This window comes from Stegodyphus dumicola, chromosome 1, assembly GCF_044657685.1.
Source record: "Stegodyphus dumicola isolate Sdum_Otavi_A_Nest chromosome 1, ASM4465768v1".
Taxonomy (NCBI): domain Eukaryota; kingdom Metazoa; phylum Arthropoda; class Arachnida; order Araneae; family Eresidae; genus Stegodyphus; species Stegodyphus dumicola.
This window is the reverse complement of record NC_140768.1, coordinates 102,581,360-102,653,448: the sequence shown is the minus strand read 5'-3', so window position 1 is coordinate 102,653,448 and position 72,089 is coordinate 102,581,360. Positions and strand designations below refer to the sequence as shown.

The following is a 72,089-nucleotide window of genomic DNA, read 5'->3' as shown; positions in this document are numbered from 1 at the left end:
ATAATATTTAAACAAATTAAAATTACTAAAATATAAAAAGATGTGATAAATATATAGTCTAATTAATAATTTATATATTATTAATTAGCATTTAAAAGGCCAGCAAGTGCATTATAATTACAGGTGGTTTAGTAATGATTATGCTTGGTATCCTGAGTTGTCAAAGATCTAATAGTAAAAGATGCAATATTTTTATGCAGAAAGAAGAACGAGAATCACTGAGTAGTATCTTAACCATTGCTTGAGTGTGTACTGTTCCTATGATTTCTATGCCTCTTTGCTCACAGCACTGGAAATTCAGGTTTATATTGTGTTATGGTTAGCATAAAATATTAAAATTAATATATTCAATAAGCAAAAATTTGTTTTATACATGATCAAAGCATTTTGAAAAAATTGTGTTAGATCAGTATACTTTCTTAAAATTAATGCGTACATTTTTGCAGTCATTACATTAAATAAAAATATTAAATGATAATTTCACTTTTTCATTCTAGAATAATGAAAATCCATGCTTTCTTTTACAACCCTTAGTTCTTTCTGGGAGTAAATTTAAGACCTTTGTAAAAGAGAAGTGGCATAAAGGATTTAGTTATTATAGTCATATAATTCGGGAATAATAAATTTCCATGAGTGGGCTTTCTACTAAAATACAGAACTTGCCGTTGTTCAGATATAATTTCATTTTTTCTTTCAAATTATTGAGGTCACATAAGAGATTTTTGAAGAATGAACAAAAGAAAAATTGAGTACCACATGTATTTTTGTTTTGATGCACTGTATTCATATGATAAATCTGTATTTATTTTGAAAAGTTTAGAATGAGAATTAAAGGGGTGCAGGTTGGTGGCATTTAAATTTCTCTTCCCTTTGTGTATAATCAGAGCTTAAATTGCGTCAGAGCCTGGCTCCGCTACTTTTCAGTTTTCGAGATAAATTATAATTTCAGCCGGAGCCCTATATAAAAGACTCAGGCACTTTTTTTATGCAAGTGAACCACAATTTTAAAAGAGAAATTTTGTTTTAATAGTAAACATGTCTTATAAATCTGATTCTAACTTCTGAATGCTAGCCTGTCTTTCTATCGCACTCAAGCCTTGCACAGAGTTTGAGACTTTTGAGGATAAGAAAAGCCCCCAATTATATGTCAAAGGCTTATTCTCCACAATATGCAATGAATTTATGAGAGCGGGTAAATTTTGTATTCCTCAAAGAACTAATAGTGATACCCTGGTCGTGCACGTTCCATGCTAGTGACTTCCTTCTGCAGAGCTGTAGATTTTCTTAGTGATGTAACGAAACGGGGGGACCACTGCTGTCACTTGTACTGAGAAGTCTTATATTTATTCTCACATTGTATTCAGGGAAAATTTTTACTTGATGGCTAGAATTATATCGACAGGGCATCGCGATCAGGTAGTCTTGAACTCTTCCCTCTTTATCTTGAAAGCTACACTTTTCAGTTAAATTTCTTTCCATACCCTCATACTCTTTCTAGAATTCTCACTATTCCCCTTAGTGGAGCTTTAATCGTTTTATCTTTTTTCCTTGGTGTGCTGCAAAAAAAGACTGATACTTGTCATCCCTTGGAATAGTACATTTTATGTATAATCAGAGCTTAAACTCAGACGGAGATTGGCTGAGCTGCTTCTTAGTATCTAAGTGGAATTGTAATTCCGGAAAATGCCTCAAATAAGACGAGGTCAGATACTTTTTTTTCTATTTAACTATTCAAAATTAATTTAATAATTTATTAAATTTCCATTTGCATTTTTCTTAATTTAATTAATTAAATTAGTTAATTTAACCAAATTAATTGATATTAATTTAAAATTTATTATTTAATTATTAGCTATTTTAATTATTTATCTATTTTTTCTTTCCTTCCTCAGTCTTCCATAGGGATCTGGCACTTTTATTTTAGAAATTAAGCAGTGGTATATAGCATGGAACAATAAGTCTTCAAAAGTTAATGGGAACGGAAGAGGGGTAGATGATCTTTGGATCTATCTTCTGGTCATTGTTTCAAAATGAGATACAGCTGGGCAAAATTCATATTGTAACCTATAATGTGTCCAAGGTTTAAATTAATGACAGACATAACCGAATGCACTCTTGGTCAATGATTTCGTAGACATTTTTGATGTTACTATCAGAGGAGTGTGTAATTATATTTAGAATTTAACTAAATCAAAAGTTTAGTTAAAAGTCAAATCAAAAGTCAAATCAAAAGTGTTATTAATTACTTCAACACTCAATTAATTTATTATTAAATAATAAATTAGTTAGGTGTTTTTCCTTCTATCGTGTCTAAATAATTTTATATTCTGAAGCTGTCATTTCATACATATAGAAACTACAAATTTATTCATTATTCCATAATGTAAAGGATGAATTAATACGCTTAACAATTGTAATCTAACGTGCTTTCAGCTGTTGCAAAAAATGCCTTCAAATCTTCTTAACTAGGGCAATTAAAATAATGCCGATATCTTAAGTAAAATTCATTGTACGAAATATGAGATACTGAATATCACGAAAAGTAATAAAACATATTGCTTATTAGGTAGAACAATTCTATTTCAGATACATGTTTATAAGACTGCCTTTATCGTCACCATTCTGTGTGTTGCAACTCTCAGGTCTACAAAGTGGAGGTTACAAATTAAATAATCACAGCAGGGATTATTAATATAAAGATTTAATATGGATATCTCACACAAGCTGAAAAACGTTACATTACTCTAAGAACTGCATACATATAACTGAGTGAAAAGGGAATTTCCCCGCTTAGTTCGCAGTTAAAGGAAAAAATAAGAATAATAAAAAAATAGTCCAATCAGATGCGGAGCTCCGTCTGTCGACCTTCGCCGATCCGTTACGTAATCGTCTGTCTGCAGCAGCCGTCTCCAACATTCTCCCCCTCTTTGAGTCGACTTCAGGTTGGCTCAAAGACATACAGTACCTGGTCGAAGAGATCCAATTTTTGAGGCACCTTGATCACACATCCAAATCTTGACACTTTAGCACCTTGCAGGATGTTACTAGAGTCATTTGAAGAGTCATTAGAATCTGAATGCTCATCACTAGAAATAGAAGAAATAGGATTAGTAAAAGAGTTATCTTATATGGGATCAGTGGGTGTGTCCGTTAACTGCATTTCCAATGGAAAGACTCGCTGAATGGGACGAAGCAGCGTACCAGCTTGAGTCTTTATTTCTACAGTTTTCACCTTGCCATCTTTCCCAGGAATTAGTCGAATGACCTTAGCTAAGGGCCAATACATCCGTGTTTTGATGTCATCTCCTATTAGGACAATTTCACCCAACCGTAGCTCTGACGATGTATCCTTCTTATTTTGGACAAGAAGGCCTAAATATTCTTTCCTAAATCTATGCCTTAAATCATTAAGTAGTTTTTGGCGATGTCTAGCCCTTTTTCGAAGACCTTTCGAATGGCAGAAATCAACATCAGGAACACCTAATCTACGATTCTCGATGAGAAACATGGCTGAGGAAAGTGGGATTAAATCATCCGGATTTTCCGACAGATAGGTAAGAGGTCTAGAGTTAATTATTGACTCGCAGTTGCACAATACTGTGTACAACTCCTCGGTTGTAAGAACCGCATTACTGAGTATCCTTCTCAACAGTTTCTTTACTATACGAACTAACCTCTCCCACCAGAGGGAATTTGAAAATGAACGAGCGGAACTGCCTCTTGAAAGCATATCTGCCGGGTTTAAATCACCTGGAACATGGCGCCAGCACTGAGAAGGAACCAGACTGTTTATTTCTTTTACCCTATTCGCAACGAAAACTTACCAATCACCATGGTTCTTAATCCACCAGAGTGCTACCATAGAATCACTCCATGCAATAATTTTCAAATCAGGCAAGTCTAAGGCGGCGTATACAGAGTGAACCAGTCTCGCGCCAATGCAACAGGCCATAAATTCTAACCGGGGTATTGTCAAAGATTTTAACGGCGCTACCCTGGATCAATCGAATTTTGACTCCCACGGGCGTTATAGGTCTGATGTAAACACATGCACCATAGGAGCTCTTACATGCATCAACGAATAGATGCAGCTCTGAATTCTCATTTATCTCTACATATCGTGGAATACTAACTTTCTCAAGATATTTAATTTCATCCTGCCACTTCTGAAAAGTTTTTGAATGTTATTTGGAAAGGGATCATCCCATTTTAATTTCATAGTCCAAGCTTCTTGTAATAGCAACTTAGGTAACAAGGTAGTTGGACTCAAAAAACCTTGCAGATCAAAACTTTTACGTACCATAGCCAAAATATTACGTTTACTCACCTCATTATCCATTGAATAATTAAGATTACATTTCAATGTATCGTTATCCAAATCCCATAAGATTCCAAGAAGAAAAGTTATACCTGAACTACGGGAAATACAATGACCTGGAACATTACTTTCCCAACCCCGTAGGTTAAAACATCCCCGAGACTTTACTTCTGTCGCCTTAACTATAAAATTTTCTTGCTGTTTGAAGTCGTGAACCCCAGTCACACAATTGTCAACATAAAACGAATGCTTTAATATTTGGGTCACATCGTCAAACTTTGCAGGGGAATTATCCAAGAGATGCTCTATCGATGCAGAGAGTTTGAACGGAGATGAACAAACGCCGAACGCCACTCTGCAGTGTCTGTAAATCTTAGGTTCTTCAAGAGTTGGAAGAAAAAAACCTCAAATAATCTCTATGTTCTGGGATAATACTGAGCTGAAGAAATGCTTTTTCTATGTCCGATGATAAACCAACAGAATACAATCTAAACCTGTCAATTATATCAGGTATGAGTTCAATTAATTTCGGCCCTCTATTTAAACAGTCATTAAGGGATGGCTGATTTCTCTCTCGGGCTGAAGCGTCGAACACCGGCCTTACCTTCATTGTCTGGCTAGTATGCTTTATAACTAGTCAATGGGGCAAATAATAACTCAAATTATCAATTTCAGTTTCAGGAACCTTTTCTACTATTTTTAGGTTTTCCCATTGCTTAAAAACTATCTTATATTCATCTAACTGATTTTCCTCATTAATTCGTTTAACCCCTTCAATTGGATCTGTTATGCCAATGGCATCTAAATTCCAGAGTTCAGTTACGCTAAGACTAGCACAATGCAACGAAACTACATTATTGCGCAAATTATTTTGTAGTAATGCTGGAATAGTAGCTGAAATAGGTTCTTTAGATAAGCTGTTTACTTTACCAATCACATTGTATCCGAATTTAGTCCCAACTACAGTTACACCAGAGTTCAGTTTCAGAGAACTAACAGTAATAATGTCCCCAATGGCATCTGCTCCTAAAAGCAATTCAATGTCATATTCCTTAGCTTGCAAATCAGACAAAGTAATATTTCTTTCTTTTAATTCTTTTAGGGTATTGGGATCAACTACTTTTGGAACACATACACATATTTTGTTCTGAGAAAGTACTTTAAAGTTATGGTCATAAGTGCCCTCAAAATTTCTTAAATTAACATTAAACACTAAATGGAATGAGGACTTGTCTCTCTCCCCCCAAACAAACCCTGTATAATGGTTTGTTTCGATTTAGGACGCAGTTGGAAAAACGCGGTAACCTTTTCTGTTGTCTACCCTCAAATACTATTTTTAAAACAAGTGTTTGCAAATACACATTTTCATTAACAGTTGACTGATTAGACTATGCATTACTTGAAATAACAGTACTGTCAGTTTCATTTGGTTTTACAGGTTCGCCATTTGAGCACATAATGGTATAGTGCAATCACAAAAATTTATCCAACGAACGCACACTATCTTGCTGTGACGCAGTATCTTCCATCTAGAGCTACTAGAGATACAGGCTGACTCGTCAGCCATTTTGAATCTAAGCTTTAGGGTTGCAATTTAGGTGTGGAGCGGCAACTTTGGCTCTTTAGCGCTGTCCGCTAAAATTTAACATTCTAGAGAATCCGAATTTCAGCTTTTTTCTGCACTCCTATAAAGATGTGTGGCTGTGGCTTTTTCCCCTTCTTTTGTCTGAAGTGCAGATTCTTTCTCGTATTTTTTTTTTTTTAAATTGCCAAATTTCTCGTATGATTCAAGTTATTTTAAAAGTTTCTAAAACATTTTCACATATCATATTTCAAATTTGTATTTTTAGTTAAAAATACTTTCTTTTTGAATTCCTTTATTGAATTTTCAATTTTTTCTTTTAAATACACGCATAATGTTATTCATCTCAAAATGTATTTTTTGACAAGAGCTCTCCCTCAACCACATTCTTAATATGGTTGAGGGAAATCCCTCAACTTCCATTAATTTAGGACAAGATTTAATCTTTAATTCTTGTTTTTTATTTTTCATATGTTATTTGAATTTTGCTCACATGGAATCAAACGTCTATTACTGTAGCAAATTTGTTAAAAATGTTATTTTGTATGTGTTTCCAGAAAAAGCTGCTAAACACTTTATGATTTTAAATACTGATTCAGGATATATACCTTTAAATTATAATGCTTTTAGAATGAAGTGCAGAATGCTATAAAAATTACTTCAATGCTCAGATGACTGTGGGATTCATAGATTTAATAGAGTAAAAAATTCCATTAAATATATATATTTTTTTCTTTATTTAGTTAAAAACAATATTAAAATAATACACACACAAATAAATAAAAATAAAAATAATACCTTTACATACAGAATTTACAGATACTATTTACTTATAAGTTTATTTGTTGTTGATAGTTACTTTTTATTACACTTGGAAAAATTATACTTACATACATATGCTCTTAATATTACATGTATCTGAATATTTAAATGATAATTCCATAACATAATAAGATTCAATCTATATCACAGCAAAGACAATACTTAAATCACAGTTCTTTTTATTAATTAATTTGCATAAGTAAAAACATAAAGATATTATTTAGCTTTAAATCTATAAAATAAGTCCTCTAGTAACAAACATATGACAAACACATATAGTGAAAATAAAGATAAATAAATAAAAATGTTTTGCTTTTTTGTCTAATGTAGTGCAATTCAGTCTATTATATTCAAATTTTATTAAAACATACTGCAGTAATTGAATTTTTTCCATTATACATCAAACAGCTTTATATAGAATGATATTATATTAGTTTTACTTTTAAAACTAATATAATATAATTAATTGTCATTTATATGCAAGATGTCTGAATAAATGCAAAAAACCATCTGAATAAATCTTAGCCAACACTATTCAGATAGTATTCTTGTTTTCAAGGTATATCATTTTTATTTTGTTCTTTTTCCATTAAAGGAGCTAACCTAAGAGACTTATTTCATTTATATATATCTCATTGATATATTATAAATATAGCTTAAACATGTTTGATGTGCATACTCAAAGGGGGTGGGAAGTAAGCCTTGATTCAAAATCTGTTTTAAAGCAATAAGTAAATAAATAAAATACACTGGTTCTATTAGAATGTCAAAAAATACTATTATGTATTCTATAAACAAATCCAAATTATCACATCATACTACATAACCCTGGTACAAAAGAAGAAATGTCGGATTAGGAACATACTCTATTTACTCTATTTATTTGGTAACAAAGAAGAGTAAAACATATGCAACATCACATTATGAAAAATCCTGCAAGCCATTACAATACTATAAGACATTGATTAGTAAAGTAAACATCAGTTGATCATTCTTTCACAACAGCAATAAATGTTTCATTCAAAATTCCTAATAACATGCCAAAACAGATTCACAATTGATGCCTCATTTAAGGTCACACAAAAGTAAATCCGATTTAGCTGACTATGAGATCTTCTATTCTAGAGGACTTTGTAAGGAGAACTGGCTTGTATTCACATTACACATGGGGAAAAATCACAAAAAAAAAACCAACCATGCAGCCAGCCTGTTCGGAAATAGAACAGAAGATGGAACTCCCAGCATTAAGTAACTTTAACTATTCAGCTGTTGGTGGGCCTAATTATTATTCGAAGAGACAAGCAGCAATTTTTGAGTGACAACTACTCTACTTTTTTACAGACAGAATTAAACAGCAAAAACTTCTTAAACTCTTGATTAGATTCTAATTTACTTTCTTCCTTTTAAAAGCAGGAGATGCAAAACTTTGCCGCTGCTGCCTTTTATTTTGAAGAAGCTTCTTGAGACCAATTCCACGGGCAGTCAAATAATATTTTATTATCCTTGTTTTGATATTGCAACAGGAGGGAATATTTACCTCGCCTGCTTTCTTACAAATCATATTAACAAATTCCACATCTATAGTTACATTTCCATGTATTATTTCGTCTCGAAAATTTTGAATTATTTTTTCACACAGAAGGCACAATTTAAAAATTTCTGGAGAAGGACATTTAAGCCCACCTAAATTTGCAAAATTAATTATGTACTGCTTATTTTCATCAATGGAAGGAGTATTTTGCTCACAAACTAAGAGAAACTGTGAGCATGAATTACAAGCATTTTTCAAAACAGAATTTATTGCAGCTCCTGCAATATAACAGACGTTATTTTCCTCACTAAGGATGAGATTCTGTAGAGATGCATCAGAAACTTTTGGTATGGTATAAGGCTCTAAACCTTTTTTCTCCTTCAGAAATTCAAATTCATCTTTCGCATAGTTTAATAAATAAATATCTGAATCAGCAGCATAACTGGAGTTCTTAATGTCAGATATAAACTGAGATAAACAGATAAGCTTTAATGCTTTCAGAGCTTGCAAAGCACTTGGCCTCAAACCAGCTTTTCTGCGTATCTGAGAAAATACATTTTCTAGAGCATCTTGTGTCAATCTGCTCGTCAAAATAAACTGAAAATCATTCAGAAAACATGCCTCTGCTAACTGTATGGCTGATAAAGTAGAGAGAATCAAACCAGTATGTAATGGTTTCCACCCTTTACCAATTTCTATAAGCTGTATAACATTAATAATTCAAAAAGTAACTCAATTTTTTTGCTTTTATTTCTCACAGAAATTGAGTTCTTTCTACATCTAGAGGATAGCATTTGAAACCACTGACATATAAATCTTATCCACCATGCTGTTGTAAGAGCATTAGGGCTTATCTCTTTTAATGCTACTGCCTTCTCCAATCCCACAGCTGTTTTAATTAAAAAAAACTCACAGCAGAAGCAACATTCATTTTATCAAAATGTGAGGGGAAGAGGTCTTCTTTACTGAGATGATGCATAGTTCTCAAACCACAATTTTGGTTTGTTTCAGTAAACCAGATATCTTTTAATAAATCCTGCAGATACATGCAAAGTAACGAAATTTTCTTTACTGCAAACATAACTGGGCAGTTTTATACTATGATTAAGAGTTGCAGACCAGAGATTTTTTAAAAGATGTGGCACATCTGCAAATACATAAATAATTTTGCCCTTAATTTCAGTAGTGAAATTATTTCTTTGGTTTCGAGAAACAGATATTCCCAAAGAATTCCACAGGCTTCTATTTACTGCTGCCATATCGCTAACAATACCAACAACATTAAATCCAACAGAAATGACAGCTTCGATAACATCGACAACAAGTTGTTTCAGCTGGCATCCTGTTACCTGTCCAGTTATCTCATGGGCAACCACTTGCTTCCATTTCAGCTTCAGACCTCTTAGTAAAATAACTAAATAGTGATTTCCTGCATCCTTTTGATTTCCTAATGTACATTTACCAATAAATTTACGTTTTGAAATATCAAAATCAGGATTGCCAGAAATCTCCATTTCATCCAATGATAAAATACAGTCTTTATCACTAGCATTCATTTTTTCTCCTTTAATTTTCAAAAGTTCAATCATGTCACTGATGACTCCAAAATTCATTTTAAGACCTTGAAGTCTTTTATTTAAAGTGCTGTATGAAGGCACAGGAAAACCTATTCTGTGCAAGTAATTATAACCATGCTTGCCCAAGGCAAATCTAACTTTGAGGCCTTTTATTATTCCCTCGTTAGACCATTTTGCAATGCTTCTACGAGGAATTTTCAACATTGCTATTTGTTCATCTGAATGAAATATTTTCACTCCTTTCAGCAATTCCTCATGCTGTACTTGAAGGTCATGAAGTTGAATTTCAGTGCTATGCCATTTTTTTAAAACATTAATTTCATTTTTTTTTTTTTTTTTTTTTTTTGTTGCTGTAAGTTCTTTCAGTAATATTTTGTTCTGGCATTGCAGAAGCGAGATCAATTCAGTCTGCTGTTTTATAAAATTCTTTAAAAGAACATCCTGGAATAAAGAAAAAATCTATATGAATAATCATCAAAGAAGGGGGGAACACAACAAACAAAAAAGATCTGAAAGGTTTCAGATTTTAAATTACACCCAAAGGGGCTTTTTTTAACATTTTGTGTTTTACCTTTATTTATTAAATATCAAGTTTTTCGCACTTAAACTATAAAATTCAGTTCAACAGCAATATTGCAAGATAATTTTAAAATGAGCATATCTTCAGAATTCCCGATTCATTGTCTCCCGCGCTGGAGATAAAAGTGTCTTTTCTGTACAACACTGCCATTGCTCGCTTTGAAATACTCAAGTTTGTTAATCAAAAATTCGTTAAAGTTTTACAACATATAAAATCTATATTAAAACAAATTCCGAATTTCAAATTCGGGCTTCCAGATGTCCATATTCACAGTAGAATTAAGTCATTCAAAATTTGATGGCTCTAGGTACCGTTGTTTTATCAGAATGCGAAAACATACATGCATTTATGCAGATTCTTCACTATATAATTTCTTTAAATATAGTACAGGGTGATAATATTTGGTGGCAATAATTTCAAAAGTGATGCAACCGTTTATAGTGTTTCAATACAAAACGAAAACAATAGTCCTTCAGGGACAAAGCCCCTTTGGATTAAATGCCAAACTTAAACAGATAATAAATCCACAAAATAAAAATGAAACTTCCAGGTCTCTTTCCCTATACTGTGGTGGGTTTTTAAATTTGACTCTATTGTTTTCAGCATTTTCTAGATTATTTTTGTTTTATTTTCTAATATTTAAAATTTATTTCACTTAAAAATAGATTTTTAAAATTTATTTCCAGCTTTTCAAGGGATCGATTATCTCCTGTAACAGCTTTAATATCGTTATTAATCTCTCGTGCATTTGAAATAGATAAATAATAAATAATGTACAGATTACTGGCAATATTGAAATGCAGGCTCGAGAGCTGCATGCATTTTCTCGCACGAAGCATGTAATTATTATTATTTTTTTTTTAAAAAGTTTATAGAATATGTTTTCTCTTCTTGTTTGTATGTCGCCATTTTTTTTTAGTGTTAAATAAAAGTTATTGCTGTGTTCCATCATTGGAGTTGTTTCATTTCGCCAAAGAAGTATCACAGTCTTAATTATTTTGGAGGCACCGACCGAGATCGAATAATCGTGCATATTTTTATTTCATTAGTTCATCACTGAACATAATATTAGGGATACCAGATTATTACTTCCTGTTAATATTGAATTGCTTTATTTTATTAGTTCATCACTGAATGCAATATTAGCGATACCAGGTTATTACTTCCTGTTGATATTGAATTGCCTTATTTTATTAGTTCCTCACTGAACGTAACTTCCTGTTGATATTGAATTGTCTTATTTTATTAGTTCATCACTGAACATAATATTAGTGATACCAGGTTATTACTTCCTGTTAATATTGAATTGCCTTATTTTATTAGTTCATCACTGAACGTAATTAGTGATATCAGGTTATTACTTCCTGTTAACACTGAACTGCCTTATTTTATTAGTTTATCACTTGAATGTAAACTTAGTGATACCATTTTAATGCCGTTTCTACTAGAGCTCAAAGGAAAAGAAAAATAGCTGAAGAGCAGATCTTGGAACCGATGAAGGAAGAAAATAAAGCATCCAGAGATGTATTTGAAGAAAAAGTTAAATCACCAGAATTAAACGTGGAAGATGTTCACGAAAATTTGAAAAACGATAAAGAAATTAATATTGAGAATCATTTTGCAATGCAGCGTTATCATCATCTTTCGGCTTTTGATTTAATATCAAAGCCGATACTAATACACGAAGAAAACAATTGTCGAAAGCAAATGACAAATGAATATTATCCGAAAGGCACAGATGAACTGAGGAAAGGCTTTGCTGTGAATTATAGCCAAGGAACTGGTCCACTATGGAAGAGATCTAGGCGCCGTCAAGAAAAAAAAGGAAGACTAATTTGAACACTGTCCATTTTCTTATTTAAATGTGGTGTAAAAATATTTGTTTAAAACTTAAAATTTTCGGTCTGAAAATTTGGAAATTTATAAGAGAAATTACCTTTTCTCTTTAAGCATTTGAGCAAGCCGAGCTTATTAAACTGTCAAATTTTACAGAACTTTTCCCTTCGGAAAAAGTCTCTCCGTTGGGGGAGAGGTTGTAACAGCTTTAATATCGTTATTAATCTCTCGTGCATTTGAAATAGATAAATAATAAATAATGTACAGATTACTGGCAATATTGAAATGCAGGCTTGAGAGCTGCATGCATTTTCTCGCACGAAGCATGTAATTATTATTATTTTTTTTTTAAAAAGTTTATAGAATATGTTTTCTCTTCTTGTTTGTATGTCGCCATTTTTTTTTTTTTTTTTTTTTTTTTTTTTTTTTTTTTTAGTGTTAAATAAAAGTTATTGCTGTGTTCCATCATTGGAGTTGCTTCATTTCGCCAAAGAAGTATTACACTCCATAATCATGAGCAATTTAATAACACAAATTATCAACTTATATCACAGCCTTCACAAGTGCTGATGAAATTAATTAAAATTAATTACAATTTGGTTGCAAGATGAGACTAAACGTTGTTTTTGCAAACAAAACTGAAATTTACATAGAGAATTTGCAACTATTGATGAAATTAATTACATTCCTTTTACCAAAAAATTACTTTATAGAACATTTTAAATGTATATAAGGAAGCAATTTAATTATACATTAGTTGTCATCTTACATCAGAGCCTTCACAAATAGATGGTATTTCATTGCAAAATGAGGCTAAAGGCTGTTCTTGCAAACAAACCTGAAATGTACACAAAGAATTTGTAAATGCTGATGAAATTAATTACATTCCTTTTACCCCCCCCCCAAAAAAAGTTTATAGAAACGTTTTGTATAAGCAAGCAATTTAATAATACACTAATTATCTACTTACATGAGATCCTTCACAAATTGATGGCATTTTATCACAAGATGAAGTTGAAGCTTGTTCTTGCAAACAAACCTGAAATATATATATATATAAGAAATTTAGAAATACAGATAATATAAACTACATTCATTTAAGAAATAATTATTTTACATAACATTTTATAATTCATAAATAGATAATAAATTGCTAACACTCAAAATTCAAAAATAATTCCATAGCACAACAGCCAGATATAGTACAGCTGTTTAGGAACCATAAGACAAACAATTTCATATTTCAGAAATTGTATAAAAATTCATCAATATATGTAAAACATATGACATTTAATAGCTGCTCAAATGATCACATAGCATAGATTCTTTACTAGCAGCTGTTATTTAATCAGAAGGTAATGCTAAATGTTGTTGCAAACACACCCGAGATGTACTGTAATGTACACACCTTTTGAGTGGAGGGTATGCAAATATAGTACCCAATTTAAATTACATTGTGATTGTAACAATATTGTGGTATTAAATAAGTGATTATAATTACAATTTAGGTAATTGCATTGTAATTATATTACATTGTATCTGTGAACTCTTAATTTCATTACTTTATGCAATTATGTTGTAAGTGCATAATCTAATTGCAGTAATATAATCTATTCGCAATTACAAAATAATTATAAATGCAGTTACATCTTAAATAGAGGCCATTTTAATACTTTTAAATTTTCGCAAGATAACTTCCCATTAAAGTTCATTTGGAGGAAACTATGCAAATACTAAAAAAGAAGTTATGCTAAATTTACATATTTTGTACAGTACTTTCTTGTTATAATGGTGTTCAATATATCTTCAATACTTAAATTTAACGACATTCTTTGCAATCACTGTGGTGCTTTTAAAAGAAGTTTCTTAGTTATGCTTTCTAATAAGAATGGGTTTAAAATTAAGTATTATGTATAATAACTAGCAGTTAAAAAAACTTGACTGCATGAAAATGCTGTTGCTGTGTAAAATAAAAAATAAGCTTTCTTTTATGCTTTGAAATGAATATGTGGTTAAGTCGTCCTTTTACAATTTAAGAATGTGGTTAACACACATTCTTAAATTGGACAGGTTTTATCTAAATTATTAGTATAAAATATATAAACTATGAATTATTTTGTAACATAACTCAAATTACAAAATTCATTCTATATACGTTCAAAGTTATTATCTTTTATGGAATAACTGTTTTTTTAATTTAGGTAAAAACTGGATTTTTAGAAGTATTACAAATACAATGCAACACAAAGGTGATCTGATTGAAGAGGAAGGACTTTTTATTACGGTTTCTAGTTCGTATTTATATTACATTTGATGAAAAGCATCCAAAACACAGAATGCTGTACTTTCTTCTTCCATATATGTTATGAAATATTTCACACATTTAAAAGAAAGTGTTTCTTCAGAATCTTGCACAATTATTTCCATATACCTCAGACTTAAATGACAACATATTCTTAAGTTATTTTTTTAGTATGAATTTACAGTGTTTTTATGGAAATTTTTGTTAAAATGTCATTAAGATAAATTTATTTGCACACTCTACGCTTTAACTATTTCCCCATTTGACACTATTGAAAGTTTTTATTCATATCTTATTTATTTTAGTCTGCTAACGAAACTGAAACATCTAAAGAATAAGTTATTTTGAATATGTTTACAAAATATACGCGGAATTTTTATTTAAGTGAAAACGTCTATATACTATTAGAGAATTAATAAATTATCCGAAAAGTTTATATGCGCTGAATGCCGCGCGTCTATAAAATAAATCTTTAAACATTCAGCCAGCGTGTGCGATAAACGCGCCAAAATTGGCAGCGCGTTCACTCCCTCGCCAAGAGTGAAAAGTTGGTGATTCAACCTGGTTTAGAGGAGCCTTATCTCTGGTAAACAGGACTCTACAAGTGGCTCTAAAAATTCTGCAAATTTTTCTTTAGTTCTACCGAGGCTTTCAAGAGCCATAAGCTTGCTCTCAAGTAAATCGTAAAGTTCAGCTAAATCTACTTTAATCCTGACAACAGCATTTTTCATTACTATGGAAAGTAGATCCCGTACATAAATCTGAACCAAAAGTTCATCTCTCCCGAAGCGTTCTTTAAGTTCCTTGTGTGATGACCTTTGAATAGTTTTCTTTAGTTGGCGGAAAACTGGTTACGAGCCTTGACGCTTTAGAATCTGATACCACACATTGCAAAAGATATTGAAATTTGTCATGTTCCACAATGGAGAGGTCGTTGTGAATTTTTTCAAACTGGTACCAAAAAACAAGAAAGTCTTTCGGTTCTTCACTAAATTTCCTCAGTTCAAGATTGGGAAGCTTGAATTTCCTTTTTTGCTCGGTTGTTGTTCCTTCCGTAGCCGAATTTGCCTTCTTTGCATTTTCTAACAGCGAACAGATCAAGCAGAACCTGTCACGTATTCTTCTGCTTGCAAAAAATCTTCAGAATATTCATCTTGAAAGGCATCATCACTTAGCAACAAATTCGAAACTTCTTGAGTTGTGTCCAAACGTGTGAATTTGTCTTGAATCTGCCGAAACAACGTACTGACTTCGTCACTTCCTAAACTTTTGTTTTCGATCTTCTGAGCTATATCGTTGCAGCATACTGTAAATGCTGTTCTCAGCGACTTTCGTTTTGCTTTCAAAACTTTTATATCCATATTTCATCAAAAATATAAAGTAGCGGACGCCAAATTTACTATGTTGCAACTCTCAGGGCTACAACGTGCAGTTTACAAATTAAATAATCACAGCAGGGATTATTAATATAAAGATTTAATATGGATATCTCACACAAGCTGAAAAACGTTACATTACTCTAAGAACTGCATACATATAACTGAGTGAAAAGGGAATTTCCCCGCTTAGTTCGCAGTTAAAGGAAAATATAAGAATAATAAAAAATAGTCCAATCAGATGCGGAGCTCTGTCTGTCGACCTTCGCCGATCCGTTACGTAATCGTCTGTCTGCAGCAGCCGTCTCCAACACTGTGGATGTCATTCTGTGAATTCTGTGGATGTAAAGCAGAATAAAAATATTATATTATTAATTGTTATTTTATCGGCACAAAAGTGGTTGATGAACACTTCTTTCACCTAATCTTTCACCTTGGGCGTAAGCAATTCCACGCTTCAGCAACATCACATCGATGTGTATGCCGAAATGAAACTTTGATCAAAGTGCACAGATTCTTTTTTACATTCTCATCACATCTTGTATACTTATTATTATTTTTTTTTTTTTATTTCTGACATGCTAAGCAGCTAAACATTCTTTATTTCTGAAAATAGCCTCTTTCTTATTTAGTCTTGCATGTTGACACACATAATCTTTCTTAAAAGTAAACTTTGCTGTTTCCGATTTGCATTGTTTTGTTTTGGAAGATAATCCAATGCCAGTGGGAAAAGCTTCAAAATGTATTTCCCAATTCTACCATCTAACTTCACTATTAAGATCACATCTGATCTCAAAGTCGAAATCCTATTTTCCTCCGAACTTGGGTGACACTACTTCATACCAATATCCATCAAATAAAATTTTATTAAATTCATTTTCCACATTGTTTGACATAATGGCAGGCATCACAAATTTCAAACATAAACAAACAGCGTTATTTCCTTTTGCGCATGCGCTCGGTGTCACAATTTCGCCAAACCTCCTTGCCAAGACCTGATAAATCGCCAAATTCAGTCGAGGGTTGCGTTTCCTAGGGAGGAAGTAAAAATACGCTGCATTTTTGCAAAATTATGGGAAACAAGATAAGCCTTGTTTTTATCTATAAGTCTCTTGAAAAAAATAAATAAAAACTGTGAATAAATTCTGTGATACCACAGAACATACGAAAATTCAGATTGTACGGCATTTAAAAGGGCGAATGCATCTTTGCACGTATCTAGGGAACATGTTCACAAATTTGCATTTAGGAGTTTTTAAAATGATTAGGAGTTTTAAGGAGGTTCTAATCATTAGGAATGTTAAAATTATTTGGAAGTCAAAGGCTTACATTAGTTCCTTTTTATTCCTTCCAGACGAATTTCTTTTCTTGCACCATTAAAATCTGGCAATAGCACTGACAGTTTCCGAAATATTAGTGCTGTAGAAGTAACGAGAAATTGTGTACCCGTATGTATTCGTTACTCGGTGAACCAGTACTCGTTACTATCGTATCGTTACTCGTTACTTTCGGTAAAATCGATCGGTATCCGTATACTGAGCCTATTTTATCGGTCTACGGCCCCAAAAAGGGCTTTGAAACGTCGCATTGCATTGAATCACGTGAGCTATTCTAGTTTTCCGTCGCCTTTTTTTGGGTAGAAATAATTCACTTTATTTTGGCTATTATTTTTTGGTGCACTGGATATGGTTCATTATTAAATTTTCTATTGCTGTCAGGGCTTAGTTTCTAAAGTCAGAAGGGCCTACGGAAGGCCGTCAGGAAAACAGAAAAAAATAAAATAAAAAATAAAGAAAGAAAGGAAATAAATATTACAATAATAACATTAATTAGTAATTAAAATAACAAAAAAATTATTAAAAAACTTAATAATTAAAATAACAAAAAATAGTGATTAAAATAATGAATAATTAAAGTAGCATAATAATTAGCAACTGAAATATAAAATACTTATAAGTACAATTTAATAAAAATGTAAAAACAAATAAAAATTAAAATAATTTTTAAATTTATGATGACTAATTAAATAATAAAGTAAAATACCAGATCTTGTCTTATTGGCTTAGTATCGTTTCGTCCTTTCTCATTTAATCCCCAGCTCGAAAAAGTGTTATTTCGCTCGCTGCCTTCCCCCACCAATTCCCTCTTTCCCGTTTCATTCGCTGTTTGAAAAATAGGTGTTTACTTTACGATAAGGCGAACGTCTGTTTACTTCAATTAAAATGTTTTAGAAGAGATGACTGTTTCTACTTCGACTTAGCTTTTGATTTTTTAATATTATTTAATATTTTATGCAGACAAATTATGTTGAGCAGAATAATGAATTTCAGACGTGTTCCTGCCGCCCAACCGGTATAGTGGTTAGCGTTGCTGACTACCGTGCCGAAGGGTCCGGGTTCGAATCCCGGAGAAGGCATGGATGTTTGTATATGTTTAATAAAAATTGGTAAAAACGTTTGTTGTTAATTTCAATATTAACCCTCACGGATTGGAGGAAACGGCGTTCGCCAAAGTCCTCATCTTCTTTCTTCTTGTTTAAAAAGCAAGATTGATACAGATACAGATACAGACGTGTTCAAAAGGTGTGTATCTGAATATAACAACATTTTTGTTGTATAGTATCCATTTTTTTAATTTCACACATTTCTAAAGCAACAGAAGTACGTTATCACTATTTTGGCACACACATCAAAAACATGTATAATTAAGATTAATGTTACATTCCTTATTAAAAGTAATGGGTCCTTATTAAATGCAACCATTCATGCTTTTAGAGGATTTTACATGTGGTGGTCTTAAAAAGATGATGTTCACTACCAATGTTTGTTTATGTCCCCAAAAATAGAGATCTCTTAAAAGGTGACCTCTTAGAGATGTCGTAAATAGATGATTTGCTATAATTATTTTCCGATAGATAATGGAATTAATGTAATTTAATGTCAATAACTCGAGGAAGCAAGTTTAAATACGGTGCAACAAAAATACAGAAGTATTTTAAATGACCAAAATATTCATATTTTGTCAATGTCTAATTTAAAAAGGAATTAGTTTTGGGCAAATTATGAAATTTAACTTTTAATGTCGTCTTCTGGTTTCTATATTTATATTTGGAAAACCTTTATACTCGTTATGAAAAAGAAAAATACAAGAAGTTTGAGTCCCGTAGGACAAAGATTGACCAGGAAATTTAGTTTCAAAATTTGCAATGTTTGATGCCATTTGTAACTTGCCTTTTGGGTATCGCTTAATTGAGTTAGAATAATTCGAGGAAATAAGTTTAAATGAAGTGCAGAAAAAAAAAGCATAATTTAAATAGTCGTAGAAGGAAGTCATGCGGAATCCATATCAAATTTTCACTTTTTCATAATGACCATAAAACTTTCCCAAATACAAATACTGAAAGTATTGGTTCGATCTCATTTATTTTCATTGGTTCTCATCTATTTGGGATTCGTATTGAGTTCGATCTCAGGCAAACGGGTTGGCTTCATAAGCGTTTCGTGGTTTTTTTTTCCCGTACCAGCTTACAAGCCAGCTTACCACGTACCATACGAGCCAGCTTTCCTAAGAAAGTGCTCTACGAAGGCATTTTTCTTTTTAGGCACATAGCCCCAGTGTGTTTTGTCATAATCAACTAAACCAAATCATTTAAAAAATATATCAGTTGATCACTGCTCAGTGTACATCTGTTGTTTGCTTATATAAACACTTTGTAAAGACGTTTCCACTATTTTGCTAATAATTCTGGAAGGCTCATAGAGTCCGAAATTATGTTACACTAACATCCGAAATTATGTTACACTAGCTAACAGAGAACTTAAGTCTGCTTAATACAACAAAAATCTGCTTGACTTGCTTTCGTGTCTTTGGGAAACGTAAGTATATGCAGAAATAAATATCAAAATCTATCACGTATATTTGTAAGGATGTAAAGCATACTGTTTTGGCTCACGATAATGATAAATATGCATCATGTTACGACAGTTTTAAAACATCACAAATAACTATACATATGCTAGACTTCTAACAAAATTTCTGTTACAATACGAACATGCATTTATTATTATATGAGTCGTAAAACGGCCCACCAGCGGCCGAGCGGTAAAGTCGCTGAACACTGTTAGTTCGGTCCGAGGTTCGAATCCCGCGAACGGTCCGACTACATGGGTGTTTTCGTGGTTTTCCCCATGTGTAACGTGTATACGAGCCAGTTTCCCTTAGAAAGTCCTCCACGAAGGCATCCCCGCTTAGGCAGATAGCTATAGTGTGCCTTGCCATAATTAAATGCACCCATACACACCTGAGTCGTAAAATTCAGTATTCGTCATTTTTAGATTCTAGGTATATGACAAATTTTTTTTTAAATTTTCGTTTTGTTTTTAAAAATTAATTCACTTTATAGCTTTTCTTCAATTTATTATAAATGAATAGGAGTTTAAATTTTGATTTATATATAATATGATATAAATTCATCATTCATTAATAATATTTTATGTATAACAAAAAAATTATCATTAATGTTCCAAATTTTAATTTTTTAATGATTTGTCTTACATTTGTTGTATATTTGTTGAATGCATAGCTAAATATTTCAATTATACACAAAGGTTATGCAGAAAACAATTCAGCTGGTATGATAGCTAATTGCGAAAGAAAAATTAGAGTCTTATTGCTCTTAACTCTTAGTACAAGCAGCCATTTTTAAATTGACGTTAAAATAAATTTATTCTATGGTCTATTAGAAAATATTTATACTGAATCATTTATTGACGACATCTAAGAGGTCGCTTTCTGAAAGAAACCTGTATTTTTGAGAACATAAACATACGTTGATATTGAACATCACTTTTTAAGATGCCAGAGCAAATGCACAGAGCTCCAAAAATCCTCTAAAAGCATAGACGGTCACGTTTTAAAAGGCTGACTACTTTTAATAAAGCTATAAAGCTTGTATATTAATGTTCATTATACATTTCTCACATTTTTACTTTCTTTCAAAACAACGATGCTGTGGTTCAATTGCTTTAGAACTATGTGAAACTAATAAAATGGGCCCTATGTTATAAAAACCTAATTATATTCAGATACACACCTTTTGAACATGTTTGAAATCTATTATTCTAATCAGAATACTTTGTCTACAGAAAACATTGAATCAATATTAGAAATCAAAAGCTAAGTGAGATTAAAGTAGGAAGAGTCACATCGTCTAACCCATTTTAATTCAAGTAAACAGGTGCTTACTTTATCGTGAACACCCGTTTTTCAAACAGCGAATGAAAAGAAAAAAAGAGCCCACCAGAGCTCGAGCGGTAAAGTCGCTGAGCACTAATAGCTCGGTCTGGGTTCAGTTCCCGGCTAACGGCTAGCTGCACGGGCGTTTTCATTGTTATTCCCGTGTGTAACTTGCATATGAGTCAGTTCCCTATAAAAAATCCTACACGAAGGCCTCCCTCCCCGTAGGCAATAGCCGTAGTGTGCTTTGCTGTAACCGAATAAACCGAAACCGGAAAAAAAAAAAAAAAAAAGGAATTGGTGATGGAAGGCAGCTACGAAACGTCGTTTTAGAAGAATGGGCTACATAACCAAATTTCTATCTGTACTCTGGTAAACAGTATATTATTTGCTCATCAAAAGCCTAAATTTAACTTATGTTCGGCTTAGTTCTTAAATTGCAATTTTAGCCACAGCCCCCAAACAAGACGATGTTTGGTATTTTATTTCATTACTTAGTTATTCATTAATTAAATTTTCATTTGTCTTTAAATTTTTATTGAATTATAATAATAATCATTTAATATTCTAGTTGCTAATTATTTTATTATTGTAATAGTTATTTTATTTATTTTTATTTATTTATTTATTTATTCATCTTGGTAGTATTACCGATTGCAATAAAAAGGGAGATGCACATCTAGATGTTATCACGGACCCATATACAAAATTTCAACGTTCTATAACTAACCGTTTTTGAGTTATGCAAAATGCATATATACGTACTCACACATCACGAAAAAAATCCCTTTCAAGTATCAACTTAAAGTCATAATCATTAGTCATAAGTATCAGCTTAGAGTAAATGGGATTACATTTAACAATAAGTTTTTTTGAAAAAAAAAAAAAAAGAGAGAGAGAGAGAGTCTTTCATTGTGTTCGTACGTACAGGCGTCAGCCCAAAAAATAATTCACATGGATTCCGTAATCGTCGAAAACGGATATTTCCGTTAAAATATCATACCCAAAAGTTTCTCGATTACAATAATTACTACCATTTTATTTGATACAAGGAAGTAAAGAACCTATATTAACCTACATATTCTTATATAAACAATACCTAAGTGCAGTATATAAATATTTCAAATCAATAAAATCTGACTATGGCACGCTCAAGGGAAAAAAAAAAAAAAAAAAAGATGAATCATCTAAATTTTCAAATTACAAACATAAATAGCAATAGTAAAAAGCAAATACAAAATAACGCTTCACGCTATCAAAATTGCTCATTTTCTTAAATATCAACAACTAAATAGTATTTCAACTAAAACACATAATGTAAACAAGAGTTTGCCCGATGCCCAAAAAAATTCAAAATTATCTATGAAAAATATGAGCGCATTGTGATGCAACCGTATCATTCGTATTCGAACAGCAACCGCATCATTCGTATTCGCATAGACAAGGAGGTTAGAATAGATGGAGTAAGCATGACGTCACAAAATTGAAGCCGAGGAAGGATCGACAGCGTGACGTCACGACTGATCAACCAGCTTGTAGCGTACGGATAAGACGAAAGCTTTGTTTATAATTGTATTAAAACTGCTCAGCCAGATAAAATTGGTGAATGTAGTGAAGGATGTCAATCATTCCCGCAGCTACGCAGCTAATTTCATAAGTAAATGCCATAAACAGGTATTTTAGTATTTCTATTATTCTGACTTTAATGCTACTCGCTATTAGTTCAGCATTGCTTTGTTGATTGTTTCGACCTGATTTTGAGAAATATGGATAGATGTGCTGCACCAAATTGTCAAATCATTCTAGAAATAACTTTAGGATGTTTTGTTTCGCAAAAAATGAAAAAAGACGAAGAAGAAGTAATTCTTTCTGGTCGAGATCAATGGATTTCGGTCGCAGGAGCGTGTTTTTGTGAAGTAAGTGCAGCTTCGTATTTTTTCATAGCATATGAGAAAAATTCCCTTATTATTTTTTTTCAAAATGTGTACTTTTATTTAGCTGTCACTTATTGACGCTGAAATGATTTTACAAATATAAAATCAATTGTGGAATATGTGTGCATTTGTGCAGCAAAATATCGCCAATATTGTTTTTTACTGTTGCTAATAGTTTATACTGTTTGTAAAATTGTATTCTACATTTCATGTAAACTTTGTCTCGGGTGGGATTGTAAAAGGCGTTTTTTTATTTAAATTTTACTGTACGAATAGTGTATTAAAGGTCTATGCTGTATTTTGATTCTGATGTATTGTCGCCAAATATATCAGTTGGCGCCAGTCTTAAAAATTGGTAAGTATAACATAAATTATAAATTGTTTAGGTTATTCTGTATAGTAAGGTAAATATATTCTGTGTCCTTCAGGAAGCTTCATAAACTTAATTATTTATTCTTAATTTTGTCCTATTTTCATATAAAAGTTAAAATTTTTCACAAAATTTCATTCTTAATAGTGTGATTAAATTCATTTAGTACATGCAACTGTAATTAAATACTAGTGTTTTTGATTTTAATGTTAAACTTCATACATGCTTTTGTTAAATTTGAAGGTGCATTTTGAAGAAAACCAGTTTGAATGTTCTAGGAAAGATGGGTTTAAAAAACTAAAGCCTTGTTTAATGTGCCCTAATCCAACACAACTGTTGACCCCACAGCATATAAAAGGCATTGGGTTTACCAAACTACCATTCAATGATATCCAGTTTTTAAAATGTATGTTTTTTTTTTAAGTTTTATAGTTTTCATAAAAAATATTTCATATTAAAAATGGACTAATTTGTTTTATAAATAAATCAAAATATTGAAATTCAGGCATTGTATTTGATTGTCTTCAAAGTCCACAGAGGTTTGTTCAAAATCAGGATTAAACTAAAATAACTTTTTTGCTTAATTTTAAATTTTACATATATATAGGAATATGCATTAAGTAAGCAAAAGAACAGTATTATTGAAAGTAATAATTTTGAGTAATATAATAATATGGTAATGTATGTTTTAATGTCCTATATGTCTTGTCTAAGTCCTCGCTTTCAGAAGTGGGGCTTCATTGTTTAAATAATGTAAAGTCCTTCACCTATTATAAATTTCAGATTTTACATAGAAATATCATACAAAGTAAATTTGAAGTACTCAATTACATTATTGTTTCCATCATTATTGGATTAATTTGAAGTTAGTCATTAAAGTTAAGTATTTATAAAATGTTTGTATTTTGTTCACAAAAACTTCCATCATGTAGCAGTTACTTTTATGTTATGGAAGATATCAAGCTCTGCTAAATCAAATTTACTTTTGTGTGACCTTAAATCTTAAGCACCAATCGTAAATTTGTTTTGGCATATTTTTAAGAATTTGAATGAAAAATTTATTGCTACTGTGAAAGAATGATCAACTGATGTTTACCTTACTAATCAATGTCTTACAGTGTTGTAATGATTTGCAGGATTTTTCATAATGTGATGTTGCATATATGTTTTGATCTTATCAAATAAATATAAAGAATGTATTCCTAATCAGATATTTCTTCTTACGTAAGATTATTATCTATCATGATATGATGCTTAGGATTTGTTTTTAGAAGCCAAAACACTATTTTTTGAGATGCTAATAAAAGCAATGTATTTTATTTATTTACTTACTGCTTTAAAACAGGTTTTGAATTAAGGCTTTGCCCTTCCTTACAGTATGCATATAAAACTCACTTAAGCTATATTTTTAACATATTAATGAGATATATGTAAATAAAATATGTCTCTTAGGGTAGCTCCTTTAATAGGGGGTAAAACTGAACTAAAATGGTATACCTTAAAAACATTTTATTGAAAACAAAAATACTATCATAACAGTGTCGGCTAAGATTTATTCAGATGTTTTTTTTTGCATTTATTCTGGCATTTCCCCATAAATTCATATAAATAAAATTTCAGGTAAAGTAGGTCTAGCATTATATCATTCTATACAAAGCTGGTTTTTTTGCATTTATTCTGGCATTTCCCCATAAATTCATATAAGTAAAATTTCAGGTAAAGTAGGTCTAGCATTATATCATTCTATACAGAGCTGTTGACTTTATGTATATTCTATAAACTTTGTTTGTTTACTTTGTTTTGGTGTTGACTTTAATGGAAAAAATCCAGTTACTGTGTTTTAATAAAATTTGATTATAATGGAATGATTTGCACTGTGTTAGAAAAAAAGAGTGAAAAATAACAATTTTTGTTTCATTTTCACTATAAGTACAAGTATTTTGCATATGTTTGTTAGCAAAAGATGTAGATTTAAAGCTAAATAATACTTTTGTTTTTACTTATGCAAATTAATTAATAAGGATATTAACTAATTATAGAGTTATTGGTACTCTTCTGTTATCGGGACCGGATTCAGAAATTTCTATATGGATGTATATTGAATGTATGTATATATGAACCATGCATATGTATGTGTGTATACATACATTTTTGATTTCCATCCCGATAACAGAAGAGTACTGAATTATCATTAAATATTCAGATATGTATAATAATATATTAACAACATTGTTTCACGAGAAAATAGTAAAATTAAATTAATTTTAATAATTTTCTTATGCCATTGCTTTAAGGAATGAAATTTGAATTTAACAAATATTCACTATTTGTATAAAGCAAATATAAAATTCTCTACTCGTATAAAGCAAATATAAAATTAAAATTTTAAATTTTATGTATGTTTTTTCCCTTGTTTAATTCATAAATTTACCAGTTTTTCTATGTACTGTATAAAGTATTTTCTCAATAGCAAATGTATCGGTAAATAGTGTCTGTAAATTTTGTGTGGAAAGGTATTCTTTTTATTTTTTATTTATTTATGTGTGTATTTATTAATTTTTAAAATTTTCTTTTTAGCTAAATAAAGAACAAAAATAGTATTTTTGATATGGAATTTTTACATTGCTAAATTTATATAAAAATATATTTTTTAAATATAGATTCCCACAGCCATTAGAGCATTGAAATAGTTTTTATAGCATTCTGCTAAAACATCAAAATTTAAAGGTGTATATCTCAAATCAGTATTTAAAATCATAAAGCTTTTAGCTACCTTTTTCTGGATATGCACACAAAATAACATTTTTAACCAAATTGTTGCAATAATAGACATTCGATTCCATGTGAGCAAACTTCAAACTGCATATTAAAAATGATAAACAAGAAGTAGATTAAAAATGAAAAACAAGAATTATTATGCAGACAAGCTATTAAATTTTTCAGAAGTTTAAAATGCGAACTTGCTAGATATATTAAAGCATCAGCATGTATTTATCCATTTATCATATAAAATTTGCTTACGATTTTAGAAAAGTAACTTTTGATTCAGAAAAGCTTTAGAAACTTAAAAATTACTGAAGTTTTCTTCATACAAATTTGTAGCCACAGCTTTAATGTTCTCTAAATAATTTAACATGTAATGTAAATAAAAGTAATATGCTTAACTCCATCAGTACTGAAATGGTATAGTTAAGATATTAAGAATTATCATACAAGTACTGTAATGAAAGGCTTATAATTTTTATATAATACATGAAACTACCTTGAATTATAAAAGAAAAGTAGTTACATAAATATGAAAACGTGATTTCAAACCCATTATAACCTCATGGAAATTAAGAATACAGCTGCGGGAAATCTCTTGTCAAAAAGTACATTTTGAGTTGTCTAACATTATGCATGTATTGTATGCATGTATGTAAAAGTATAAACTGAAAATTCAGAAGTAAGTTGACAAAAAAGTTTTTGTAACTTATATATGAATTTGAAGTATATGTGAAAATGTTTTAAAAACGTATCATGAATCATATGAGAAATTCGTCATTTTAAAAAACTACGAGAGAGAAGTCACACATCTCTATATGAGTGCGAAAAATCGGAACTTAAGATTCTCTAAAAGGTCCTCTAAAATGTTAAATAATTAAAGTTTTAACTAATACGGCTAAAGAGCCAAAGATTGGCCCCCAACCGAAATTGCAACCCTAAGGGTCGCAAAAACATGGCTGACGACTCACACATATTAAGGCTACTATAAAGGGGAGCTGAATCATCATCCATTTTGAAGCTAACTTGTTGGTATTCGCTATTGGATTTGCACTGATTTGTTGACATATTTGTGGATCGATTCCGACCTAATTTTCAGAAATATGGGTGGTTGTGCTGCACCAAATTGTTCGAATCAGTCTCAAAATAACTTTAGGATGTTTCGTTTCCCTAGAAATGAAGAAAGACGAAGAAAATGGATAGTTAATTCTCGTCGAGATCAATGGATCCCGGGCCCAGGAGCGTATCTTTGTGAGGTAAGTTCAGCTTCGTATTTTTCCATAGAATGTTAGAAAAATTACTCTTCTTGGTACTTTAAAATATCTATTTTCATTTAACTGTCACTTATTGACGATCAACTGATTTTATAAGTACAAAATCAACTGCGGAATGTGTATGTGTTTGTGCAGTAAAATATCGTTGTTTCTTTTGTTATCGTGAAAAGTTTATACCGTTTGTAAAATTTGTATCATACATTTCATGTAAACTTTGTGCTCAGTTAGAAATGTGATGTGCCTTTTTCTTTTCTTTAATTTTACTGTACGATTGGTTATTTAAAATAGCATTCTATGTTTTGATTCTGATGTATTGTCGCCAATGTTAAAAACTGGATGGTATGATCCAAATAATAAATTATTTTGTTTTTTCTTTATAGTAAGGTAAATATATTCTGTATTTTTAGACATTTTTAAGAAGCTAAATATTAATTTAAATATTCGATGAATCGTTTTGATCCCATTATTATCCTTTATTGTAGTAGTAAATCTTAATGTATTTTTAACTATAGGTCCTTTAAATTTATTTTTAGTGTGTGAGCAGGAAATATGTTTTAAGTAGTTTTACAAACATGATTACTTTTTAAAAATTTTGTTTTATTTTCATAAAAAAAATTAAATTTATCAGAAAATTATATTCTTAAATTAATATAATATATGTAACTGTAATTAAATACTAGTGCTTTTGATTTTAATGTTAAATTTCATGCATGCTTGTGTTAAATATGCAGGTACATTTTGAAGAAAATCAATTTGAATGCTCTAGGCAAGATGGGCGTAAAAAACTCAAGCCCAATGCTGTGCCAACTCTTTTCAATGTGCCTAATCCCCCACAACTGTTGACCCCACAGCGTCTAAAAGGCATTGGTTTACCAAAGCACCGTTCAGTTACATCCAATTTTTGTAATGTATGTGTTTTTTATTTTTATAGTTTTCATAAAAAAATATGTTTTTATTAAAAATGGACTAAGTTGCTTTATAAAAGAATCAAAATACTGAAATTAAGGCATTATGTGATAAAGCTGTAATTACAGTCCCTAAGATTAGATTAAAAAATTAAAATTTTGCTGTTGTTATATATATAATTAAGTATGTACTTTTTTATTATAATCATATATTGAAAATTAGGCATAAAACCTCAATTTGATGTAGTTTTTGGATAAAGTTTTTGTAGTTTTTCAAGGACAGTCATACATGGGTCTGGTTTCTTCAAGTTTGCTCCTAAAAGAAAGAAACCTGTATCTGATTGCCTTCAAAGTCAAAAGAGTTTAAATCAAAATTTGTATTAAACTAAAGTTGCTTTTTTGCTTAATTTTAAATTCCAGATAAATAGAGAGAAATATGTATTCCAGATAAATAGAGAGAAATATGTATAAGTAAAAGAAATAATATTGAAATTAATAACTTTAATCTTGAGTAATACAATAATATAGTTATAATACATTGATTTAAATGTATATTTTAATGTCGTATATGTCTTGTCTGAATGTTGTTATTTTTTGTTTAAAGATTTACAAAACTTATTAGGATTATTTATATTATTTATTATTAAAATTACGTTAAGTATATTTTATTTATCAGCATTTTCAGGTATCCTTACTTATATGTGTTTCATAATTTTTGCATCTTCAGGGTGGCTTGCTGCACAGTTTACCTTTATTAACTGAAGCGATTTCTGTTGCTGAACCATCTGTTGTAAGTCTTCATTTGAACAGTTATTAAATATTTAGTATTATAAACTTTTTCTAAAAAGTATTAACGCTGTTTCTAAAATTTAAAAATATGTTAACGTAATATTTACTTATGTTTAAGAAGTATGAATGCTATGAACAGTCCAATGTATTTATGCTTTTTATAAGTTACTTTTAAAATGGTAATGATTATTTGTATTTATTTTTATCCGATCAGAGTTTATAATTTCTTTCACTTCCACATATTTCATGTATTATAATTTCTTTTAGATTCATTTGCAACAACCTTCAGCTTCATATTTTGGAGAAATAAATTTTGCTGCCGAAGTATTTGATGTAAATTGCCATTTTGCACTTCTAAAAAATTTTAATAGTTTTTTAACATCTATTCGTAAACTGTACTATGTTTCTTTAAATGTTTCCATCTTCATAATCATGCACTTTGTTTCATTTCACCAGTGGTTGCAAATGTGTACATTACAGTACATCTCAGGTGTGTTTGCAACAACATTTAGCATTACCTTCTGATTAAATAACAGCTGCTAGTAAAGAATCTATGCTATGTGATCATTTGAGCAGCTATTAAATGTCATATGTTTTACATATATTGATGAATTTTTATACGATTTCTGAAATATGAAATTGTTTGTCTTATGGTTCCTAAACAGCTGTACTATATCTGGCTGTTGTGCTATGGAATTATTTTTGAATTTTGAATGTTAACAATTTATTATCTATTTATGAATTATAAAATGTTATGTAAAATAATTATTTCTTAAAATGAATGTAGTTTATATTATCTGTATTTCTAAATTTCTTATATATATATTTCAGGTTTGTTTGCAAGAACAAGCTTCAACTTCATCTTGTGATAAAATGCCATCTATTTGTGAAGGATCTCATGTAAGTAGATAATTAGTGTATTATTAAATTGCTTGCTTATACAAAACGTTTCTATAAACTTTTTTTTTTGGGGGGGGGGTAAAAGGAATGTAATTAATTTCATCAGCATTTACAAATTCTTTGTGTACATTTCAGGTTTGTTTGCAAGAACAGCCTTTAGCCTCATTTTGCAATGAAATACCATCTATTTGTGAAAGCTCTGATGTAAGTTGATAACTAATGTATAATTAAATTGCTTTCTTATATACATTTAAAATGTTCTATAAAGTAATTTTTTGGTAAAAGGAATGTAATTAATTTCATCAATAGTTGCAAATTCTCTATGTAAATTTCAGTTTTGTTTGTAAAAACAACCTTTAGTCTCATCTTGCAACCAAATTGTAATTAATTTTAATTAATTTCATCAGCATTTGTGAAGGCTGTGATATAAGTTGATAATTTGTGTTATTAAATTGCTCATGATTATGGAGTGTAATACTTCTTTGGCGAAATGAAGCAACTCCAATGATGGAACACAGCAATAACTTTTATTTAACACTTAAAAAAAAAAAAAAAAAAAAAAAAAAAAAAAAAAAAAAAAAAAAAAGGCGACATACAAACAAGAAGAGAAAACATATTCTATAAACTTTTTAAAAAAAAAATAATAATAATTACATGCTTCGTGCGAGAAAATGCATGCAGCTCTCGAGCCTGCATTTCAATATTGCCAGTAATCTGTACATTATTTATTATTTATCTATTTCAAATGCACGAGAGATTAATAACGATATTAAAGCTGTTACAACCTCTCCCCCAACGGAGAGACTTTTTCCGAAGGGAAAAGTTCTGTAAAATTTGACAGTTTAATAAGCTCGGCTTGCTCAAATGCTTAAAGAGAAAAGGTAATTTCTCTTATAAATTTCCAAATTTTCAGACCGAAAATTTTAAGTTTTAAACAAATATTTTTACACCACATTTAAATAAGAAAATGGACAGTGTTCAAATTAGTCTTCCTTTTTTTTCTTGACGGCGCCTAGATCTCTTCCATAGTGGACCAGTTCCTTGGCTATAATTCACAGCAAAGCCTTTCCTCAGTTCATCTGTGCCTTTCGGATAATATTCATTTGTCATTTGCTTTCGACAATTGTTTTCTTCGTGTATTAGTATCGGCTTTGATATTAAATCAAAAGCCGAAAGATGATGATAACGCTGCATTGCAAAATGATTCTCAATATTAATTTCTTTATCGTTTTTCACATTTTCGTGAACATCTTCCACGTTTAATTCTGGTGATTTAACTTTTTCTTCAAATACATCTCTGGATGCTTTATTTTCTTCCTTCATCGGTTCCAAGATCTGCTCTTCAGCTATTTTTCTTTTCCTTTGAGCTCTAGTAGAAACGGCATTAAAATGGTATCACTAAGTTTACATTCAAGTGATAAACTAATAAAATAAGGCAGTTCAGTGTTAACAGGAAGTAATAACCTGATATCACTAATTACGTTCAGTGATGAACTAATAAAATAAGGCAATTCAATATTAACAGGAAGTAATAACCTGGTATCACTAATATTATGTTCAGTGATGAACTAATAAAATAAGACAATTCAATATCAACAGGAAGTTACGTTCAGTGAGGAACTAATAAAATAAGGCAATTCAATATCAACAGGAAGTAATAACCTGGTATCGCTAATATTGCATTCAGTGATGAACTAATAAAATAAAGCAATTCAATATTAACAGGAAGTAATAATCTGGTATCCCTAATATTATGTTCAGTGATGAACTAATGAAATAAAAATATGCACGATTATTCGATCTCGGTCGGTGCCTCCAAAATAATTAAGACTGTGATACTTCTTTGGCGAAATGAAACAACTCCAATGATGGAACACAGCAATAACTTTTATTTAACACTAAAAAAAAATGGCGACATACAAACAAGAAGAGAAAACATATTCTATAAACTTTTTTAAAAAAAAATAATAATAATTACATGCTTCGTGCGAGAAAATGCATGCAGCTCTCGAGCCTGCATTTCAATATTGCCAGTAATCTGTACATTATTTATTATTTATCTATTTCAAATGCACGAGAGATTAATAACGATATTAAAGCTGTTACAACCTCTCCCCCAACGGAGAGACTTTTTCCGAAGGGAAAAGTTCTGTAAAATTTGACAGTTTAATAAGCTCGGCTTGCTCAAATGCTTAAAGAGAAAAGGTAATTTCTCTTATAAATTTCCAAATTTTCAGACCGAAAATTTTAAGTTTTAAACAAATATTTTTACACCACATTTAAATAAGAAAATGGACAGTGTTCAAATTAGTCTTCCTTTTTTTTCTTGACGGCGCCTAGATCTCTTCCATAGTGGACCAGTTCCTTGGCTATAATTCACAGCAAAGCCTTTCCTCAGTTCATCTGTGCCTTTCGGATAATATTCATTTGTCATTTGCTTTCGACAATTGTTTTCTTCGTGTATTAGTATCGGCTTTGATATTAAATCAAAAGCCGAAAGATGATGATAACGCTGCATTGCAAAATGATTCTCAATATTAATTTATCGTTTTTCACATTTTCGTGAACATCTTCCACGTTTAATTCTGGTGATTTAACTTTTTCTTCAAATACATCTCTGGATGCTTTATTTTCTTCCTTCATCGGTTCCAAGATCTGCTCTTCAGCTATTTTTCTTTTCCTTTGAGCTCTAGTAGAAACGGCATTAAAATGGTATCACTAAGTTTACATTCAAGTGATAAACTAATAAAATAAGGCAGTTCAGTGTTAACAGGAAGTAATAACCTGATATCACTAATTACGTTCAGTGATGAACTAATAAAATAAGGCAATTCAATATTAACAGGAAGTAATAACCTGGTATCACTAATATTATGTTCAGTGATGAACTAATAAAATAAGACAATTCAATATCAACAGGAAGTTACGTTCAGTGAGGAACTAATAAAATAAGGCAATTCAATATCAACAGGAAGTAATAACCTGGTATCGCTAATATTGCATTCAGTGATGAACTAATAAAATAAAGCAATTCAATATTAACAGGAAGTAATAATCTGGTATCCCTAATATTATGTTCAGTGATGAACTAATGAAATAAAAATATGCACGATTATTCGATCTCGGTCGGTGCCTCCAAAATAATTAAGACTGTGATACTTCTTTGGCGAAATGAAACAACTCCAATGATGGAACACAGCAATAACTTTTATTTAACACTAAAAAAAAATGGCGACATACAAACAAGAAGAGAAAACATATTCTATAAACTTTTTTAAAAAAAAATAATAATAATTACATGCTTCGTGCGAGAAAATGCATGCAGCTCTCGAGCCTGCATTTCAATATTGCCAGTAATCTGTACATTATTTATTATTTATCTATTTCAAATGCACGAGAGATTAATAACGATATTAAAGCTGTTACAACCTCTCCCCCAACGGAGAGACTTTTTCCGAAGGGAAAAGTTCTGTAAAATTTGACAGTTTAATAAGCTCGGCTTGCTCAAATGCTTAAAGAGAAAAGGTAATTTCTCTTATAAATTTCCAAATTTTCAGACCGAAAATTTTAAGTTTTAAACAAATATTTTTACACCACATTTAAATAAGAAAATGGACAGTGTTCAAATTAGTCTTCCTTTTTTTTCTTGACGGCGCCTAGATCTCTTCCATAGTGGACCAGTTCCTTGGCTATAATTCACAGCAAAGCCTTTCCTCAGTTCATCTGTGCCTTTCGGATAATATTCATTTGTCATTTGCTTTCGACAATTGTTTTCTTCGTGTATTAGTATCGGCTTTGATATTAAATCAAAAGCCGAAAGATGATGATAACGCTGCATTGCAAAATGATTCTCAATATTAATTTCTTTATCGTTTTTCACATTTTCGTGAACATCTTCCACGTTTAATTCTGGTGATTTAACTTTTTCTTCAAATACATCTCTGGATGCTTTATTTTCTTCCTTCATCGGTTCCAAGATCTGCTCTTCAGCTATTTTTCTTTTCCTTTGAGCTCTAGTAGAAACGGCATTAAAATGGTATCACTAAGTTTACATTCAAGTGATAAACTAATAAAATAAGGCAGTTCAGTGTTAACAGGAAGTAATAACCTGATATCACTAATTACGTTCAGTGATGAACTAATAAAATAAGGCAATTCAATATTAACAGGAAGTAATAACCTGGTATCACTAATATTATGTTCAGTGATGAACTAATAAAATAAGACAATTCAATATCAACAGGAAGTTACGTTCAGTGAGGAACTAATAAAATAAGGCAATTCAATATCAACAGGAAGTAATAACCTGGTATCGCTAATATTGCATTCAGTGATGAACTAATAAAATAAAGCAATTCAATATTAACAGGAAGTAATAATCTGGTATCCCTAATATTATGTTCAGTGATGAACTAATGAAATAAAAATATGCACGATTATTCGATCTCGGTCGGTGCCTCCAAAATAATTAAGACTGTGATACTTCTTTGGCGAAATGAAACAACTCCAATGATGGAACACAGCAATAACTTTTATTTAACACTAAAAAAAAATGGCGACATACAAACAAGAAGAGAAAACATATTCTATAAACTTTTTTAAAAAAAAATAATAATAATTACATGCTTCGTGCGAGAAAATGCATGCAGCTCTCGAGCCTGCATTTCAATATTGCCAGTAATCTGTACATTATTTATTATTTATCTATTTCAAATGCACGAGAGATTAATAACGATATTAAAGCTGTTACAACCTCTCCCCCAACGGAGAGACTTTTTCCGAAGGGAAAAGTTCTGTAAAATTTGACAGTTTAATAAGCTCGGCTTGCTCAAATGCTTAAAGAGAAAAGGTAATTTCTCTTATAAATTTCCAAATTTTCAGACCGAAAATTTTAAGTTTTAAACAAATATTTTTACACCACATTTAAATAAGAAAATGGACAGTGTTCAAATTAGTCTTCCTTTTTTTTCTTGACGGCGCCTAGATCTCTTCCATAGTGGACCAGTTCCTTGGCTATAATTCACAGCAAAGCCTTTCCTCAGTTCATCTGTGCCTTTCGGATAATATTCATTTGTCATTTGCTTTCGACAATTGTTTTCTTCGTGTATTAGTATCGGCTTTGATATTAAATCAAAAGCCGAAAGATGATGATAACGCTGCATTGCAAAATGATTCTCAATATTAATTTATCGTTTTTCACATTTTCGTGAACATCTTCCACGTTTAATTCTGGTGATTTAACTTTTTCTTCAAATACATCTCTGGATGCTTTATTTTCTTCCTTCATCGGTTCCAAGATCTGCTCTTCAGCTATTTTTCTTTTCCTTTGAGCTCTAGTAGAAACGGCATTAAAATGGTATCACTAAGTTTACATTCAAGTGATAAACTAATAAAATAAGGCAGTTCAGTGTTAACAGGAAGTAATAACCTGATATCACTAATTACGTTCAGTGATGAACTAATAAAATAAGGCAATTCAATATTAACAGGAAGTAATAACCTGGTATCACTAATATTATGTTCAGTGATGAACTAATAAAATAAGACAATTCAATATCAACAGGAAGTTACGTTCAGTGAGGAACTAATAAAATAAGGCAATTCAATATCAACAGGAAGTAATAACCTGGTATCGCTAATATTGCATTCAGTGATGAACTAATAAAATAAAGCAATTCAATATTAACAGGAAGTAATAATCTGGTATCCCTAATATTATGTTCAGTGATGAACTAATGAAATAAAAATATGCACGATTATTCGATCTCGGTCGGTGCCTCCAAAATAATTAAGACTGTGATACTTCTTTGGCGAAATGAAACAACTCCAATGATGGAACACAGCAATAACTTTTATTTAACACTAAAAAAAAATGGCGACATACAAACAAGAAGAGAAAACATATTCTATAAACTTTTTTAAAAAAAAATAATAATAATTACATGCTTCGTGCGAGAAAATGCATGCAGCTCTCGAGCCTGCATTTCAATATTGCCAGTAATCTGTACATTATTTATTATTTATCTATTTCAAATGCACGAGAGATTAATAACGATATTAAAGCTGTTACAACCTCTCCCCCAACGGAGAGACTTTTTCCGAAGGGAAAAGTTCTGTAAAATTTGACAGTTTAATAAGCTCGGCTTGCTCAAATGCTTAAAGAGAAAAGGTAATTTCTCTTATAAATTTCCAAATTTTCAGACCGAAAATTTTAAGTTTTAAACAAATATTTTTACACCACATTTAAATAAGAAAATGGACAGTGTTCAAATTAGTCTTCCTTTTTTTTCTTGACGGCGCCTAGATCTCTTCCATAGTGGACCAGTTCCTTGGCTATAATTCACAGCAAAGCCTTTCCTCAGTTCATCTGTGCCTTTCGGATAATATTCATTTGTCATTTGCTTTCGACAATTGTTTTCTTCGTGTATTAGTATCGGCTTTGATATTAAATCAAAAGCCGAAAGATGATGATAATGCTGCATTGCAAAATGATTCTCAATATTAATTTCTTTATCGTTTTTCAAATTTTCGTGAACATCTTCCACGTTTAATTCTGGTGATTTAACTTTTTCTTCAAATACATCTCTGGATGCTTTATTTTCTTCCTTCATCGGTTCCAAGATCTGTTCTTCAGCTATTTTTCTTTTCCTTTGAGCTCTAGTAGAAACGGCATTAAAATGGTATCACTAAGTTTACGTTCAAGTGATAAACTAATAAAATAAGGCAGTTCAGTGTTAACAGGAAGTAATAACCTGATATCACTAATTACGTTCAGTGATGAACTAATAAAATAAGGCAATTCAATATTAACAGGAAGTAATAACCTGGTATCACTAATATTATGTTCAGTGATGAACTAATAAAATAAGACAATTCAATATCAACAGGAAGTTACGTTCAGTGATGAACTAATAAAATAAGGCAATTTAATATCAACAGGAAGTAATAATCTGGTATCACTAATATTACGTTCAGTGATGAACTAATAAAATAAGGCAATTCAATATCAACAGGAAGTAATAACCTGGTATCGCTAATATTGCGTTCAGTGATGAACTAATAAAATAAAGCAATTCAATATTAACAGGAAGTAATAATCTGGTATCACTAATATTATGTTCAGTGATGAACTAATGAAATAAAAATATGCACGATTATTCGATCTCGGTCGGTGCCTCCAAAATAATTAAATAATTAAGACTGTGATACTTCTTTGGCGAAATGAAGCAACTCCAATGATGGAACACAGCAATAACTTTTATTTAACACTAAAAAAAAATGGCGACATACAAACAAGAAGAGAAAACATTCTATAAACTTATTTTAAAAAAAAATAATTACATGCTTCGTGCGAGAAAATGCATGCAGCTCTTGAGCCTGCATTTCAATATTGCCAGTAATCTGTACATTATTTATTATTTATCTATTTAAAATGCACGAGAGATTAATAACGATATTAAAGCTGTTACAGGAGATAATCGATCCCTTGAAAAGCTGGAAATAAATTTTAAAAATCTATTTTTAAGTGAAATAAATTTTAAATATTAGAAAATAAAACAAAAATAATCTAGAAAAGGCTGAAAACAATAGAGTCAAATTTAAAAACCCACCACAGTATAGGGAAAGAGACCTGGAAGTTTCATTTTTATTTTGCGGATTTATTATCTGTTTAAGTTTGGCATTTAATCCAAAGGGGCTTTGTCCCTGAAGGACTATTGTTTTCGTTTTGTATTGAAACACTATAAACGGTTGCATCACTTTTCAAATTGTTGCCACCAAATATTATCACCCTGTACTATATTTATAGAAATTATATAGTGAAGAATCTGCATAAATGCATGTATGTTTTCGCATTCTGATAAAACAACGGTACCTAGAGCCATCAAATTTTGAATGACTTAATTCTACTGTGAATATGGACATCTGGAAGCCCGAATTTGAAATTCGGAATTTGTTTTAATATAGATTTTATATGTTGTAAAACTTTAACGAATTTTTGATTAACAAACTTGAGTATTTCAAAGCGAGCAATGGCAGTGTTGTACAGAAAAGACACTTTTATCTCCAGCGCGTGAGACAATGAATCGGGAATTCTGAAGATATGCTCATTTTAAAATTATCTTGCAATATTGCTGTTGAACTGAATTTTATAGTTTAAGTGCGAAAAACTTGATATTTAATAAATAAAGGTAAAACACAAAATGTTAAAAAAAGCCCCTTTGGGTGTAATTTAAAATCTGAAACCTTTCAGATCTTTTTTGTTTGTTGTGTTCCCCCCTTCTTTGATGATTATTCATATAGATTTTTTCTTTATTCCAGGATGTTCTTTTAAAGAATTTTATAAAACAGCAGACTGAATTGATCTCGCTTCTGCAATGCCAGAACAAAATATTACTGAAAGAACTTACAGCAACAAAAAAAAAAAAAAAAAAAAAAAAAATGAAATTAATGTTTTAAAAAAATGGCATAGCACTGAAATTCAACTTCATGACCTTCAAGTACAGCATGAGGAATTGCTGAAAGGAGTGAAAATATTTCATTCAGATGAACAAATAGCAATGTTGAAAATTCCTCGTAGAAGCATTGCAAAATGGTCTAACGAGGGAATAATAAAAGGCCTCAAAGTTAGATTTGCCTTGGGCAAGCATGGTTATAATTACTTGCACAGAATAGGTTTTCCTGTGCCATCGTACAGCACTTTAAATAAAAGACTTCAAGGTCTTGAAATGAATTTTGGAGTCATCAGTGACATGATTGAATTTTTGAAAATTAAAGGAGAAAAAATGAATGCTAGTGATAAAGACTGTATTTTATCATTGGATGAAATGGAGATTTCTGGCAATCCTGATTTTGATATTTCAAAATGTAAATTTATTGGTAAATGTACATTAGGAAATCAAAAGGATGCAGAAAATCACTATTTAGTTATTTTACTAAGAGGTCTGAAGCTGAAATGGAAGCAAGTGGTTGCCCATGAGATAACTGGACAGGTAACAGGATGCCAGCTGAAACAAATTGTTGTCAATGTTATCGAAGCTGTCATTTCTGTTGGATTTAATGTTGTTGGTATTGTTAGCGATATGGCAGCAGTAAATAGAAGCCTGTGGAATTCTTTGGGAATATCTGTTTCTCGAAACCAAAGAAATAATTTCACTATTGAAATTAAGGGCAAAATTATTTATGTATTTGCAGATGTGCCACATCTTTTAAAAAATCTCTGGTCTGCAACTCTTAATCATAGTATAAAACTGCCCAGTTATGTTTGCAGTAAAGAAAATTTCGTTACTTTGCATGTATCTGCAGGATTTATTAAAAGATATCTGGTTTACTGAAACAAACCAAAATTGTGGTTTGAGAACTATGCATCATCTCAGTAAAGAAGACCTCTTCCCCTCACATTTTGATAAAATGAATGTTGCTTCTGCTGTGAGTTTTTTTAAATTAAAACAGTTGTGGGATTGGAGAAGGCAGTAGCTTTAAAAGAGATAAGCCCTAATGCTCTTACAACAGCATGGTGGATAAGATTTATATGTCAGTGGTTTCAAATGCTATCCTCTAGATGTAGAAAGAACTCAATTTCTGTGACAAATAAAAGCAAAAAAATTGAGTTACTTTTTGAATTTATTAATGTTATACAGCTTATAGAAATTGGTAAAGGGTGGAAACCATTACATACTGGTTTGATTCTCTCTACTTTATCAGCCATACAGTTAGCAGAGGCATGTTTTCTGAATGATTTTCAGTTTATTTTGACGAGCAGATTGACACAAGATGCTCTAGAAAATTTATTTTCTCAGATACGCAGAAAAGCTGGTTTGAGGCCAAGTGCTTTGCAAGCTCTGAAAGCATTAAAGCTTATCTGTTTATCTCAGTTTATATCTGACATTAAGAACTCCAGTTATGCTGCTGATTCAGATATTTATTTATTAAACTATGCGAAAGGTGAATTTGAATTTCTGAAGGAGAAAAAAGCTTTAGAGCCTGTTACCATACCAGAAGTTTCTGATGCATCTCTACAGAATCTCACCCTTAGTGAGGAAAATAACGTCTGTTATATTGCAGGAGCTGCAATAAATTCTGTTTTGAAAAATGCTTGTAATTCATGCTCACAGTTTCTCTTAGTTTGTGAGCAAAATACTCCTTCCATTGATGAAAATAAGCAGTACATAATTAATTTTGCAAATTTAGGTGGGCTTAAATGTCCTTCTCCAGAAATTTTTAAATTGGGCCTTCTGTGTGAAAAAATAATTCAAAATTTTCGAGACGAAATAATACATGGAAATGTAACTATGGATGTGGAATTTGTTAATATGATTTCTAAGAAAGCAGGCGAGGTAAATATTCCCTCCTGTTGCAATATCAAAACAAAGATAATAAAATATTATTTGACTGCCCGTGGAATTGGTCTCAAGAAGCTTCTTCAAAATAAAAGGCAGCAGCGGCAAAGTTTTGCATCTCCTGCTTTTAAAAGGAAGAAAGTAAATTAGAATCTAATCAAGAGTTTAAGAAGTTTTTGCTGTTCAGTTCTGTCTGTAAAAAAGTAGAGTAGTTGTCACTGAAAAATTGCTGCTTGTCTCTTCGAATAATAATTAGGCCCACCAACAGCTGAATGGTTAGAGTTACTTAAAGCTGGGAGTTCCATCTTCTGTTCTATTTCCGAACAGGCTGGCTGCATGGTTGGTTTTTTTTGTGGTTTTCCCCCATGTGTAATGTGAATACAAGCCAGTTCTCCTTACAAAGTCCTCTACAATAGAAGATCTCATAGTCAGCTAAATCGGATTTACTTTTGTGTGACCTTAAATGAGGCATCAATTGTGAATCTGTTTTGGCATGTTATTAGGAATTTTGAATGAAACATTTATTGCTGTTGTGAAAGAATGATCAACTGATGTTTACTTTACTAATCAATGTCTTATAGTATTGTAATGGCTTGCAGGATTTTTCATAATGTGATGTTGCATATGTTTTACTCTTCTTTGTTACCAAATAAATAGAGTAAATAGAGTATGTTCCTAATCCGACATTTCTTCTTTTGTACCAGGGTTATGTAGTATGATGTGATAATTTGGATTTGTTTATAGAATACATAACAGTATTTTTTGACATTCTAATAGAACCAGTGTATTTTATTTATTTACTTATTGCTTTAAAACAGATTTTGAATCAAGGCTTACTTCCCACCCCCTTTGAGTATGCACATCAAACATGTTTAAGCTATATTTATAATATATCAATGAGATATATATAAATGAAATAAGTCTCTTAGGTTAGCTCCTTTAATGGAAAAAGAACAAAATAAAAATGATATACCTTGAAAACAAGAATACTATCTGAATAGTGTTGGCTAAGATTTATTCAGATGGTTTTTTGCATTTATTCAGACATCTTGCATATAAATGACAATTAATTATATTATATTAGTTTTAAAAGTAAAACTAATATAATATCATTCTATATAAAGCTGTTTGATGTATAATGGAAAAAATTCAATTACTGCAGTATGTTTTAATAAAATTTGAATATAATAGACTGAATTGCACTACATTAGACAAAAAAGCAAAACATTTTTATTTATTTATCTTTATTTTCACTATATGTGTTTGTCATATGTTTGTTACTAGAGGACTTATTTTATAGATTTAAAGCTAAATAATATTTTTATGTTTTTACTTATGCAAATTAATTAATAAAAAGAACTGTGATTTAAGTATTGTCTTTGCTGTGATATAGATTGAATCTTATTATGTTATGGAATTATCATTTAAATATTCAGATACATGTAATATTAAGAGCATATGTATGTAAGTATAATTTTTCCACGTGTAATAAAAAGTAACTATCAACAACAAATAAACTTATAAGTAAATAGTATCTGTAAATTCTGTATGTAAAGGTATTATTTTTATTTTTATTTATTTGTGTGTGTATTATTTTAATATTGTTTTTAACTAAATAAAGAAAAAAATATATATATTTAATGGAATTTTTTACTCTATTAAATCTATGATTCCCACAGTCATCTGAGCATTGAAGTAATTTTTATAGCATTCTGCACTTCATTCTAAAAGCATTATAATTTAAAGGTGTATATCCTGAATCAGTATTTAAAATCATAATGTGTTTAGCAGCTTTTTCTGGAAACACACACAAAATAACATTTTTAACAAATTTGCTACAGTAATAGACGTTTGATTCCATGTGAGCAAAATTCAAATAACATATTAAAAATAAAAAACAAGAATTAAAGATTAAATCTTGTCCTAAATTAATGGAGGTTGAGGGATTTCCGTCAACCATATTAAGAATGTGGTTGAGGGAAAGCTCTTGTCAAAAAATACATTTTGAGATGAATAACATTATGCGTGTATTTAAAAGAAAAAATTGAAAATTCAATAAAGGAATTCAAAAAGAAAGTATTTTTAACTAAAAATACAAATTTGAAATATGATATGTGAAAATGTTTTAGAAACTTTTAAAATAACTTGAATCATACGAGAAATTTGGAAATTTAAAAAAAAAAAAATACGAGAAAGAATCTGCACTTCAGACAAAAGGAGGGGAAAAAGCCACAGCCACACATCTTTATAGGAGTGCAGAAAAAAGCTGAAATTCGGATTCTCTAGAATGTTAAATTTTAGCGGACAGCGCTAAAGAGCCAAAGTTGCCGCTCCACACCTAAATTGCAACCCTAAAGCTTAGATTCAAAATGGCTGACGAGTCAGCCTGTATCTCTAGTAGCTCTAACACATATCAGTCGTGACGTCACGCATCGTGACGTATCATGGCTTCATTTTCATTGCATGGGAACATACGGGGAAGGCTCACTCCATCTATTCTAACCTCCTTGCGCATAGAAACCGCATCATTCGTACTCGAACAAACCGCATCGTACGACAGATGCGAGTAACGAAATGAATTTGTGAGTACCGAATCGGTACTTCGAGTTAACCGATGTACCCGTTACTCAGTAACGAATACATGCGGTTTGCTCCAGCTCTAATTGTTAGCAAGAAGTCTATTCTAACCTCTTTGGTTGTTAGCAACGGACACGACGTGTTTTATCACAAAGTAATATTATGTTTCCGTTCCCAATTGCAAAATACTTAACTTGCTTAGCGTATGCCTTGCATCAAAATGTGGAATCTATTCTGTCCTTCTTTCGATTATATTGAACTCTATTCAAGAAGTCCTAATGATATTATATTAAAATCCTGAGTGTATCACTATTCTGAAAATGAAGTATATATGGGTTTATTTGCAAACTTAAGAAGTACCCATTGAAGACACGTATCAAGTATACGTCATACAAAACTGCAATTTAAACACAAACACGCATATGTATGCGCAAATATGGAAAGCAACATGTTTAGTTGTGTAGAAAATTATATTTAATTGTTACATATTAAATAAACGCAGGTAGTTATGTAAATATAGCAAGAAGCAATTTGAAATTAACAAGCACTGAGTAACAGTTGCTAGTACAATTGAAGTCATGCAGCATTAGTGTGGTACTTTAGATATAAAATTATATATATAGACTCAGAAAAGAAATGGCAGGGGGAAAAAGGTTAATCGTTGAGTAAGTGTTCATGGAGATTGACTACTTGTATCACACAAGATATAAGACTCATGCATAGTGGATATTAACATTTTTACGAAGATAGGCCCATGTATCTGTGCATTGGGAGGAAAAAGCTATCATAGCATTTAGACTATAATTTAGGTAAAACTTATAATAGAATTAACATCATTTCTATTCATGCAGAACATTGACATCACCATAACATCTATAACACATTATATGAAATACACACATACTTGTTTCTGTATGCAGGAAACTTTAGTGAAGTGTGCAAAAAGTCATCATAACAGTGTCACGCATGGTATGTAATATATATATATATATATATAAGAAATCATTTACGTAAAAGGTAATGCATACTTATCTGCATGTGAAAAGAATTTATTTGTGTGTTATGTAATAAATCATGTAGATGAAAAAGTGATATAAAAATCCACAGATGGAGCTGAAACTATGTATGTCTAAGGTATGTAATAGATTAAACATTGATATGCTTATTTACTTAAGGAAAACCTAATATGTGTGAGGCATATAACAAGTTATTTAAACACAACAGTGTTTAAAACAGGCATGTGCTTTTGTAGAGCATGCAAACTCTGTGAGGTGTTTGATAAATTGTATACAAAAGGACTGATTTAAAGAACTATATTTTATTAATACAAAAGAAAAACCTCATATGTGAGGTGTGTAACAAGACATTCAGAGAAAAGGCTAAATTAAAAAGCATCTGCTCAGCTCATGAGTGCATATATGTAGCAAATGATTTAGACTAAAGCATTATTTCAAAAAACATATTTCTTCACACAAGAGAGAAACCTCATGTGTGTGAGATATGTGACAAATCATTTAGATTCAAGCATATTTTAAATAGACATATGTATCTTCATTCAAGAGAGAAATCTCTTGTGTGTGAGGTATGTTCTAAATCATTTACAGAAACAGTTAATTAAAACATGCATATGCTTATTCACACAGGAGAGAACCTTCATGTGTGTGACGTATGTAAGAAGCCATTTAGAGAAAAGAGTAAACTTAGCATACATATGCTTCTTCATTCAGGAGAAAAACCTCATGTGTGTGAGGTATGTAACAAGACATACAGAGAAAAATGCAAATTAAAAACGCATATGCTCATCCACACAGGAGAAAAACCGCATTTGTGTCATATATGTAACAAATCATTTAGACTGAAAACAACTTTACATAAACATATATTTCTCCACACAGGAGAAAAACCTTATGTGTGTGAGGTATGTAATAAATCATTTAAACAAAGGGATAGATTAAACTTGCATCTGCTTGTACACACAGGAGAAAAACCTCAGGTGTGTCCTGTTTGTAACAAATCATTTAGATTAAAAAATACTTTAAATAAACATATGCTTCTTCACACAGGAGAGAAACCTCATGTGTGTGAGATATGCCACAAATCATTTAGAGCAAGGAATAAATTAAATAGGCATTTGCGTATTCACACACAAGAAAATGTGTGTGAAGTATGCAATAAGACATTTAAAGAAAAGAGTGAACTTAATATTCATATGCTTCTTCACACGGGAGAAAAACCTCATGTGTGTGATATCTGTACCAAGATGTTTAGACTGAAGGTTGATTTAAACAGACATATGTTTCTTCATAAAGCTGGAAAACCTTTCATATGTGAAGTATGTAATAAATCATTTACAGACAAAAGTACTTTAAACAAGCATGCTGTTATTCATACAGGAAAGAAATCTCATGTGTGCGAGATTTGTAACAAGTCATTTGCACTAAAAGGCAGTTTAAATAGACATATGAATATTCATACAGGAGAGAAACCTCATGTTTGTGAGGTATGCGATAAGTCATTTGGAGATAGAAGTACTTTAAACAGACATGTACTCGTGCATACAGGAAAGAAATCTCATGTGTGTGCAACATGTAACAAGTCATTTACATTAAAGAGTGTTTTAAATAGACATATGTTTATTCATACAGGAGAAAAACCTCATGTATGTGAGATATGCAACAAATCATATAGACAAAAGTGTGATTTAAAGAAACATTTACTTCTTCACTCAGGAGATGTACCTTGTACCTGAGGTATGTAATGAGTCATTCCAAAAAAATGTTAGTTTGAAATCATACACCTATGCATACATGAGAAAAGTTGTATATCTCTTAAATGAGCTGGTAGGTTAACTAGAGATACCCACACAGGATGTGCTTGCTTTTAAAAGCAGCTGAGAAACCACACATGTATGAGATATGATACAAATCATTTTAACTAAAAGCTGACTTAACTTCATTACATATACTAAGGTATATTGGACACAGATTTGTGAAATTACGTTTGTTGTAACCTGCTTTTATTATGTATCTGATGAAATGATTCCATTCAAACCTCAGAAAGTTAAACTTAATGATTAATAATATTTTCTATTTTTTTTTTATTTACATGCATTCTATATTATAAATCTTTTATGCAATCTTAGTCTTAAATTGATCAGAAATTATTACCCCATTATTTATGAGCTATTTATTTTAAACTTTTTATTTTGGCATGAGATATTAGCAGTCGACTGCAGTTTCAAAGTTTTATGGAAATATTTTTAAAATAATCTATTTTATTATTTTCACATATAGTATGTGTGACATGTTTTCCATGTTATAAGTCTTTTATGTATTCTTTGTCAGAAGGTTATTGGGAATTAAAACCCTATTATCTATGAACTTTTTATCTTGAATTGTGTTTTCCTATGAGATATTGGAACTTTTAATGTACACTGTACTTTTAATGTTTTGTGGAGATATTTTAAAAATTATCTGTTTTTTTATTTTCACATGCTGTATGTGTCAGGTATTTTCTATGTAATTAATTTTTTTGTACACATAAATTAAAGCCCTACTGTGTATCAACTCTATCTTAAACAATTTTTAATTTCCATGAGATACTGACATTCAACTATACACTGCTCAAAAAAAAAAAAAAAGGGACTGTGCTATATCTTCCGTTCTACTAGGCCGATTGACAAAGTTCAAACTGTGTTTTTCATGTCACGAAAGCGCGACTTAGAATATATATTAGATTTATATGTAGCACTATTCTAACATAGGTATTTTGACACAAAATCAGACTTTTTCTGAAATAACATATCATTTTTTTCCCATATTTCGATTCTATGACTCAAATTATGTCAGAATACCAAGTTTTGTAAAAATCGTACGAGTAGTTTTTAAAATATTAGCTGTCAAAATTTTAGCTCCTCAATGTTAATTGAATTTGGTAAATATTTATTAATATCTCTTTTTTTTATTAATCTTTTATTATTTTTCCTTTCACATTTCAAAATTTAGGTTCATTCCAAATAAAATTTAACCCATTTTTTGTGTTTTATTTTTTAAATTTCTATTTTTAAATAATTTTTATAAATTTTTTGAAAAAAATTTTGAATGATAACCTATAAAATTTTTACCATCATCTTAAAGTAGGTGTATTTTTAAGAATATCAGCAAAAAATTAGACTTTTTTATTCAAAATTTTCTAAGATATACACGAATTTACATATTTTTGCGTTTTGAAAGTTGGCATCTTTTTTCTTGAGCGATAGTAACGCCAAATGTGCTCTATGGATTTTTGTTACAGTAAATTGCCACAGCTATTTTTAACCTTAAATTTCAAGTAAAATTTTACGGAGAATTAATTATATGAAATTTTTTCCCTTAATGATGCGTAATAAATATTTATTAATACTATATGAAAAGCTATTTTTTTAAAATTATAGATGACATTATTCAAATTTTTAACTATTTTTTTAAAATTTCTCTCTATCTTCCTTTTTTTTAAAAAAATAAGAGTAAATTTTTACCTTCGGCATTTTATCGTCTGCTACTTTACTTCGTTTAAATCGAATTGTCTAAAACTGAGAATTTTCATTTGATGTTTATTTGAATTATATGACATTAACTGCATAATTTATTTTTAAACAAACTGTTGCTTTTGAACTGGCTAAAAGAGCGGCTGATACTATCATCCATATTTTTAAAGCACAGTATATTTTTATAAAAACATAAGATTTAGAATAATAATTTTTATAAAAGTCAAATTATGATATAAACATACAACCCTCTAGAGACTGAATTAATGGAAGTTCAATGGTTATGTAGAAATGATCTGCAGCTACTTAATGGCTGGAAAAGTCAGCAGGTTCTGTGGACAAGTAAGAATAATTATATAAACGACACCCAACATTCTGGATTCAATTAACAACGAGGATACGATGTTTATTAAATGAATTTAAGAAGTTTTAAAACATAAAATATGAACTCATTTTTTATCCTAAAATGTATTTTTGTTCGCAGCGTATTTTCATTATATCCTTAAAATTCTAATTTAGAATGTAATTTTCAAGAACTGAATCCTAATCATCAGTAATATAATAATTAATTATTACGGTTATTAATAAAGCCTTCTTATAAAGTAATTGCAAATATTTCAAAAAACTTTCTGTCTGAATGCAAATATTTTTAATTTTATATTAATAAAGATTGCACATGACATTATTTATTTGCACTTCAATTCTTACTGTCAGCTCTAGTAGAAGTTACAAATCAATTATATTTAATTAAGGATGGGATTGGATTGGATTGGATTATTTAATTATGGCAAAGCACACGAGGGCTATCTGCTTAAAGGGATGCCTTCGTGGAGGAATTTCTAAGGAAACTGGCTCGTATACACGTTACACATTGGGAAAACCACAAAAACACCCATGCGGCCAGCCCGTTCGTGGGATTCGAACTACCAGTGTTCAGCGTCTTTACCGCTTGGCCGCTGGTGGGCTATTTAATTAAGGAATGACCATCTAAGTTTAGAAACAGCGTACCGTAACAGCAATTCAATTATTGGCGCCATATCTTTCGTGTTACTCCCAATTGGCAAGCTACATGATTTTTAATGAGTATTCGGGTTTTGCTAGTAACTTCACTTGGAATTCATGCTTAAACTATGTTAGTTGGTTATTTGAATATAGAAAGAACATGGGAGCTAATTGATTAAGATGCTTTCATAGAGAACCTAAAATACTACGAAAACCAACCATGCAGCCTGGCTTAGACTTCGCAACAAACAATTAGTATTTAACAATCTTCAAATGCTAGGCAACTGTTGAGGCTCCAGTTTAATATTTGTAAATATTTAAAATATTGTTGTATTCTTAGACACAAAAAGCAGAATTTAAGTTTTGTTAACTTGTTAGTAAACTACCAAGCCGTAGTGCAAATGAATATTCAGTTTCTTTTGCAATAATTGTATTCACTTAATATTCTTGGAATATGAGCTAAAGAAGGAACGTTCTCAAAAGATTAAACAAGTGTTTGAATCCAGTGATATTAGGTTTGTCTTACAGCCTCAGGATCAAAACGATTCTGCAATTGCCCGAGTAGTTGACTTGTAAATGGCTGTGAATTAAGCAGATGACTTTTAATCTTACGTTTTCAGTCAGAAAACGTATTCCAAATGTTTTGTATTGCATGACAATGCATCTTTTCATTATTCAATAACCAGTCGGAGAACCGCTTGTGTTCCGAAAATAAGTATGCGTACTCAAGCGTCCTGCATGCTCTTCAAATTTGTCTTCTTGTGATTTTTTTCTTTCCCAAAACCTAAAGTTGCCTCTCAAAGGAAAATTTTTTGACGTTGAAGAGGCAAAAGTAGTATGACATTTACTTTTAGAGGCATGTCAAAAACAGATCTCTACAAGCCTTCTCTTCCATTTCATGTTGTGCAGTCAGACAAAAAGTTGCATCAACGTAAATTCTATAATATATTTTTATTACACTCTGATTACTTTATTAACATACAGTGAATATATACAAAATTTTTTACTTCAGCTTAAGTAATTCGGAATTTTTGACGGAATTATCGTCGGAACTAGGACTTAGAAGATAAGTCAAATTAAATATTTCGATAACCCAATAAATAAAAAGTGGAAGTTTCAATATTTTATTTTCGGAGGGAGGGGAAATTTTTCAGTTTTTGGTATATTATCCTAAGTATATTTGCTTCGATTCTTTATTTTTCCATAAAGCGAAAAATTTACGCATTAATATAACGCATAGCTTCAAATTAAAATTTAATAATATACAGAGTGGTTATAATTGAAGTTCCACATTGAAACGGTCATAAAAGGAAAACTACTGGATCAAATGTTATCAAACTTGGTAATCATGTAAAGGAGGTCATGGGAATTTGTTTTCCACGAAAAAAAAGTATTTCGAAACCTCACACCAGGAGGGAGATGGCGCTGTATGCAATATTGTTAAACGAAATATGGGTTGGAATCTAACTTAACCTTTAATATGGGTTTAATATGTTGTATACCCTTAAGAAACTTTGAAGTAGGCAAATTAAATTAAAGGCGTTAAATTCGACAAACGGCGAGTCCGCCATCCGTGTAAGTGAGAAATTCGTCCGTAAAAACAACCGTGAATTAGCAATTACAAAATGTGAGATCGCAAATCACTCGCACAAGTGCGTACAATCTGGAAATCATTTTCTTACAGATCGCTAATTTGTAATTTTTGAAGCCTGAATTCGGCCCTAAAACATGAAGATACTGATTCAAAACGCTTTTAATCGATTTGGGCCAAAGAAATCCCTCATGTTATCTATCTAGTTCCATTGCATTCTCATACTGCATTCGATTGCATAGCAGTCATTGCACACCGTTTAGTGTTGAATGACAGCTAGTTTTATAACTGAACCATTTTTCTCTGAAGAGCAGTCGACAGCTGGACCACTGTGATTGCAGCTCACTTAGAGTCAATGTTAAAATGTTTTGTGATGCATGAACTGCAGTAACGTGGCATTTTAGATACTACGATTTTTATGCAGGGCTGGGTCCCACCTGACGTGTGTCGCACAGTTATTTAGGCAAGATTTCACGAATGAACGTCTTATAGGCGAACACTTCCCCTTTTCCCACCAGGCCTCAACCTCTGTAACTTTTTGCTATGGGGTTATCTCAAAAGCACTGTTTATGGTGATAGTCTAAACAATTTAGCTGAAATGAAAAAGTGATACACTGGTATGTCCGTAACATTCCTCCTGATATGCTAAGAGCTGCTGTTGAGAATGCAGAAACAGGATTTAACTTGTTTTTGTAACATTAACAACATTAACTTGCTTCGTAACATTTCGTAACATTATTGAACTTGTTGGACGCTACATTGAACATGCTTTGTAACACATTTCGGAAACTATTAGACACATTTTAAAGAGATGCTTTCATGTTTTATTTCATTTAACAATATTGTATACAGCACTATTTCCCCTCTAGTGGTGAGTTTTTGAACTCTTTTTTTTTTTTTTTTTTTTTTTTGTCCGCAGAAAATAGATTCTCATAACCTCCAATACACAATTCCCAAGTTTGATAACATTTGGTCCGGTTGTTTTCCTTTTATGACCATTTCAAATTGGAACTTTAATTATAACCACCATGTAAATTAAACTTTAAAAGTTTGACAGTTTGGTCCCAGCTTTAAAAAAATATATATAAATATAATCTTTTACATTAATCCTCTTAGAAAGAATGTTTTAAGAAGCTAATTTTTCTCTCGCGTTATAGATTGTATAAAAAAAACATGATCTTTAATATGATTTAGATTGTTTCAGCCGATATAAGAATCGGGTTACTCGGAGGTACAGAATAAACCCTGTTGGACTGTTTTATTTCTTTGTCATTTAGCAAAAATCTTTTAATTAAAATGTTTATCCTTTGGACTTCGCTTTAAACTTTATTTATAGGAAAATGACTAGAAAATGAAAATCTGTCTTCAGCTGAAACGCAATTCATGTAACTGATATTTTAAAAAATTGACAAGAATGCAAAATTATGGAAGTGAAGCAATCGAAAAATCTTAATTTTCTTGTGTGAGCACTGAAAATAACTGTAGAAGGAAAGAAGAAAATTAGGGAGAAAAGTCAGCAAAAAATGTCAGGGAAATTTGGCTGTCAGACATACCAAGATGTTTCAAAAAGTTGGACGCTTTTCAATATACCTTCAGGATACTTCAAAGAATTTGGGTGTTCAAAGAGAAAACACTTGGACGTGTACACCAGCAAATACCATCAATTCAGCTTGTGTTAACAGAAAAGATAAAAACGATATCATTGCAGATTAAAGTGAAGAGCGACTGGTTTTAAACTATATGGTTGTATAAATTTAAATTACGTTATAGAACATCATATCGTATCATAAATGGAGAATCCCATGATTTTCTCAGTCGAATTATTTGAAGATTCAGGAGTTTATCCAGTATTTTGTATGTGGATGTCACCTAAAGACGTTTTTTTTTTTTTTTTTTTTTTTTTTTCTCCTCCTGATGAAACAGCGGCGGAGCGGTAAAGTCGCTGAACACTGGTAGTTCGGTCCGAGGTTCGAATCCCGCGAACGGGCTGGCTGCATGGGCGTTTTCCTGATTTTCCCCGTGTGTAACGTGTATGTGAGCCAGTTTCCCTTAGAAAGTCCTCCACTAAGGTATCCCTTCCCTTAGGTAGATAGCCCTAGTGTCCTAGTCATAATTAAGTAAACCAAAACCTCTTGATGAAACCAGTCTTTCCTTTCATCTCATACCTTCAAAATGGTTAGCCTCTAAAGACTGATAAAGGCTCTGACGAAATACTTCGTGAAGAACTTTCTAAGGGAAACCAGCTAGCATACACGGTACACATGAAAAAATCCACGAAAACGCCCATGCAACCTTCCGTTTACTGGGATTAGAACCCCGGAGTGAACTACCAGTGTTCAGCGACTTTACCTCTCGGCCGTTTGTGGGCCTTTATGAAATGGAAGGCGATAACTTTATTTAAAATGATTGTCAGAAATACCAAGATATTTTGAAAAGTTGGATGCTTTTTAATATACTTGCAGAATGCCTGAAGAAAAAGAGCAAGAAGAAAGCCTAAAGATAAAGAGCAAGAACCAGCAAATACCATCAATTGAGCTTGTGTTAACAGAAAAGATAAAAACGATATCATTGCAGATTAAAGTGAAGAGCGACTGGTTTTAGACTATATGGTTGTATAAATTTATACTAAATTTATACAACCATATAGTCTAAAATGTCATAGAGTATGGTTGTATGAATTTAGTAGAATGCCTGAAGAAAAAGAAAAGAAAAAATAAATTTTTGCATAAAATTTAGTATTTGTATTTTTTTTTTTTTTTAATTTAAAACCTTTTAATCGTATGATATTTGATTCTTGCGATTTCAAAAATAAAATATTTGACTAAAATATAAATAACATTTTAAGAAACCAAATGTAGGATAAAATTGAGTAAAGCAATGGGCACAATGATAAAACTGTTTAAAGCAGTGTGTGCAAGTCATCCTACGTTAAAATGTCGGTTATACATCTCTCTTATTTATATATATCTTTTATGAACGGAAAATTGAGAGGCGTGTTAACTGTGCTTTACTGTATTTTCTCTTTTAATTATGCAGTTTTCAAACGCATCGTAGTCTGGGTTGCAAAGTATTCTTCAGAAAGAAACGCAATTCAAATAAATAAAATCAAATTCTGGAAAATTTATATTAATAAATATATTTAAAATGTTCAGTTCAAAGGAATAAATAGAAAGTTTTAAAATAATTATCTGAAGAGGCAATGCAACACAAACAATTAAAATAAAAGTATAAAAATTTAAAAAATACCTAAAATAATAACTATGACAAAAAATATATATATAAAGAAAACTATTTGAAAAAAAAAATAAACGCTGCACCTTTATTTACGTAGTTAGAATAGGTAAACAGAAAATTTTAAAACAGTTATTCGAAAAAACCATGCAACTTAAACAATTAAAATGAAATTTGAAAAAGAAAAAATTACTTAAAATAATAACAGTTATAATTAAAAATATAATATGAAGAATATTATTTGGAAAAAAGGAACGATGGTGACTTTTTTGCCTCTTACGGGAAAGGAAACTAGGTTGCCATATATTAAGAAGTGAACTATTCTTGGCGCAAACTGAAAAAAAAATGCCAACATAAATTTGTGAATTTCTTTGTAAATTTCGCTCCAAATTTTACAAAATTTCATATTTAGGCGTAATTTGAGTTGTAGAATCGAAATATGTAAAAAAATTGGTATGTTATTTCAGAAAAAGTCCGATTTTGTGTCAAAATACCTATGTTAGAGTAGTGCTATATATAAATCTAATATATATCCAAAGTCGCGCTTTCGAGACATGAAGAACGCAATTTGAATTTTGTCAATCGGCCCAGTAGAATGGGAGATATAGAACTGTCCCTTTTTTTTTTTTTTTTGTTTTTTTGTTTTTTTTTTGAGCAGTGTACAAGCTGCATTGTGAAAAATCGTCCTCATCCGCTTCTAGAGATACAATATCGGTATATCATAGTTTATTAAATTAATAATAGGTAGATAGTCAGAACTTGCAATAGATTTGTAGAATTTAGGAGCGTTCATCAACATGAAATCTTGAACACATGGGAAATCGAGATTTTGATTTAAAAGGATGTTTCGCACAAACCAAAGGGTATTGCTAATGTTTCTGAGAATTTTGTTTAAAAAAAATCCAATTTTCTTATGGTAGGCTTTTGGAGCGGTTTCCCAATTTAGAACTCCGCAGAGAAGAGTAGGGTGAATATGTGCAACATAAAGAAATTTTATCACTTTTAGATGTAGTTTAGATTTACAACTAATTAATCTGTAGATATAGACATGTAGGCGGCATTTGCTTCACTGAGCGCATAATTAATATGCTCTTTAAATTTAACTGCTCATCCAACATGAGTCTCACATATTTAACAGAGTTCATAACTGGGAATGGATGGTTTTCTATCTTCGTGTTGAGATTGCCTTTATGGTTTTTACCGTATCTCCTGAATAGAATGGCACTGTACTTGTTTGTGTTTAATTTTAGTTTCCCTAAACTGCACTAGTGTGCCATAACGTTAAGTCCAAATTGTAAATTATCAATAGCATGCTGGGAGTTTCAGGATCTGCACGCAACAGTATCGCCATTATATTTTGCAATCTTGCAATATAGGAGTTCAAGCAGATCATTGAGATAAATTTTGAAGAGTCCCGGAGTTGAGATTTCGCCTTGCGGTTCATCCGGTATAGTACTTTTTTTATTAGAAAGTATATCCTCGATTCTGATTGGGATGATGCGACATTTTAAATATGGATTAAAAAGTAGAATCAAGTTTTGCGGTACCTTAATAGAGATCAGTTTGTAATTTAATGCGGGCGTCATATCCTATCGAAAGCCTTTTCTAACTCGATCTTAAGCATGCATTCACAATATTAGTTAGGCGTATGATGCATCTTCTCGGAGCTCCTTTGATGGCTTTATTACATATTTCGTCATATCCACGGTCTTCTTTAACATTTAATTTTTTATGATGTTATTAATTTCAATGGATGAAATATACGGAATATTTTGTTAACTTTCTTAACTTCATTGATGATCAGATCATCGTGTTGGGGACCTCCCATTAGGATAATGTGTTTTTCAAAGTTCTTTCGTGAAAAATTCTGCGACTTCTTTCTTTGAGTGAGCTAAAATGTTTCTGTAAAGAAGAGGTCAGATGTTATTGCAACGTTCGGATCTCAGAGATCTCGCTATTCTCCAAATAGTGCTATTACATATTATATTTTCAAGAATTTTGCCTGAATTATGAGATCGTTATTCGCTGATTAAATTCTGAAAATTTAAGGTTTTTTTTAATATTCAGATCTCTGCTAATTCTCCTTTTTTTTTTTTTTTTTCCTTCTAATTCTGTTTTAAATCCGGATTTATGTTAGGTCGGTTTTTCATTTTAGGTTTCGGTGAGTGATCAATTTTTCAGTGCACGATTAAAGCTGTCGTTTAATTTGGTTATGGCTAATTCAGTATCCGAGATGCTGTGAAGTTGAGGGCTGCAATTGATATTTTGTAGTTTATTTTTGAATTTAAGCCAATTCATAATCCTTTAACTTTTGGGATTAGGTGGGCACAGACCACAGAAATTAAAACTGAGAACCCAATGATCGGTACTGTGTTCTTCAATCCCTTCCAAGTGCGGTGTTTGATTGATTCCTTTTGTCAGGAAGAAATCGAAAACATGTGCGGTCCCATTACGATGAATATGAGTGGAAGAAGAAGGTCCATTAATTTAAATACTATGTTGAATTGTGAAATTATTTAAGATTCTTCCATTCAGATTCGTGGTTCTTGAATTACAGCTGGAATATTTAGCATTTAAATTTCTGGCTATAAGGACAGGATATTCTGTTCTTATGACGTGTCTTCATTTGTCATAGTCTGGCTAGGTAGGTTGTAAACCGAGAAGAACAAGAACGCTTTTCTCGTAGAGCTACGCATCAGTGTGGCTGTGGCTTCGACGTGTGTAGCAGAAAGGAAAGAACCTATGGTGAATTTTAGATTTTTTTTAATTAACAGTTCTGTGCCGCCACCTCTGTTGTAGTTTCGATTCCTGCATATTGTGTGATGTCCATTAATACTAAAGCGATCCTGAGATACATTATATTGAAGAGGAGGTTATGTTTCTTTAGGCAGTTTTGAAGTTCGATTTTTTTTTTTTTTTTACTCCTTATTCCGTTGGTATCGAAAAAGGAAACTTTAATATAGCAGTTTCCTGTCCCCATGCTGTGTGATAATACGCGATTAGATGTTAAAGCCATGTTCTACAGTAGTTACCATTTCAACAACTTCAATTCCTATTTAAAGTTTAGCGATGAATTATATTATATTTTGCCATAACATTTTTAGCCTTTCGAATAGAGAGTGGTCAGCGGTTGCAATTTCAGTTTCTTCTTTAAGGATTGCTTTGAAATTTTTTCATCCTTGATCAGTTTTGGTTTCCGTAGTTTTAGTTAATTTGGGAAATTTGTTTTTATCATGTATAATTTCTGGAGTTATTTTTTCTCCCGTTTGTCCAATTTTTTTCGTGTCTTTTAGACGCGCTCGACATCCTTTATAGGGGGGAACATGGTCCGCACCATGTAAAATATATTTTCCAGGACCACCTTCTTTTGAGTGTCCCCATTCCCATGTGGGATAAATGAGACACACTTCAAACATCTTTACTGATGATGTTTGAAGTGGTTTGTCATGGTTTGTTATAACATGTGTTTTGTTTATGCCCGTATCTTAACATCCCATACGTTGAATCGAAGATCGTTTGGGTTGATAAGCTTCCACAATAACTTTCATATCTGTGAAAGTTTGGTAAGTCATATATTCTTTTCCCCTTCTCGGTTTCTAGGGGTTTCCGCCAGAACCATTGAAGAGGAATGATATTACCATTTTTAAACTGAGTTGTCATACTTTAGTGAATGGAATATTTTGAGCTTTTAGCTCTTCTTCTACTCGTATATCGGCCATATTAGTGTCTGACAGAATTTCTTAATCACAGCCTTGGCTGGTTTGTCAGATTTCAGCGCACAAGTATGATATGGAATGCTTTTTCGTTGAAAAATCTTATAACATTAAAATAATCCTCAAAATCGTGAAGTTTGATATTTAAATTTCCTCCCTTTATATCGCCTGTTACATTTTGCTTTCATAATGACTCAATTTGCTTTTTTAACTCTTTCCAGTTAACCTTTCTTTGGAAAATAACAAGTGGATATACGTTAATGGCTGCTTTGTGTGGCTTAGGGAAGTTCACAGCATCTGCTTTCTCATTATCTTCTGTTTCGCCATTGGCGGTTTCATATTCCATTTCATCTTCTGTGGACAGGGTTTCAGTAAGAGTCCCATCTCGCCAAATAGCATAAAACAGTCTCTGGAATAAAAAGCTTACTTCTTACCGCGAAAGGAAAAAATTCACAGAAATAAAAGATTTTCAGCTTCTTGCTGAAACAACTAAGAAAAATTTCACTTCGAGGCCAAACAATTCAGATAACTCATAACCCTTTCCGGCACGCTACCTTTTAAAGTCGGAGTTTTGATATATATGTTTCATACTTGAAGTTTTTTCTATTTTCTCTAATGGGCTCTTTTATATTCTTCTTTATTTTTAAAATGATTAGACCATTTGTCATCTGTTTATTCTAATTTAATTTGTAAAAACAGTTTAACATATTCTTTGAAGGAATCGTTCGTTTTTTTTTTTAAATGCCAATTTTATATCTTTTTCAATTAATAATTTAATTTTTTCTGTTATCCAAGTACCTATGAAACTTCTTTCATCAAAGTTGACATTCGTTATTTCTTAATTTATGATATTCTTCACACTTTCTCTTTTAGGCGGCAATTTTGAAATATTTACATTTAATAATTTTAAACGTGATTTACATAATGAAAATATTATTTATCCCCTTTAAAAGGCAATATAAGATGGTATTTTTTCCTAGGAGCTAATGCTTTACATTTTACCAAACCATACCAATTTTTATCATAATTCACAGGCAAATTTTGTAATTTTCATAATTGCAAATTTTGTAAGGATGCTCTATCGGATAATCATGAAAGAAATTAAGAGTTGGATAGAGTGAAACAACATTAATTTATCTGCCTTTTTCATCATATTTCATTTCATTGTAATTTATTAGGTTCACATCTACCACCTGAAAAAACATTTCTAGGATTTAAAGGTTGTATAAAATCACTTTCCCATTCTTTTTTCATATATCTTTAATTTCTTTATCATTTTCAAAATCACATTCCATATCACAACGATTTCATGTCCTGCGTCTTTTATCACATTATCTATTTTTATTACAAGCTAACAGGAAAATCCTAGCAATATTTATTTTCTCTTTAAAACAATTTCACTTACTCTTACTTTTATTAAATAGCAATTGCCATTTAATAAAAACCAATCTCTTATTGTTAAAATGTAATTCAAAACTAAGAAATGCGTAAAATAGTGATTGCCAAACAGTTTCTTACAGATTCCAGGTATTTAAAAATACTTTTACATAATAAATTAAAATATTTACATTTATTTTCATATCTAGTACCCGGAACAAAATGACAGTCGAATTCTTTTTAAAGTAATATTGTCATGTAAAGACATCTTTTATATTAAAACTAACGCATCTTATGTTTGGACTCTACACTAGAACTATTGCCTTCTTACTACGAAATGATGCGGTGAAGTGATTCATTAAGGTTTTATCAGATGGAACAAAACAGAAGAGTGGGAGGCTTGAGCTTATTGAAATGTATGTTAGTATTGTTTGTACTTTTTCTACTATAAGAAATGAAGGTCTAACGTCACCATTAAAATTTAATAAGATCGAATGTCTAAATGTGGGATGAAAAAAAAGGATAAAATGATATTCGAGCGGGTTAAGTTCGGAGAACAGCCTTGGTGGCGACAATTTTACTTCTTCAAGGATGTGGGCGACATTTTGTTATGCCAGCGGAAGTAAATATCATGTGAAAATAGCAGCTAGGGAGAAAGAGAAAATATACGAAAAAAAGGAGAATTAAGATTTGTTTTGTTTGGTAACTGATTATAATTTTGTTCTGTTATCTAGCTAAATTAGTATTAAAAGCCAAGTAATGTGCATTTATGATAAAAACATAGCGCAATTACGTTTAGATCCGATTTCACATATGTATTAATCTATTACATTTCCGCTCATATGATCTACATATGTATTAAATACTCAGATGCCGCCCAGACAGTATAGTGGTTAGAGTGAGTGAGTGAGTGAGAGATTATGGCGCAAAACCAAAGATGATTATACGAGCGTAGCGCGCCAAACAGTATAGTGGTTAGGGGAGTCTGACTGCCATACCAAAGGGCCTGGTTTCGAATCCCGGAGAAGGCATGGTTGTAACTGTCCGTTCCTTCATAGGAGACAATGGTGGCCCATCTATTAGATGCTTTCATAATAAAGAGACCACCACATCTGGCCTTACTATAGGTTAATGGACTCTGTTACAACTATAACTGTTCACAATCTGTCATTTGAAAAAAAAAAAAAAAAAAAAAAAAAAAATTATCTCAGATTAAAATTCTTATATAATTATGAAAATATACTTCCACTATTTATTTAAAAATGCTGTATTTGATAGCCTTCCACATAGCACCATTCTAGAACTGGTTCTATAACGTTATATAATGTTCATTAATTTGTTTTATGTATTATATTTCGTACTGTTTATGTCCATATGTATATATAAATCGGTGTACCTCTGATTAAGAGAATTAAAAAAATGCAATATTTTGCTCATGTATTCTGATCATAATGTGTGGAATGATGTTTATATTGTATACTGTATGTATTGGTTTAAGTCAGTTTTAACTTACAGAAGTGTTATTCATTGAAGCCTGTAGAGTAAATGGATGTGCATGTAAATTCCGCCTTAAATTTTGCAGCCAAAGAAATAAGTGTAAATTTACTTCAGAAGAAATGAAAATGCAATATAAATAATTATTTAAAATTGGTAAGAAAGTTTAACTTAAAATAAATAAAAATAATATTAAATTTTTAAAAAAAATTCAAAAGTATAAAAAATTTGCATTTTTAAAAACAAAAAGAAAAAGTATATTTGTAGTAAAAACTAGTGGTAATAAGAAAGAATCAAAAACAAAAAATTTGCATTTGTGAAAACAAAGAAGTGAAAAAAAATTAGACTGGTGAAAATAAATAGTCTTTTTGCAAAATAAAAAGTGAAATTGTAAAATTTAAATTGAAATCTAAAATTTAATTAACAGTTTCTGTAATGAACAATTAAAATTTTAAATAACAAATGATCAAAGAACGTGTACTTTTGCTAATTTCGATTCACTAATAATCTGTTGTAACGCAAATGGTTTCAATTATTTAACTTTGAAATAAATTTTGTTTCGCAAAGTTCGGGCAATACTGTGGATACTGGTGGTAGTTGAGAATAAACTGAGATATTATAGTAAATTTTAAAAATTAATTTCATTGCATGTGTTTCTGCAGGTGTTTATATATCTCTTTGTTTTACGTTCCTTCTCTTTCTATCCCCCTTCTTTTCTCTAACACTACTAAAACTACTTTGAAACAGGCCTGAGGCGTTCTCGCCGTAGAAATTGATTCTAAAAAGGCTTTCTTAAACCAATAGTTTGAGAACCGTTGATCTAGCTAAACAAAATACGATTAGTTATTTCAAACTTCTCCCGGAATCTACGCCAACTTTCTTAGTCGACGGGATTTCACAATCGAATAAAATTTTCTACTTCACACGTTTGAACAGTCTTACGAAAATATGTTGGCTTTGGCGCTTAAAATGCACATTTTGTGAATCTTTGATTTATGTTAATTTAGTTACCAACTCACATTTTTCTATTTTTCATTCTCAGCCTAATTATGTTTTCATAAGGATTTTTCCTGAATCTTTTATTGTTTCAGTTAAATAAAATGCTTTAAAAAAAATTGAAAAATACATACTAAATTGTTTTAAAATGAGTATTAGCAAAATAACAAAGCAAATAAACCCTGCTTTCTTTATCTGAAGGGGTGGGACTATTTGTTTCTTGTTTTTTGATTCTGTCGTGAATTACGTTTTCCACAGAGTTTTTCGATTTCCATTCTAAGTATTTCACCTTGACGAAAATGCTTTACCTTCGAAATAAGCAAGAAAAACATATGCTAAAATGTTTCAAAACGAATATAGACTGGAAGAGCGATCAAATGGCTTATTAAAAATAGCAGAACAAATATTTACAGAGATTCATTTTTCCTGAATAAATTTATACATGTAATATTTAATAAGCTTTAGTATAAATTAGAGTTCTGAATAAAAGTGCAGTGAAATTACTATGGATGTTTTAAATGGGAGAAACGAATATATATGAAAATGCCTAACGCTAAAAATATATGTTAATTTTTTTAACAAGCTTGAGTGCCTTCATAGTAGAAGAATGGGTAATTATTATTGTCTGTGCAATATAAGAATAGACGATAATAGTCTATTCTTCTTAACATTATTCTTTATTCTAATTGCAATTTCATTTCAGCGTGGGACGAAATATTTTGTTTTACATGTTGCTAAATCTTTGTAAAGTGTTAATTGCGTAACAGTTGCAGCTGTAAGAGTAGACTACCGTTTTCGCAGAAAAATGTCACTACAACAATTTTAAACTAAGAAATAGACGGAATAAGCCATTGCATCATTGCAGATACAAATGACTTTATTTTGACATACGTTCGTGTATTTATAGCTTAAAAATTTTCAAACACACAAGGAAATTTATTTCTACAGTTTCGATTACTTGGATCTTTTCCGTTATAGGGCAGCACAAGTCAAACAGTTTCCTATGAAAAGATAAATGGACCAGCTTGGTCTTGTATTAGCCTATCTTTATTTCATTCTTGTATAGATTGAAATTACGTGGAGACGCCTGAATAAAGAAAAAACACATTTGAACAGATCTTAGTGAACACTGCTATCTTTCGGCCACCGTTCAAATAAACGAATCATTTTTACCTATTACAACAGGAATTTTGCGGGGTTAATACTACTTATTAACCATTTCAAGTTTAACTCTTATAAGGTATATCTCACGCCTTCTTAGCGTGCCTTCGTGGTGTAGTGATCTGCATGCTGGGCGCGTATTCCAGAGGTCCGTCGTTCGATTCCCGGCGAAGGGTTGCTCATTTTTCACTTCTGCTTCCAAAAAAGTAACTAATGTCTCTACACTGTTAGCCCTCAAATATTACTTAAAGGCTAGTATGTGAGTTAACACTTCTGCTTCCAAAAAAGTAACTAATGTCTCTACACTCTTAGCCCTCGAATATTACTTAAAGGCTAGTATGTGAGTTAACACTGATAGCTTTGTAAAGTTATTAAGTTTGTCAATGCAGGAAACATGAATGATATGATATGCGGAGCTACGGATCTTCTGATTGCTAGCCGCGTACCTTTCCAATTACACCAATTGCACTTTCCAAAATTACACCGCGGTAAGGAGGTAGAGCATATTCTACATTCTTCCGCATTTAAATGTCGACTGCGGAGGCGGGTATTTAATAGCCAAATTCTTCTGGTGACGAATTATTGTCCAACACATTTTACCTTTTTCAATTCAGGAAACACATTCAGGTGCTGTTGCACAGATCATTACAATCTTTGGAATTCAGGAAATTGAAGAAATCCGCAATAAGATCGCAGGATACCTTACAGCTTAACTAAACGAAGAAAACACACAAACACAAATATCTAACTTAAGTTCGTTCACTCTCCGCCTTTGCGAGGGATAAATTAAAATATTACAAAACAAAATTAATTCCATTAGTCGCTTAGATTTGGCAGTGAAACAAGTTGTACTTTTAACAGATTTTATACTGCAAAATCTAAATGCTTTCTAAATGAGGCTACAAGCTACTCGCCGGCAACTAAAAAGTATCTCAAATTTTATTCTAACACCTTCTGGATCAGTCATTTTTCGCTAAGAGACAAGAACGATGGTGCGTACAGCCAATGTTATTCCAAACATTTATACACGGTAAAGAATTATTTCCCTAACATCATATAAAATTGCTTGCCACTCGAATCTGCATAATTCTCTAGAATGAGCGAGTCTGTGATGAAATGTGGCATATAGAAAAGATACAAAAGAAATTTCTTACTGAAACTGAACTACAATGTGACATAGTGTTGTTATTTTCAGAATAGGTAAATTTAGTGAGTGATTTAGTACTAGTTAAAAAAAAATAATCGCTTATTATTTTTTTAATGGAAACAGAAAAACAACAGAAGCTTTTATAAAATGTGGTCACCCAGAAAAAGCAGTTTTTTGATGGAGCTGCGGATTCAAAAAATTGAAAAGTCTGCTTTGACACTATATAAAATTAATGAATTGCTCATTAATTTCAAATTAATCAATTATTTACTAATTATCTGCTCACTTCTCTTCCGTGAATTCTACCTCGACATGGTGGAGGGGCGGCAATGAGTGGGTGTCCTGCTTATGTGGCTAATCGGGCATGAACCCCCTTCCCGAACAGGTTACTCGTAACGTCTATATGTTGGGAGTCTATATGAGGATGACGTGAGGTCTAGGTGAATCTCGCTCTGGCGCACCACTCTCTGTTCACTTATTTTAAGTGAATTCTTTATCTTTTTATCCATGTCAAAGTAAAAGCTTCTTAGACTAGATAATTTTATAAGAATTTTTTCCTTGTTTACATAAATGTTGCAATGGTTGATTATAATGGATGTTTACAGGGAAGAATTAATATTAAAAAAGAAAATTTAACTGAAAATCAGATACGCATTTCTTAAATATTACTTTAGCTTTCTGAAACTGTTTTTAGTCCAAAGGGATTTCAGTCCCGAAGGACTATTGCTTTCGTTTTGGCATTTTGCGTCGGACTCATAAACGTCGGTTCACTTTTCAAACTGTTGCCACAAAATGTTAGAGACCTGCATTATATTTGAAGAAATTAAATAATGAAAAATCTGCATAAATGATTGTCTATTTCTCGCATTGTGATAAAACAATGGTACATAGAGCCATCGAATTTTGAATGACGAAATCCTACTGCGAATATGGGCATCTGAAATCCCAAATTTGGAATTTGTTTTATTATAGATTTTATATTTTGTAAAACTTTAACGAATTTTTGATTTACAAACTCAATGCTTTAAAAGCGAGAAATGGCAACGTTATATAGAAAAAAAATACTTTTATCTCCAGCTCGCGAGACTGTGTATATCGGAAATTCTAAAGATATGCTTAATTTAACATTATTTTGCGATATTGCTCTTGAACTGAATTTTATGGTTTAAGTGCAAAGAACATGATATTTAATAAATAAAGGTAACACTCTAAACGTTAAAAAAACGCCCCTTTGGACGTAATTTAAAATCTGAAACATTTCAGATTTTTTTTATTGTTGATGTTTTTTATAAAGTTGTTCTGCAGAGTGAAATAAATTGTGTGCGGAATTTTTTGTTTTTTTGAGTTTCTTTCATGTTATTTTTTGCTTATTTCACTGTTTGTAAGATATTAAAAAGTTTTGCATGATTTTTTTTCTTCAACGGAAAGTTAATTAATTTTTTTTATTAGGATAATTAATATTTGTATTAAGGGATATAGCTTATTTCATTGTAATTTTTGGATGCTACTTTGGTAGACGGTTGCACGGATTTTGGCAATTTTTCTTTTGGCGAGTAATACGACTTATGGTAAACCCATTGCTGGATAAGTTATTTATGGTAACCGATACTTTGTTGTCATTTTATTTAAAATATAATGCGTTTTATTATGCATAAATTCCGTGTTTTAAATATTATTTATGGCTTCTAAATATTGAAAATCAATTTAATTTTGCATTTTTATTTGAAATAAAAATTTTGTTGTTTATAATATTTTATATAATGGATCATGTAATCAATGGCGTCACCTTACTTAAAACGTAATTGGTTTTATTAATATCTATAAATTTAATCTAATGTTTTAAACATTATTTAATGATGTTAAATATTAAAATACAATTTAATTTTGCATTTGTTTTAAAAATGATTTTATTATTAATGCTTATTTAAATAATTTTAGTTCTATGCGTAATGTAATCAGCTCCTTTATTGGTTACTGAATATTTGTGCATTACTGCGCCATTTTAAAATTTTATTATTCATCTCTTCGAATTCCTAAGATTTCAAAGCGAATGGATGTGTCCGTTTCGAAGATGAATGTTGTTATTGGTAATTACCAAGAACTATTGGTATCGGAATAAAAAAATTGCCCTTTGAGACCTTAGTTTGGCCAACCTGGCTGTCCTAATCAAAGATTTATTTATAAATTGTTAATAGCGTCAGAGGAAATTAATTTTAAATTTTTGGAGAAAACCTCGCTAATTGCTTTTCCAATGAAGTGCGAGAGATGTGGATCACAGACGAAGATCGTTTTTTTTTCCTGGTACTTATCAATATACGACAGGTAAAATACTTTAAGAAATGTAAGTACATAATTTTCTTTTACTTTATAATTGTATACTTCAACTTTTACTAAAAAATTAATACAATGTTTTCAAAAATTCCTGAGATATTTATTTCTATATATGTTTTAATGCTAAATAATTTAATCCTATAAAACTTATTTAAAAGTATTTAACCCCATAGCACAAAACATCCTCAGGATGTCCTATATAAGTCGCAATATCCCGGGACATACTTAGGATGTCCTAAGGATGTTGATTCTCAGATGCCCTGAGGAGATCGTAATTTAACATCCTGAGGATGTCTTATTTAAGTCGCTATGTCGGGATATGACAGGATGTCCTGAAGATGTTGATTCTCAGATGTCCTGAGGAGTTCACCAATTTCACATCCTGAGGACATTCATTCTGCATTGTCCGGAGGACTTTCGTTGTCAAACATTTTGAGGATATTTGTTCTCAAATTTACCAGTTTTAATTTTTGACATTGCACATCTGAAACTTGCACATTATTTTATTTTTCATATGTATTTTACTAAGTTGTTTCTAAATGCTGTACATTAAAAATATTGATATGATTGATGATTTATTCTTGTTATTTTGTTATTAATTTTAACTGCTATTTTTTCTGACGTTTTTAAAAATTTATTTAGTCATGGAAAAGATTTTTTTCAATGGATTAGAATTTTCTAGAATATTTGCAAAATTCTAAATAACATATATTTTTTTTATAAAAAATGTATAAATTACATGTATAATTACTTACAGATTACAAACCCTATTACAAATATAGGTAAAATTAGATATAGATATATTTAATTACGGAAACGAATTTTTTTTTAAAATTTGGGTATAGAGACATTAGGTATTTTTTTGGAAGCAGGAAACACGAAAAATTAGCAACTGCCTTCGCCGGGAATCGAAGGACGGACCTCTGGAATACCGGCCAGTGTGCAGAACCACTACACCACGAAGACACGCTAGGTGTGGTGGTGGTGTATTTAATTATGGCAAAGCACACTAGGGCTATCTGCCTAAGGGGAGGGATGTCTTCGTGGAGGACTTTTTAAGGTAAACTGGCTCGTATACACGTTACACGTGGGGAAAACCACGAAAACACCCATGCAGCCAGCCCGTTCGCGGGATTCGAACCTCGGATCGCACTACCAGGGTTCAGCGACCGCTGGTGGGCCGAAGACGCGCTAGGAAAGCGGGAGAAATACCTTATATTACTTCTCTTTTTAAAGGCCGACTTTTTTTTTAAGGAAATCAAATCACTAAATCCTGGGTGTGGATATATCTCATCCAACACCTTTTTAGTTCGGGCGCCACTGTAGAGACATTAGGATTTTTTTGAGAAGCCGTAGAGATGAAAAATTAGCAACCGCCTTCGCCGTGAATCGAACCACGGACCTCTGAAATACCAGCCCAGCGTGCAGAACTATTACGCCACGAAGGCACGCTAGGAAAGCGGGAGAAATACCTCATAAGGAAAATTTTTTTCCTCTAATTACAGGACAGAAAATGTTTTTCAATCGCGCGATCTGTTATTGATATTGAATTACAGTCGTGCGATAATTTCGCAGTAAAGATACATCTCTGATGACTATCCAAGATTCTAAAAACTTTGGTCTTATATAGAGATGGTCGTCTTATAGAAATAATGCTTAATATCAATATTTATTTATAATCTCAGAACTATTGGTCACTTTCAGAAGTGGTCGTTTGAGAGGCGATATTCTATATATTTATTTACTGATACTCTCAGATTCCAAAATTTGTTTATATTCTCAGAAATATTGGACGGAAGATGGTGGTCCCATACATGCAAAATTTTACATTTCATTAAAAATGAATTCGGCATTATTTAACTATTTCCCTATTAATTAATTAATTAGATAAAGAAAAAATTAGGAAATAGTACTGTTTATTACGGAATAATGTAGGAAGTTCTAGAGAACTATATTCTTTCGCGTCATTGCACATTGTATCCGGCACTAGTTCCTCGTATTCTTCCGCAAATCCGTAAACATCTGTCTGATTTGAAACGAAATCCAAAATGGCTGCGCCATGAGGTTAACTTGTATGGATATTTTTTGTTGCATGAAAGGTAAGTTCAGTTGCAATACTTGTATGTTTACTTTTTTTTGCTTTTCGAATTTATGTCATTTTGACAGTTAAATGTTTCACAGCTTTATGAATTGTTACCATTCTGTCTTGAATTACGTGTATCTCAATGCCTGGCTGTCTTTTCAAAGATCTAATTTGCCCTGCTATCCAAATGTTTACTGAATTTTTTTTAGTCTAGTTTATGCATTCAGTTTCAAAATAATATGTGTGATCAGATTGCTTATTATTTTATTGCAGCAATAAATTTATGTTAAATAGTTTGAACAATTGTATAAAAATAAGAGTTTGCATTGTTTTGTCCAAAATATGTATGGTTGAAACATTATCTTAATCTAGTTTGTAATTCAAGTTTTTTGGGGGGTACTGTTCACTACAATCTCAAATCCCAATCAGATCCTTTTGATCTTTGCCGCCTGGTAAAGTCCACTTGAAACAGCGGGTGTGGAAGAATGATCGTGGCGAGGGGAAACCGCCAGAAAGTGTGGTATTCATTCTTGCTCTTGACTGTTGCGGTGTGCGCTTCAAAAGTAAAGCACTTTGGCTCTGCTTATTTTTGTAGCTCATATTTAATATTTTACAATATTCTTTTAGCTGTTATTTAAAATTTTACACTTTTCAGAGTTTACGAGTTATTTTTTTCAGGTTTGACAAGTAAATTTTTTTCCAGGTTTTCCTTTCAGATTTTGCTGTGTGCGCTTCAAGTAAAGCATTTTTACTCTGCTTATTTTTGTAGCTCATATTTAATATTTTACAATATTCTTTTAGCTGTTATTTAAAATTTTACACTTTTCAGAGTTTACGAGTTATTTTTTTCAGGTTTGACAAGTAAATTTTTTTCCAGGTTTTCCTTTCAGATTTTGCTGTGTGCGCTTCAAGTAAAGCATTTTTACTCTGCTTATTTTTGTAGCTCTTATTTAATATTTTACAATATTCTTTTAGTTGTTATTTAAAATTTTACAATATTCTTTTCAGAATTTACGAGTTATTTTTTTCAGGTTTGACAAGTTAATTTTTTTTTCAGGTTTTCCTTTTAGATTTTGCGGTGTGCGCTTCAAGTAAAGCATTTTTTCTCTGCTTATTTTTGTAGCTCTTATTTAATATTTTACAATATTCTTTTAGCTGTTATTTAAAATTTTACAATATTCTTTTCAGAGTTTACGAGTTATTTTTTTTTTAGGTTTGACAAGTTAATTTTTTTTAGGTTTTCCTTTCAGATTTTACAAGTTATTATTTTTTTCAAATTTACAAGTTATTTACAATATCTTTCGCTTATCTGTGAACTAATTTAAGATTTTACAATATTCTTTTCAGGTTTTACGAGTAAATTTTTTCAGGTTTTCCTTTCAGATTTTGCAAGTTAATTTTCTGTATATTAACGTGCTTAACTTGATTATTATTTCAGAAGTAATAAGGCATATATATTCAGCACTGTATTTATCCTTAATTAATTACTGGGCGTTATTAAAGTTTGATTTTTTACTTTTTGGGTAACAAACATTTCCATTAATTACCTTTTTTTCTATGTAAAAACTCTGGTTTGGGAATACTTACTTAGTACCAATGTTTATTTTTCATAGGTACAGAAGAAACTGAAAAGTATTTTTTTCTTTGAAAAACTGTTTCTTATGCTTGGTTGATTTTAAATACAGCGTTATTGATATATATTTCCGTACAATAATTTTGGTTTTTTTGTTGTGAATATTATGCGCTAAGTTATACAGCTGCTATTTACAGCATATTTATATATACACACCATGATAATGACTCTGTGTATTGATGTAATTTAAAAATCATCTAAATATTACTGTTTTTTCCAAGTGTTCCTATTTAGATTGCCATTTGTATTTTTCTGATAATTACAGAGTTCTTATGTTGTTAAACTAATAACACTAAGAATATTTTATATACTAATATGTCATCGATAAGTTCCAGGTTTTGTTGTGCTTTTTGTGACTGCTCATTTTCTGTTAAAAGTAATTTATATAGACACATAAGATATTTTCATTCTGAACATAAGTTGGAAACTTATAATGAAAGAGATTGCACTCTGTGTAATGAAAGGTGTACTTCTATGAAAGAGTTGCATGACCACATAGATTCTGTCCATACAGATATAAGGTTAAATTTTCAGGAACTTATTTTTCATTCTAAATCTGAATTCAAAAATTGGAAAGAAGATGTTGAAAAAAGTAGTCAGTCCTTTTTTGCCAAACGAACGACTAAACGTTTGGCAGATGGGACAATTCGTAGTTATTTCTTATGTAATAGAAGTGGTTCGTGTAAAATAAAAACTGACAGAATACGTCATGTGAAATGTGGAGGTTCAATTAAAATATGGAAAACATGTCCTGCTGAAACAAAAGTGTCAGAGAAAGAGATCGGGGATATTTTTTAAATTAAAGTTAGTTACCAATCAGTGCATGTTGGTCATAGGCATGAAGTTGGGAAATTGCCTCTCTCAAAAACTGAAATATCTAAATTAGCAGGTATGATGCAGCAAGGTATTCCAAAAGAAAAGATTTTAATGTCCATTCAAAGTAATTATTCACCAACAAAAAGAATTGGTGTTACTCACTTAAAAGATTTACAAAATATTTCTAGAGGTATTCAGGTAAATAATGAAATTGTTTTTGACACTAATGATGCAGTATCAGCTTTCATTTTCTGGACTTTTTAAGTCCAGAAAATGAAAGCTGAATAAGTCCAGAAAATGAAAGCTGAATCTGGTTGTCCAATTTTGTTGTACAGGAAAGTTTGTGACGAACTGCCAGGTTTTCAAGGTGTATCAAGGGATGATTTCCTTTTAGGGGTTATGAATGGTGCCCAACTTAGGTTGCTGGAATTAAACAGCAGCTGTATTATGATAGACTCTACTCATGGTATGAATCAGTATGGATTTCAATTAACTTCTGTACTTGTCAATGATGATAATCATGAAGGTTTTCCTGTTGCTATTTTGTATTCATCAAAATTAACAGCACAAACTTTTATACCATTTTTTTCAGCTATTAAAGATAGAGTTCCTAATCATAAACCTAAGGTTTTCATGTCAGACGATGCTCCGGCATTTTATAGTGCATGGTGTCAGGTTTTTGGTGAAGTTGATAAGTGTCTTTTGTGTACCTGGCATGTTTGCAGAGCATGGAATAAAAACTTATCTAAAATAAAAAACAGTGACTTAAGGTTAAAAATTGCAAATGAGTTAGTGCAAATAATGCACGAAATTGACATAGTGTCTTTCAAAAGAATTTCGGATATCTTTGTCACCAGTTGTTTGTCTAATGAAGAAACAAAAGCTTTTGGAGAATATTTCGACAAAAATTATATGTCTCAGCCTGAGAAATGGGCCCTTTGCTATCGAATTGGATTAGGGGTTAATACAAATATGAAAGTTGAAAGGTGGCACAAGCAGCTTAAGTATGAACATGGTAACGCAAAGGTGATAAAGAGACTAGATTATTCTTTATCTTTGGTGTTAAATGCTATTGCAAGGAAACTGATGAATCGTGCAATATCTTTAGAACATCATAAATTGACAACTAGGGTCACAGAAATTCGTAAGCAACACAGACAGAGTATGAGTATGCCTGAATATCAGGTAATTGAAATCGAGTCTAAGAAACAGCGGTCAGTTTCGAAGGCTGTTAGTTCAGGAGAAATTACATTTTATGATGTTCGGTTTCATGATCCTTGTGCATGTAGCATAAGGTGTGATGACTGTAATATTTGTATTCATGCATTCTCCTGTACTTGTATTGATTATAGTATCCGTTTCGGTATTTGTAAGCATATTCATCACGTATGTCAAAACCAGGTAACTGAAGTTCAGCGATCTGTTGTGTCAGAAAATGATGAGTTTCATTCAGATAATTTGGTAATGGATGTGACTGAGAGGGATTCCAGGCATGCCGAAGAATGTTCGGCGATAATTAATGAAATAACGAGTGAACAAAATGCTGAAAGTTGCGAAAGTATTAGACAGGAAACAATGAAATTGTTTGAGAATTTATCAAAGAATGTTGAAACTATTGAAGGTCTCAGAGCATTAAGGGGTGATGTGTTGTCGTTATATGCTAAGTATCAGTCAAATTACTTTATTCCTGTATCCTCTACTAATAATCGAAATATAAACTCACAAAGGAGGTTTTAGAAAATATGTGTGTTTTACGTTAAATAACTTCTGTATTTTATGTAATATGTATTACTTTTTCCTAGGCTATGAGTATATTATTATGATATTTTTTCCTTGTTTGTAATATATGGAAATATAGCATATTTTCCAGTATAAAATTTTAGTTAACTTTTACTTAATAGTATGGGAAAGCAGATTTGTTTCATGCGTGATCCTTATAATACTTGAAAATGAATAAATTTTAATCTGTAAACATTTTTTT

General features: G+C 31.1%; 1 protein-coding gene across 1 annotated transcript; it reads left to right on the top strand.

Moving 5' to 3' along the window:
- Positions 1-13,644: 13,644 nt before the first annotated feature.
- LOC118187493 (uncharacterized) lies at positions 13,645-40,868 on the top strand. Its single transcript, XM_085812284.1, has 9 exons — positions 13,645-13,668; positions 23,038-23,075; positions 27,401-27,482; positions 28,232-28,408; positions 29,133-29,195; positions 29,462-29,527; positions 30,026-30,094; positions 30,230-30,298; positions 38,414-40,868. The coding sequence occupies exons 1-9, from the start codon at positions 13,645-13,647 to the stop codon at positions 38,549-38,551; spliced, it is 726 nt and encodes a 241-aa protein (XP_085668410.1). The 3' UTR covers positions 38,552-40,868.
- The last annotated feature ends 31,221 nt before the right edge of the window (positions 40,869-72,089 follow it).

Coding starts and splice junctions, on each gene's coding strand:
- LOC118187493 (XM_085812284.1), top strand. CDS start 13,645: ATGTACACACCTTTTGAGTGGAGG. Junction 23,076..27,400: donor CAGGAGCGTGTTTTTGTGAA/GTAAGTGCAGCT, acceptor TCGTTTCCCTAG/AAATGAAGAAAGACGAAGAA. Junction 30,095..30,229: donor CTATTTGTGAAGGATCTCAT/GTAAGTAGATAA, acceptor TGTACATTTCAG/GTTTGTTTGCAAGAACAGCC.